The sequence below is a fragment of the Prionailurus viverrinus genome, chromosome D1, assembly GCF_022837055.1.
Source record: "Prionailurus viverrinus isolate Anna chromosome D1, UM_Priviv_1.0, whole genome shotgun sequence".
Classification (NCBI taxonomy): Eukaryota; Metazoa; Chordata; class Mammalia; order Carnivora; family Felidae; genus Prionailurus; species Prionailurus viverrinus.
Genome location: NC_062570.1, coordinates 92,759,835 through 92,831,923, shown reverse-complemented (window position 1 = coordinate 92,831,923; position 72,089 = coordinate 92,759,835).

Sequence of the window (72,089 nt, the reverse complement as noted above, 5' to 3'; positions counted from 1 at the left end):
ATAACTTAATTTCTGCTTAAGGAGAATCTCTGCTTCTCCTTAGAGTATCTGCTCCTCTGTCCAGTGGAGGATAAAATGTGACCTTCAACCCCCAGACCAGATTGGTAAGAATGGAAGTAGTTTTTTTGCCTTAACACATCAATATAATACTCTCAGGAACTGAATTTTGGTGTCACAGAAATTATAGTTGGCCCATGTCAGGCAAATCTGTGATCATGGAGTGCTGGGTCAAGGATAATTATAACACACCAAACTAGGACTGCAAGTCTTCAGAGAGGGTAGATAAGGCGAGATAATGTGCTGCAGAAGACCTGAGATAAAGAAAAGTAATATTTTTGGTTCTTCATAAATGTTAGATGCCTTGCCATTGGATTCTCACCATCATTCCAACAACCCCACTTCTTCTTCTTCTTCTTCTTCTTCTTCTTCTTCTTCTTCTTCTTCTTCTTCTTCTTCTTCTTCTTCTTTTTTGGAACATACTGAATTTCCACAGGTTCTATTTCTCTTACCTAAACTATTTATTATTAATACATGATAGATTTGATTTTTGGTGTAAGGTGTACTGATAATTTGAAGGTCCTTTATGTTTTTCATTAATTCATTCTATTCTCTCCTTGATCTTCCCTGTATTTTTTAAATGTTTATTTATTTATTTTGAGAGAGAGAGAGAGCAAGCACTTGCATGAGCAGGGGAGGAGCAAAAAGAGAGAAAGAGAGAGAATCCCAAGCAGGCTTGTGCTGTCAGTGCAGAGCCCAACATGAGGCTCCATCTCACGAACTATGAGACCATGACCTGTGCCAAAACAAGAGTCAGAGGCTTAATTGGCTGAGCCACCCAGGCACCCCAACCTTCCCTCTTTTTTTTTTAATTTTTTTTCAACGTTTATTTATTTTTGGGACAGAGAGAGACAGAGCATGAATGGGGGAGGGGCAGAGAGAGAGAGGGAGACACAGAATCGGAAACAGGCTCCAGGCTCTGAGCCATCAGCCCAGAGCCTGACGCGGGGCTCGAACTCACGGACTGCGAGATCGTGACCTGGCTGAAGTCGGACGCTTAACCGACTTCCCAGGCGCCCCACCTTCCCTCTTTTTAATTGTATTGCACCAGTCAGGGATAGGGACAAATAAGGGGGGGGAGAGAGGAAAAAGTGTTAGAAAAATCTGTTAACAACTTCTCAAATGTCTTATGGAATAAAGGTTAGAATTCTTTGTTCTGATAGGATTTTCAGAATGTGTATAAATTTTCTTTCTGCCTGGAGGAACATTCCAACAATTACCAACGGTCATTAACTGCCTGCCACACTTTGCTCTGGGATTGGCACATGTGCCTTAGCGGATAACGTAATATGTTTTTGGTTTCTCGAATTCCCCATGGAAAGGCCTTAAAGAAATTTTTGTGCAGACTTAATCATAGTTATATTTTTCTGATTCTCATAAATTTATTTTACAGGTTTTATGAGTTTTGATATAATATGTATTTTAGTACCTAACATAGTCTAGAGAGGAAATAAACTCAATACTTACGTGGATCCCAGTGGGGTTGTTCATCATATCAGTGTTAGGAAAAAGACAAAAGGATTTAAAGTGCACATTCTCTTTAATTCGGTCTTTCCACTGTGAAGAATAGGATCCTACAGAATTTGCTAAGGAGATGCAAGAAAAGATTTATCTTGAGATATATCTTTTGTAGCACTGTTTCCAAATAGAAAAAACATGCTAAATAACCAACATAGGTGATTGATTCACTATATAAACATATACCTAAGCAGTGGAATAAAACTTAGCAAATCATGTTTATGTGGTAATTTAAGAAATACACATCGTACCTGTCTAAGGGAGAGCCTGTACAATAGCTCTTAAGCCACTTGACATTAGTTAGAACTGGATTCAAAGGTTGGTTCTCTTTCTTACTCATATTGAGCTATTTAATTATATTTTCATTTTCCTGTGTTTTTTAAGACTGTTAGCATGCTGTGCATCATAAACTTAGTGGCTTAAAACAGGCCAGAAGCTCATAGAGTTTAGCTGAATCTTTTGTTCAGTGTCTCACAAGGTTGTGATCTCATCTGAGGTTTGAAGTCTTCTTTCAAGCTCATTGGTAGTTGGTAGAACTTAGTTTCTTGTGCTTGGAGGACTGAAGCCCTCAGCAACCAGAGGTTGCCTATCATTCCCGTCCATGGGACCCTCTCCACAACATAGCATTTTGTTTCTTCAAGCCCCACAAGTGAGAGTCTTAGCTGTACAGGTTAGGCCCACCTAAGATAACCTACCTTGTGATTTCCTCAAAATCAACTGATTTGGAACATTGGTTATATGTGCAAAATTCCCTCACCTTTGCCATGGAAAGTAACCACAGACATGAAATCCCATCATATTCCTGCCCACACTTAATGAGAAAGGGTTATAAAGAGAGTGTGAATCATTGGGAATCATCTTAAAATTCTGCCCACCAAGTACACTAATACTTAATGTGTTTATTTGTAAAACTGAGCTAATAATGTACCAAGTTAATTGGAATTATATAGCCATTAAATAAGAAAGAACTTGAACTCCAAACATGGTGTAAAATAATATGTGTGTTATCATTATTATAATTAATAGTATTAGTACAATCAACATAAGAAAAAAGGACTTACAAAATATGTAAAGCAGCAAAATACAAGTAAGACAATATGCCAGAATTTTACAGTGGCTATCTCTAGTTGGAATGAGATCTTGGATAATTTTTTTACATATCTCTATTATTATGTTAATATTATTAGAATCTTTGGTATTTTGTTTTGTGCAATAATTACTGACACAAAGCACTTAATATGTGCCAGGTCACGTTATAAATTATTATCACAAATTAACTCATTTAGTCCTCATGCAATCCTATGAGTTAGGTACTGTTAATAGCCTTGGTTTGCAGCTGAAGAAACAGACTAAGAGTGGTTAAATGTTAGGCTCAAGATCACCAAGATATTAAATAATCACGGTAGTAATTAAGGCTGACTAGGTTTTGGTACTACTCTATTTTGTCTTTCTATAAATATTCATTGTTTTAGTAATAACAAAAACAATACAAGTTATATTATTTAAATAAACGATAAAGCTATGGCAAAGCAAGGCCAGCTAGAGTTTATTAATAATTGGAGAGAGAAACTGAGCTTGGAGTTTCCTGAATCTTCACTCATCTTCACTTTTTTAATGTAGTCTTTTATAGTAGAGCTTCAAACATTTGGTGAGCCACTGCAGTGGACTGGGAGCCTGTTGGAGACTGAACACACCACAGAGGGTTGGGGGGGTGGCTATTCTTGGGAGAAAATCTGCACTTTCCCAGCAGCTCGTGCTTGAAACGGCCTCATCTTTGTTCTGAATTGGTTTGCCTTCTCTCCAAAAGCTGTCCTTTTCTTTTCTATTTTTTTTCCACTCCTTTGCAAGATCGTTTTGCACAGAACTCCCACATAGATGTGTTTCAGCTAAAAAACCTGTCCCCCTAACAAATGATTCCCACCCAATCAGACATGGGAATCATCCAACTTCTTTGACTTCCTGAAGCATTTTCTAGGTGGTTTTTGGAGTATGTCTGACTCAGGCAGCACCTGCTGGCACATATTAGGACTCCTACAATGAGGCATGATTTACTGTCCTCCTTTTCTATGCATATTTAATGGGTTAAGCAACAAAACAACTCCTCTCCTCCAAATTGTAGTTCAGACGAATCCCCTTGACAACAGCTGCTCAACATTTGTTCATCCTTAGTCACTACTGTCAGAGAGAACCCTGCTTTCCCCTACAATTATTATTTTTTCAACTGCTTCCATGCATTGTTTGCTTTCTGACCTTTCTTTTGTCCTTTGCAAGTACATATATTAAAATAAAAATACCAAGGCCAAATGCCTCATTCTTATTCCTGCACATCTTGCTCTGATTTAGATTTTTTTTGGATTGGATTTGAACCGCTGTGTGGGTGTTGGAGTGGGAGAAGGCAGAGAAAGAAGAGATGAGGGGGCAGGAAAGGAACAGAGATGGCTCTCTCTTTTTTCCTTTTTTATCTTCTTGTCTTTCTTCTTGTTGTATTGTGGCATATTCACAAAAGCAGAGCGGGCTATTCATTAATTTGTTCATTCATTTATCAGATGTTTACTGTGCTAGGCAGTGGTGCTAAAACAATGTGCAAATGATGGGGTAAAAAAAAGCACCAGGGTTGTATTCAGAAGATTTTGGTTCTTCCTGGCACCTAAACTTAGTATTGTGAAAACTGGCAAGTTGTTGAACATTCATCAAGTATTTATTGATGTTTTATTACCTGCCAAACCCTGTGCTAATTGCTGGGGGCATATTAATGAACAATATAGAACTAATCTCAGTCTTCGGGAAGATCTTGGTCCAGGGAGCTATTTTATCTCTTTGAACCTAACACATTGAGGTTATATCTTACTTTCTCCTGAGCCCTTCATTACGGTTCTTTCTTCTTAGTGGGCTATATTCAAATGCACACCTGCTCACCTCAGCCCCTTCCCTGGAAGAGCTTCATCCACTGAATCCCCTCAGTTCTCCTTATTATCTCCTTTTATCTTGCAACACCAAAGCTCATAGAGTAAGTGAGGTTCAGAATAAAGCAGTCAAATGACCACTATGTTGTAAAATATACAACCCCTAACCACTTCCATTACTTTCCTTTTTTTTTTAACTTTATTTATTTATATATAGAGAGAGCACAAGTGAGGTAGGGGCAGAGAGAGAGGGGAGAGAGAGAATCCCAAGTAGAATCCTCACTGACAGTGCAGAGCCCGATGTGGGGCTCACACTCACAAACCATGAGATCATGACCTGAGCTGAAACCAAGATTTGGACACTTAACCACCCAGGCACCCCTTTCTAAGAACAATTAAAAACAAACCCCAAAAAACAAAGTATAAGTCTCTTTTGGCAATATTGTAAGGTATTTCAAATTTTTAAAAAAAGGTAGAGGTGGTCATTGTAATCTATACTTCTTTATATTTGGTCTAGAAAATGTTAGTATCTGGATTAAGTTAGGCTGGGTTTTAATATCAGTGGTTTAAATAAAATTTTATTTATTTTTCAATTAAAGAAGTCTAGAAATAGGCAATCTGATCTTGGTGTGAAGTTTGCCTGCTTCACCTTCAGTAGGCCCTGTTCTCCTCCTATCTGTTCTACCTTTGATAATTCATGACTTCCAACTTTAAGTTATGGCATGTTCTCAAGATGGCTAATAGGCCTCTTGCCATTGCTTCCACTTCATATTAGTACCAGCAAGACATTGAGTTGACTTAGGACTCTTTAAAGAACTTGAGTCAGGGTCAACCATGAGTTCTCTTTCCATCTTATTGCTGCCTATATCTATAAGGCTAAGAAGGAAATCTGAATTGAGCTGAACACAGTCCATATGCCTCCCCTCCCCCATTGTAGAAGTTTTGTAAATTAGGAAGGGTGTGTGTGTGTGTGTGTGTGTGTGTGTGTGTATGGAATAAGCTAATACATGATTTTATGAATCTAGATTATGGCATATAAATAAACTTATCTAGATGGTATATCAAATATTTGAGCTTACATGTTCAAAGAATCATCAAAGTTAGATATGAACAATGTTTAAGACATTAACAATAATTTTCAAAAAAAATTTTAATGTTTAGAAACCCATGGATTTATCTCAGATGTTTCTTTAGTTTGGTTGGTGAGGTTTTATAGAGAAATAGAAGGGTAGTAAAAAGGAAACAAGCAGGTAGCACTTCCTTGGGTTCCAGACTGAATAAACGAGGGTTCTTGCATTTTCTGATTCATAAAGATGAGATGAGTTTGATTTCTTTTGGAAAGAGAAGAAGGGATACCGTTGCATAAAAATTAATGGAAACTGTTTGTGTATCACTGCTTTTTCATATTTTACTTGAAAGCAACTTGCCAAAGAAATCCATAACAGGTGTTAGGCTAAAGAACCCAAGTCTCTTGATTCCCAATTTAATACTCTTTCTACTACATTTCATTAGAATTAACCAGAAGGATTCATATGCACGTCCCTAAGCTTTGGAATGTTGCTCTTTTGCTAGCTCATGCTCTATGGTCCTAATTGATTTATTGATTTATTCAATATAACAGATGCTGTACATAATGAGCAGTAACTATAAACTCAAATGAGATCAGCACAGCTAAAGGAGAAAACTTGTTCTAATTTAATACATTATACATATGCTCATGTATTTAAAATTATTCTTATATTAATAACCTCTTTGAATCAAATTGAAGAGAAAAAACAGTATTACTCTGTTACCTTTAAAACTTTTTTAAATATATAAGACTATGTTTATACAAAGCTTTTTAAGACAATTACATTTTGGCGATGCTTCCAGTGTTTAGACACCCAGTTAAATTGTTTCTCATTCGTTATCATCTTCATTTGTACAACAGGGAATATTATGCTTATCGTAATTTGCTAACGATTACATACTTCATTCCTAGAAAGCGGTGGATTCAGGATAAGATGACCGCTGAGGTCTGTAAACTCATCTTAATTCTGGAAACACACATGCTTCAAAAAAAAAAGTGGTAGTGGTTTTTGGTGTCACACATGGTCCTCTCTGCTGGTATACTCTGCTCCATGCCATGTTTAGAAATACACACACACATTTGTCTCTACACAGGAAAATTCAGTTTCTCCTTTTTTCCTTGGGATAATGAACTCCTGGTCTCGGGACCTTTGGCTGTTCTTCCCAGGTCAGCTTCTGCAGTGGGTTAGTCCCCTGGCCCTGTGGTTCTAATAGGTTCATATCGGCCCAACTGGAGCTCTTGTCCTCTTTCAGACATGCTCATAGTTCAATAGTTTTCAGAGCTGAGTTCATTCTAGTCCAAATAGAGAGGCATCATGGTGAATCATTTGCCACATGGCTTTTCTTGAAGGAAATTAAAGATATCTTAGGTGTTTCCATAGTGTTTAAAGCACAGCAAAACAGACAGACAAACAAACAAAAAACCCAGTTATCAGAGATTAAGCCTGTTACCCTGGAGTTATTTGATACTACCTCTTAACTCCAGAAAAAATTTCCATCTTACTCAACTATTTTTTCCAGGTTGAGCCTACTCACTTGGTTTTGTTTTTGCTGGTTTTTGTTTTCAGCATTAAGGTGTGGCCCCCTGACTACTTGTGGTGAAACACTGTATTCTGAATCTGGAGACACGGGAATCTGCATATTCCATAAGATTATTATGCACACTCAGGTTGGAGAGCCACTGCCTCTCTGTACTTGAAAGATCTCTTTATTTTGTACAAGAATGTTTTATTTGGGTTACTGAGTAAGGCAACCATATTATTATCGTGTGTGACACATTCTGCCTGCGTATCAGACAGGTGTGAAGGTGACTCACGGCAATGTAGGCTGGCTTCATATCCTGGGAATAAAGGTAGTGTATGAATGCAATTAGCTGAAGTAATACTGGATTTGAGGTTTCAAGGAAGGTTCTGGTCCCTGAGCAGGTGGTTTCTACTTTAGCTGCGTTGAGAAATTAGTCAACAGTATATTGAATGTTTATTGTGTGGGGGAACAAAACAGACGTAAAATGCACCATTCCATTAAGGATGAGTTTGTCATTAGATGGAGGCCCCTAGAAGAGAAAACACAATATAATGATATAAAGCAAGTTTATGTAACAGCAGAAGCAGGCAAACCGGGTACACATAATTGTGGGACTTGTGGTGCACACAAATGCCAGTATGAAAATTTGGGTATGTTTTGCTAAGTGCAATTACTTAACACTATTCCTTTGAAGGCTTCCAATTCCAGTAAGGCCAGAAATTTTCTGATCTCCAGGAAGCTCAGTTCAGACTTTTAATCAGCCATAACTAAGTCATCCTTGATTCAAAATTAAACTAGCTAAACTATCAATAGTTGGTCATTATCCCTCTCATGAAAGAATTAACTATTTTAATGTTTAAGTGTTCTTAATACTTTGTGGCCTCCCCAAATACAAAGATATGAAAACAATTAGAATATTTCATAAAATGGTTGCCCTTTCACTACATAAAGATAGTTGAGCAAAAGAAGAAATGGTAAGAGTAGGGACTGGGGTTTCTATTCTTTTAATTTATTTTCTTCCTTAGAAATTATTTGTCCAAAGATAAAGAAGTAATGAAAACAGATTAACCTCTATCCCTTCAAGAATTTGCTTTGTTTCATTTTTTATAATAGGCTATTTATCTGAAGTGAAGCAACTCCATTTTCTACCTTAGATATTTAGGTTCCATCCATCTCTAAACATTATCCAAGATTATATTTGTGAGAGTTGATGTGGAAACGTTGCGGTTTGGAGCTGAGCCGAGGGCCAACAAAGAATTCTTGAGATATCTTCGGTGCAAAAAGGTGCTTTTATTAAAGCATGAGATGCGACCTCTGGGCAAGAAAGAGCTGCTTAGTGGTTGTGAGAGTGGTGAGATACTTTCAAGTTGGGTGGGGCTTAGGGACAGCATAAGTTTTTAAGGAATTTTGGAAGCAAGATTTCCAGGACCTTTGGGGGCTAGCTGTTATTAGGAAAAGGTCATTTATTACTGTCCGGTAAAACCCTTAGTCATGAGACCCTTCAGATGTCTATCCGTGGGCCATATGCTTGGAGGATGATTGCTAACATATATCTTGGGGAGTGGGTAAAGACAAAGGAAGTTTCCAAAGGAATTTTTATATGTTAAAGGAGACTTACTGAACCTTGGAGGTTGGGATCATGTTAAGATTGCCTTCTGCCCTCAGCAAAGTATTAACATCGAGGCAGTTGAATTCCTAAAGGAGAGTCACTCTGCCTGTCTCAACAACTTGTCTATGGACTGTAAATGGTAAGGAAACTTAATTTTTTCTTTTGCCTTTGTTTCCCCCATCAGGAGTGGAGGAGTGTGTGTGTGTGTGTGTGTGTGTGTGTGCCTGTGTTGCATTTGTGAAGGTTGTGAGATTAGCAATGCTCTATTGCTGTTATAACAAATTACCACAAATATGATAGATTAAACAATATAATTTAATTATCTTACAGTTCTGGAGGTCATAAGTCTGACCCCTGGGTTCAATGTGAGACCTTAGGTAGGGAGAGTTTTGTTTTAATAAAGAAAAAGGGTGGGGCTCCTGGCCTGCTCAGTTGGTTAAGCTTCCAGCTTCGGCTGAGGTCATCATGATCTTGTGGTTTGTGAGTTTAAGCCCCGTGTTGGGCTCTGTGCTGACAGCTCAGAGCCTGGAACCTACTTCAGATTCTATGTCTCCCTCTCTCTCTGACCCTCCCCTGCTCACACTCTGTCTATCTCTCTCTCCCTCTCAAAAATAAATGATAAACTTTAAATTTTTTTAAATAAGTAATATAAAAAGAAAAAGGGAAAATGTCTTCCTCCAAGTCCAAAGGCCCTGAGACTCCTCCATCTAAAACTCCAGCTAAGGGGCACCTGGCTGGCTCAGTTGGTGCAGTATGTAACTGTTGACTTCAGGATCATGAGTCAAAGCCCTGCATTGGGTGTGGAGCCTACTTACAAATTTTTTTAATATATAAAAAAAAAATTAAATAAATAAGACTCCAGCTAAATATATGATAAAAATTACAGGCCCAGACTAACATATGTTTGTCTGAACAAATGGGTTAACATTACCAAAGACAATTTTGGATTATAGTGACCACTTTGGGGAAATTCTAATCTACGTAATTTATCCATTTATGAGGAATCTGAGAGAAAAAGGGGTCCTAAACTGCCCCAAAACAATGGGTTGCAGTTTTTTTTACTGATATGCAAATGTTTCTGAGAGTTAATGAAGCAAAAAAAAAGTTGCCTCTTTAAAATATTTCTTACAAAAGGCAAATGGAATATTTTAAAAATTTCCACAAATATTGGTAAAAAAAATGTTAGCCATCTGACTAGGTAATCTTAACTTATTATTCCATTTACCAGAAACACAATTTTGATCCAACTGTTCCTTTATAAACTAGTCAGTTTTGTATTATTGTATCTGTCTCATGGCTAAAATTTTTAAATGAACGCTACAATATCTCTGTCTCTGTCTGTTTTTATATGACTATATATCTGTGTTATAGATGTGTAATCTTTCTGCCTCCAGATGGCATTACCAAAATTAATTTGTAAAAGAGTTCTATTTAATTGGCCTAAAGAAAAATAAGCACTTATATAAATTAAGTATTCTCTCAGAAATATAGAAACTAACCCAATTTTTTTTCAAGTTCACATGATCTGTGGTAATCTTTGGTAAATAAAAGCTAGATTATGTTTGTTGGTGTAATTAGAAGAGGTATGTCTTCAGAATTAAACAGTAAGTACAATGCAGACCAAGTTTTATTTTACCTACGATTACTAATAAAATAAGGGAATGTTACCTAAATTACACAATTTATCAGCAAGAAAAATAATTTAAGATAATAACTAGTGTTTAAGGTCTTGTGAAATTTTCAAAAGTAAACATTATTGTTATGGATAATAAATAAAAGAGAAATGGTAGGATTCAAAAATAGTTTCCAAAAGCTTTTGGTAACTTGAAACATTAAAGTTATACTAAGTTAAATGGTAAGTGTTCATTGAAAATCTAGATTATATACTAAAAAAAATAATTACTGAACATAGATTTATCTACTTGTGGCTATTTATTGTAGAAGAACTGAAGATTTTTGGGGCTGTTAGCAAACATCTCTTGCGTGACATTAAAAAATTTACTATGAGGAAGAATATGCTTCAGATATTCTAAAATGCATTCATAAATTCGCTAGTCTACAGAATGCTGGTGTAACATTCTGGCGTAATTTTCACTACAAATCAAAATTTCTAAGGGTAAGAATTCTCATCAGTATATGTATTTAAAAGTTCTAGAAATAATAAGAAAAACAACTCTATGCAAGGAAAGAAGGAAATATTTTTGATAAGAGAAAGGACAGGGTATGGAGCTGCATTTTAAGGGAAAAGAGAATAATTTTGTCCTTAAGATAAGCTTTTAGAGCGTGCCTATGTGAAACTAAAATTTAATTTTCTTTCATCCGTTAAAATGATAAAGTTTTCTTGGACTATTGGTCTGTTTTTGATAAGAGATCGTGAAAGATTTTTCTTTACCTTTTGGGTAATCTGCCTGGAAAGCAAAGATTTTCCACCCTACCAAAATAGATTCCTGGGCTCCATGTTGCCTTTATCAGGTTTTTGATTACTGGGGAGAACTGAGTCTTTTCTGTTAAAAGAGATAAAAACATTTGTATTTTTTTTTTAATAAGAGCTAAGGTTTTGTTTTGTTTCATTTTTTACAACTGTGTGACTTTCTGCATTTGTCTTTGAAGTCTTTAACTGCTACTGTGGTTAAAGGGATAGCCAAGTATTTTTTCATAATGATCCATGATCCTATTTAATCAAGTGTTTTGAACCTTTTGATATCTTTGACAACCTTCCCCAAATCAAATTCTAAATGGGGTCTTTTTGATTTCTCACCAACTTTGAGATATTTCCACGGGTCCCTGAAAAAACTCAAATGAATTTATTCTGTTCATGTATAGAGATGTTGAACCAAACTTATTTGATATATTAAATTGTGTGGCAACCATTGTTGTATATGAAGTGATATTAAACCTCCTTTAGGTGTATTTGTTTGAACATGTGTTATTAATAAAAGTATTCCAGACATTGTATGAAATCCCAAAGATCTGATAGGTTCTGGTATGATGTTACTGGTCATCATTCTAGTTACTAACTTTAAATGTGTGCCACAGAAATAATCAAATTTTCTTGCTAATTGCATTATAATGAACCCTCATCCAATCCTTAACCATGGCCATTATCAAATCCTTTTGTCATTTACAGACAGTGGTTTTACTCTGATACTTTTACAAAATTTCTTTTTCTTCAAGAAGTTTGTGGGAATAACTCTGAAAAATATAGTTTTCTGGTAACTTTAATAATCATACCACTGAATGGGTAAGAATTTCTAGAAACTCTAATGGAAAAATGGAATTCATAAAACTGCTAACCCAAGAATTGATTATGTGGGACTGAATGAACTGATGGGGCAATTAAGTTTTTATGAGATTTTTTTGTTTGAAACATTGGTAGCTCATTAGTGTTTTGTTTTTCAGATTTAAGGAAAAACTTGTTTTTCTTCAATTATCTTTAACTTACAGCAATTTGGTGAATTCTAGCTTTGTTAACAGAATTGAAACATTTCTTTCTTTCTTCCTACCTCAGCTCTCCAGAATTTAGAAAATTCTTAGTGAGTGTTTTATTTTCATGGCAATATAGTTATTTGCATAATTTTAATAAGAATCCATTCTCCTTTTAATAGGACGTAATTGGAAACATTTATTGTATTATCAAAGCTTTAACAAGAATATAATATTTGAAAGTGATGTGCATAGAATCAGATACAACCAGACAGTTTAAAGGAACTAAGGTTGACTTTGTGGAGCCAATAAAATCCCTTGAAAAAGCCATCTGGTACCTTGCCTATAGGCTATTTGGCAGCCTTGCCAGGTGTGTAAGGCAGGCCCAGAAATCTCAGGATATTTGGGGGACCCCCAAGAAGAGAATAATTCAGCCAAATCTATAGGTATTTCCAGGCAAAGTCTGATGCTGAGTTCTTTGCTTGGCTTTTTAGCCTCAAGAGGTTTTTAAAAGTCCAACCTGAGATTCCTTATGAAAAGTTCTAGTAAAGCAGGCTTAAAAAACAAATACATATGATTATTTATTATTCTTGCCGCATGTATGTAAAATATCAGCCAACTTTCATGCAACTAGACTTATTCTGCAAACAAATTAGTCTTATTGTGACTATCTTTGCTAGAAATTAGGGTGATGGTAGAGAAAAAAAAATTTCAGTAGAAAACTATAATATCCCCTTGTGGATATCAGGATTTAGTCCTATTTATTGTTCTTGAGCCTTGTTATCTATCTGTACCCTGGACTATATCCTGAATTTTTCTAGTTTCCCCAAATATCTGGCCATAACTCTCCAAATTAAGGTTTCTAATTTTGCCTCACTCTTCTGACTTAGAACCACAAAGAACAAAGACTGCCTCTGAGCCTCTTTGAAAGGGACAATACTTGGCCGTTGTCATTACCCAGATGAGAGCCAGACCTCAGGTCCTTGAAACTTGGGTTCACATCTCCCAGTTGAAAATTCTTCCTCCAGCATCTTGGCACTGCACACCAGCTGGAGATCTGAAATTAAAACTGACTAGCCTGGGGGGGGGGGGGGGAGGCGGGTTTCCTTTCCAGAAGCATCTTAAAGTAAACAGCTCTCAAAGATCAGGGATCAAGATTTAATCTCCAGTATGAAACCTCCATATCATTGAACTTTTTGTCCCTTGCCGTTTCTCTCTGTGAATGCACAGAAAGACAAGGCTATAATTAGGATTTCACAAGCAACAGCTACTGCAGGAAACTTACCTAACTGCTGGGTTTCTCATACTAAGCCAAAATCAATATGAATTGCCCACTCAATGATTCAAAACCTTACCATGTAAGAAGTTTAAAAGACAGATGAATTTTGGTGGCTTGGCCTCCTGTGATCCTTATACCACTGACCCCTGGCTATTAACCACAAATAATAGCATCCTAAAATAGTGAAGCGATAAATTACCACTTTAGCAAGGGTAATGTGTGCTCCTCCAGGACATGTTTTTGTTTGTGGTGGTAATGGTTATAAATATGTATGGTTTGACCTGTCTCAGGGGTTATCAAGTACAGGGCCAATGTGGATTAGAAATATTAGCAGCACCATAAGAGCTTCAAAACAAACCAGAAACCCATCCTTGGTTCACTCTTCTAAATGTGTATCACCAATCCAAAAGAAGCTTTCTGGCAGATGTTAAGCCTCTCTGGATGGGCATCACTGAAGAGCCCCACTTTCCTTGTCTGGGAGTAAGTGCAAATGAAAACATGATTATAATCTTATCCTTAAATCTGATAACAATTGCTGAAGTGAAGGACAGAGCTGCACAACAGAAGCCCCTATGCTCTCTTGATAAGGTGGCTTTAGGTAATAGAATCGCTTTAGATTACTTGACTGAATCAAGAGGAGTCCATGCCATAGCAAATATTTCCCACTGTACCTAGAGCAACACCTCTGGTATTATAGAAACTCAAATACAAGAAATTAACAAACAAACCACATGGCAAAAACAAAAGCCTCTTTAGGTGCATTCTTTGAATTATTTGATACCAATTGATTTGATCAATGGGGGCCCTGGCTAAGGAGCATACTTCAGTCTCTTGGTAGTGTCCTCCAGCTAATCAACCTTGCAGTCTCCCTAGCACACTGTATTCTGTCAAGTGTCTTGAATATGTGTTCACAGCCATCAGTAGCACATTAGATGTTCTCATTGCACTTAGAGAAACAGAAACAAGATGGACAGCAACAAAAACAAAAAAAAAAAAAACAACCCAAAAACATTCCATGAACTTGTCCTTCCAACCTGAGTTTCACAATGAGATACGAATAACTTAACCCTGAGGGTGACTGAGAATGACTCTCGTACCAAACTTTGGGGCAGTCTCTCACGTATGGGAAGATGACCAAAAGGGAAAATTGTGAAAGTAATTAAACAAGGAGGCCGTTAGACTGAGGTGGCTTTAATGCGTTGGGAGCCTACATAAGCCCACTTGAAACCTAAGCCAAAGTCTGTTATAAACACACTTGCATCCAGGAAAATGAAATGTAAGAGCAATCAGTCACGACCAACCAACTAGGTTTTCCCAAGTGATAGCCAGTCAAATGATTTCCTTACTTTGCTTCTGTGCCTGCTCTATAAAAGTTTTCCCTTACCTTCTGTCTGCAGAATGCCTCTAACGACTTCCAGTTTGATGATGCCCTATTGAAATTAACGTTTGTTTAAATAAACTTGAATTTTTTTTAATGTGCCTCTGCTGTATCTATTAAATTATACTTTTTCTTTCCAAAACATATTTAAAGGCTAAAATTTCCAGCTGAAATATTTAGAAGGACAGAGTATAGGGAAATATTTTTATCATTAGTCTTTCCGTATGGTTGGGTGGTTGGTAATGCTTCAGCCCTAGACTTTAGAATTATATTCAAACGTCATCTTTATTTACATTCATATTCTTTTTCACCTATGAAATCAGCTTCCACCTTGTTCTAAATAATGCCTTCTGGAGAATCACAGGGAAGTTTTAGGGAGTTAGGAGATGCTTGTATCCTCAGTGCCTTTTTTATAACATTCTAGTTTTGTCTTAAATGTTTATTTATTTATTTTGAGAGAGAGAGAGAGAGAGAGAGAGAGAGAGGAGAGAGAGAGAGAGAGAGACCTGGGGGTAGGGGCAGGGAGAGAGGGAGAGAGTCTCAAACAGGTTCCACACTGGCAGTGCAGAGCCCAATACAGGGCTCTATCTCACAAACTATAAGACCATGACCTGAGCTGATATCAAGAGTTGGATGCTTAACTGACTGAGCCACCCAGGCGGCCCAGTTCCTTTTCATTTAGATTGTGTGATACATTGTAGAGAGAAACACAATTTGAATATTTAAATATTTTTTATGGTTAGTCCTTAATCTTTTCTTATGTTACAGGCCTTTTGTCTTTTTCCCACTATCTCTGTTCCAGATCTTGATTTCCCAGAATAGTTTTACATAAACCAAGAAAATTTTTTAGAAGATAATTCAGGTTTATGGTTTTCTGGGCAATTGGTATAAAGTTTTGTAAAGAAAAAAATTCAGTATATCAGAATTATACATTGACAGAGAACCTAAAACCAGTCCTATAAAAACAGACTTGATAGGAATCTATTCCTAGTATATTTCTATCATAAATAACAAGATTATATGCAAAAGTATGAGCGAGCCCCTCACTGGAGACCCTCATCTCTCCTTAGTACTTCCAAATTACTTCCTTTCTCTGTCCTCCCTTTCTCCATCCCTCTCTCCTTTTTCCTTCCTCTTTCCCTTTAACTTCCTTTATTTTTATTAATGCATGAAAAAGCAGCAATTGTTTTATTTAGACTACACAAGCATATTTGAAATTGCATTGGAAACAGCAAGAAGCATGCTCCTGAAACAGTCAAATTTGAAGGTGACTATTTGTGTCAGCAGAGGGTCCCAAATATCTGAAGAAAAAGTTTGCTTTTAATTAATCTATCCAGGTCAAGCTTTTGGAGTATGAGGTTTATGTACCTCTTTCACTCTTTCTAGCTACTGGAATAATGAACAAGGGACTTGGGAAAACACTAAGACCAAGTTGTTCACTAATTTCTGTTCTTTTGCTGATCCATGTTTTGCTTTTCAATGAAAAATATTTTCTCACTAAAATCGCAGGTGCTCAAATACCATGGAAATTGTTTGAATTTTTTAAATCAAGTGTTTATTAAAAATTGACAATTATCTTCGTTTACTGGTTAAACTGTGATCTTTTTCCAAAAGTCAACTGCTACACATTTGAAAATACTCCAGTTGTATTGAACAAATGGCTTCACTTACTCCAGGAATCCTAGGTTGATATAAAAATCTTTATTCAGATTATCATAGCAAGCAAGAATAATCATAAAAACTGCCCTGAATTTACCTGTTCTACAGAATTCTTTCCCTCTGTTCCATTCTCTCTAGCAATGGGCATATGTATGATCTTTCCTTTAACTCTCTTCTGAAAGTACCAGGTCAAAAAATTATTTGGAGGAAAAGTATTTTAAAGTACTTTTAATGTTTTAAAGTACATAAACTTTTTCGCTTGTACTGGATGTGTACCAAAAGTGCACAGTGCATGGAATAACAATCATAAAGAATATCCTGCAGAAACAAAGAAAAACAGTTTTCAAAATAAGTTATTCATTAAAAAGGTTTTGAGCCTCACATCTTTTACACTTACTTACAAGGAATATGCACAGTTTTCTTATTCCACGCTGAGAAAAATGTATATAATTTTATCGAAAAAAATAAATAAAAGTAGAACCTGGTAAAGGGAGAAAACTAATAGTCATTCTTCAAGTGCAGGTATCAGCCTTAAATAACAGGTTGAAAATTATCTGATTGCACATAAGGTTATTATCAAGAAGCTGCTAACATGTTTAATGTACAACTTTCCTCCAAAAATCCACTGCTTTGAAAAAGCAGTTTTTATTTTCTATATAATTCCACATCATTGAAAAGTGTTCTGATGTGGCAATTAAGCTGGCCACCAGCCCTCCTATTGTAGAAAGTCACATAACTACATCTGAGTAAACTCTTTTATTGAATGTAGTTTATGTTTATAATTTTTCCTCCGTAAGATTAATTGCAGTAACCATAAGCCAATCCACGGTTTAGGTCTGCTGCTCTAAATTTTGAGTGTGCTTCAGAAGCACCTGGAAATGCCTCTAAATGCAGTGTGCTGCCTTAGATAATAGCCAGTGCCCACTGCAGTATTCTTATGGAACAGTCTATTAGGAGGTGGTAGGCTAGACCACGTAGTAAAAACTATTTCAGACAATGTACAATAATGCAACTGTCAGGGAGCAAGAAGTTCCTGCCCCCTTTAAGGTCTTCTTTGCTGGACTAAGACTCAAGTTGACATGAGACAGATTAACAGGAGAAAATCAAAATTAATTTCATACTTACTGGTAATCCACACAGACATGGTAACTCCAGAGATAGTCAGGCAAAATGAGGTATATATGTCATTCTGAACTGAGGAGAAGGGGGTAGGGTTCTGGGACTTCAAAGGGAAGGAATGCAATTTATAGGAAGAGGAAAAAGAATAAATGTTTGGTAAACAAATGTTTGCTGAGTCACTGGAAACAATGGCTCATAGAAGACTGATCAAACAGGTTTTGCTAAGTTCCTCCCTATCACACCTAGTTCATATCATAATGTAGTTATCTATGGTGATAGCTCTTTTCCTGGAGTAGGTCCTCTATCTAAATTCTTTTCAGGTGGTTGCAGGGGAGGTAGAAGCTTTTCCAGAATCTGCTAGGTTTTGATGGCTTTTAAACTCAAAATAATCTTCCTGCCAAAGTGTCCCATCTGGGGTCAGCCTGCCCTTGCTCCCCACACAAGGAATAACAGAGTTTATCTTCTTTAAATGAAACATTTAATCATGGACTCAAAACTGTTTAAAAAACTCTTCTTTTTGTTTAATGTTTTTTATTATTTGTTTTTGAGAGAGAGAGAGAGAGAGAGCAGGGGAGGGGTAGAGCAGGAAGACAGGATCCAAAGTGGGCTCTGCACTGACAGCAGTGAGAGGGATGTGGGGCTTGAACCTATGAACCATGAGATCACACCTGAGCTGGAGTTGGACACTGAACAAACTGAGCCACCCAGGTGCCCCTAAACAACATTTCTGAAAGAAGCTTTTCTTTTGAAAGACTTGTAAATTTAGAAAAATATTTAAAATCTATATTTATACCTTTGCTAATGACAACATGATGACTTATTTGTAGGTATTAGGTTACATCAAATGGTAGAATTGGAAGATTGAAATGATTTTTGTCTTGAAAGAATGGTTAGAAATAATTAAACATTTTGAAAAGGTGACCTTCTCTATCAGGTATTCTAAGCTAATGGATATTAGAATTTGAACTTTATTTGAGCTATATTGGAAAAATATAATTTTCCAATATAAGGTAAAGTGTTATTTGTACAGTGCTGCTATAATGAATTGCTTAAATTATTAACAGAATTAAGACTGCGTTAATAATCTCGATTTCCATCAAGGCAGCAATGTGATTGGACTTCATAATATTTCATAGATATTATATATTTCCTTTCAATTTATAGGGGTAAGAAAGGAAATGTTGATATGGATCTCTGTATCACTCTAGAAAATTATTTTCATTTCATGCTCCCAAGAGCCCAGGTGGACAATTACAATTGTCAAAATGCTCAAGGTTTGCTAGTGGCAAAAAGAAAGTGGGGAGCATGAAGCATGGTGGGAAAAGACCTATTCAGGAGGCAACCTGGCCTCCAAATTTAGATTTAATCAGAATTTTTTGCTACTACATTTTGGCAACATTGAAATTCCATTTGAAGAAAATGGCTAAAAGTGAACATGTTTGTGTGTGTGTGTGTGTGTGTGTGTGTGTGTGTGTGTGCAGTTATCTCTGTGTTAAAATGACTAAAAAAGGATTCTGTCCTTTGGATGGTAAAACAACATTGTCTCTTTCTATATTTTTCTTAGGAAAACACATATAATGATTTGCATGTATCAAAACCAAGTATAAGGAGATTCAGAAATATAAACCCTCTGATAAAGCCCATGCTAATGGGATTCATATCTCTCATGTACTAAACGATTCTAAAAAGTTTACAGAAATGTTGTCTCAGAGTGCCTTCCTCCAGAGTGAGACATATCTACAGAATGAAAGTTGCAGAAAGCCCAGCTTTGTGCATAGATACCTGGAACATAGCAGTCACAATTGAGAACCGCTTCCTGCCAATGTCTAAACAAAGAAGTAAAAGAGACCCAATAATCAATTTCTTAAAAAGTGTATCTCACTTTAAATCCACCTTTTTGGGGCGCCTGGGTGGCTCAGCCAGTTAAGCGTCCGACTTCGGCTCAGGTCATGATCTCACAGTCCGTGAGATCTCCGCGTCAGGCTCTGTGCTGACAGCTCAGAGCCTGGAGCCTGCTTCAGATTCTGTGTCTCCCTCTAGGCTCTCTGACCCTCCCCCATTCATGCTCTGTCTCTCTGTCTCAAAAATAAATAAAACATTAAAAAAATTTTTTTAAATAAAATAAATCCACCTTTTTTACCCATAAAAAATGTGATCAGGAGTTGCTGATCTCAAAAACATTTCTCACTGCATATTATCAAAATTGGCTACTTCCCAGAATTTTATCTCATCATCTTGTGCATTTCCTCCAGTGTCTTCTTGCAATCTGTAACTACCTTGTTGTGGGTTGGTTGAGTGGCTTGTTTATTTATCTACATTGTAAATTGTCTGCAGTTTCCATGAAATCTCAGCACCCCGAGGGCAACTCCATTAATTGTCCTGTTGACCCGCCTCACCCACAAAATGAGCCCATAACAAGCACTCAGTCAATAATTGTTGACTAACTGAAGAAATGAGTATCTTTTAAGGTGCATTTCGTGATCTAATATATGAAGGAAAACAGACTATATCTTGTTTAAACTAACAGTGTGACCTTTTCTTCAATTGCTTGAAACAGCATGTTCTTTGTCTTGTACTTGTGTGTGTGTGTGTGTGTGTGTGTGTGTGTGCGCGCGCGCGCATGTACAGGCACAAATGATAGGGATGTTTAGTTGAAATAATCTGTGGTCAGTGTTGCATTTCCAAAATAAATTGATAACTGCCCTCACCAGGGTATATATTGTACCTCCAGTTCTGAAACAATAGACCTAAGTGGCCTGTACTTCTTATACTGGGATGTGAGTTAGCATCCCAGGAGGATGCCAGTGACCAAATGTTGAACAATACTTTTTTGATCAGATATTTTTTTCTTAAAGATGAGAGAGAAAATTGAGCTAAATTATTTAAAACTTTATTTTTAAATTAAATGTTGATACTGCTAGGAATCAAATGCAAAGTCACATGAATCTTTAAGATTTGTTTTTAAAGTGTGTATTTTTTTTGAGAAAGTGGGAGTGCAAGAGGAAGGTGGGAAGCAGAGAGAGAGAGAGAGATTTCCCAACAGGCCCCTCACTGTCAGCACAGAGCCCGACTGACGCGCGGGGACCCAAACTCACGTGAGATTGTGATCTGAGCCGAAATCAAGTCAGACACTTAACCAGCTGAGCCACCCAGGCACCCCTGAATCTTTAAGATTTAAAGGAATTTCTTGCGACCTGGTTAAAGCCCAGAAGGGTTACATACTCTTTCTTCTCACTGGAATAATAATGCATAAAACATTTGAGAAATATTTCTAGAGCATTTGTTTTCTCTGATACACCAATTAAAATGTTTTGTAAGAAATAAAACTTTATTCCCTTGGAAAACCAATAATCATTTTCAAGATGTATTATAATGCATAGGAATTTCAAATGGCACAAATTACACTGACTCTTTCTGTTTTTAAAAATAGAAAAATTTAAAAGCCAACTGATGAATGCAAACCAACATGTTATTCATGCATGCTGTCTTAAAAGGGCTAGATTTCCCATTGTTAACCTGCACTTTAAATGGCCTTTGCTAGAAATGCGGGAATTGCCCTCAGAGTGTTATCTGTATAAAAGCATCATTGTGTTTACCGCTGCTGGAAATCTTTTTGTTCATGTCAGTTTCTAGCTCTCCTTTATGCAGCTGCTTTGCCAATTTGAAATGTTTTGCTCAGAGATGACTAGGGTAAGACTCTGAATGCCTTTTTCTCGGGAGAAATCATCAAACACCACTGAAGACAAATTTTTCTGAATAGGAAATCCTTATTAAGTCATTTTCACTCATATTTCAGTCCTGTTTATGAAGCCTGGTAATCACAGAGGAGAGGAAGAGCAAAGACTGTTAGGAGTAAAAAGGGAACAATATATTCATGCCACAGAAAGGAGTGAGATGGGAATATGGAGAAAGGGAAGCAGATGAGAAGCAAAGAGAAAGGTGATTGAAGTAGAACCTTTGAATGAAGACAGGCAAATGAATGCCGAAGCCGCTTTCTTTAACTTTTTTTTTTAAGGATTGATTATTTTTGAGAAAGGGACAGTTTTTTAGCATTAATATTCTGATAAATGCACTTATCACTGTGTGATGAAAGCACAGTTTTAAAATCCTTTTAAAATCCGTCGTTTCAGGCTTTCACAACAAGGACCATAAAAATAGTTACATAAAAGTTATTTTAAAGGAAGGAATAAGAAAATAGTGTTGCATTCTGCATTAAAGACCTGGTCTTAATTTGAAGTTTGGCCAAGCAGAGGGCTTCTCTTAAAATGAATCCTCCCCATCGTTCACTGAGGGTTGGAAAGGACTGTGCTTTAGTTATCTTACCAGGCCTTCAGTGCTCTGTGTAGACAGTATTGGCTGACTCAGTGTCTGAGTCTATGGGGATGTCCATAAATACAATCTCCCCATCCCCCAGCACTATAACGACTTAGAAGCATTCCCCATGTCATACAGAAGGATAAGGATACGCTGGATAATTTCAATCATCATTATGAAGACTGCCAAATCTTTTAAAGCTCTTAGAATAAATAAAATACAGAGTGAATGGTCTTTTCTCCCTGAATTACATAATTCTCCCAGTGTGCATGGGTAGCAATGACCTTTCTCCACTCAATAGCAGGTGGGTGGCCACTATTGTTGTTGCATTCTGTGTGCCTCTTTCTGGAGATGAACTTTGTTTAGGATTAAAATTTCCGGGGGCACCTGGGTGGCTCAGTTGGTTGAGCATCCGATTTCGGCCCAGTTCATGATCTCTCGGTCTGTGGGTTGGAGCCCCGCATCTGGCTCTGTGCTGACAGCTCAGAGCCCGAAGCCTGTTTCAGATTCTGTGTCTCCCTCTCTCTCTGACCCTCCCCTGTTCATGCTCTGTCTCTCTCTGTCTCAAAAATAAATAAACATTAAAAAAATAATTAAAAATAAATAAATAAAATTTCCAGCGGGGGGGGGGGAGGGGGGATTTGATTGGTTTCTCTAGGTCATATGCATATGTTATAACATCACTGGGGCAGATCAGGAAGCTTCAGTGTTAGGCTCACTCAGGCAGTCCACAGAGATGCAGTTAGAATTCTCCAAAAGGGAATCATAATTTCATGGAGATGGAACCACCAAAAATAAATCCTGAGCCACCAAAATGTGCTATTAAATTTTATTTTTTCCTGTTAATCTGTCTCCTGTCTCCTAATTTGATCCTTAGTTCAGCCAGAAGAGCCCTTGAAGGAGACAGAAATTCTTGCTTCCCAGTAAAATTAATATGCCTCAGTATGGAGAAATGGTGGGCTATTAACCACAGAAATCATGTGACTTAGAACCAGAGAAATGGAGGTTCATTTTTTTCTTTTTTAAAAATTTTTTTTTTTCAACGTTTATTTATTTTTGGGACAGAGAGAGACAGAGCATGAATGGGGGAGGGGCAGAGAGAGAGGGAGACACAGAATCGGAAACAGGATCCAGGCTGCGAGCCATCAGCCCAGAGCCCGACGCGGGGCTCGAACTCCCGGACCGCAAGATCGTGACCTGGCTGAAGTCGGACGCCCAACCGACTGCGCCACCCAGGTGCCCCGAGAAATGGAGGTTCAAATTTAGGCTTTGACACATGGTGACAATATGATTTGGGACAGATAAGTATGCATTACTATGTCAAAGCTTTCTTTCCTATTAAATTAAGTCAAACACTTGCAATATAAACGTGAAGATGCTGTTTCCCTTCTCTAGAAATATTCATTGAGGTTCTATATAGCAAAGACTCATTTTTGATGTCATTTTGGAGTGATGGTATACAGAGGCAATGGCCAAGAAAGAATTCTTCAGATTTCTTTGGTGCAAAAAAGTGGTTTTATTAAAGCACAGGGACAGGACAGTTGGGAGAACGAGCTGCACTGGGGTGGTGAAGAGCAACCAATTATATACTATGCAATTGGGAGAGGTAAAGGCAAAAGGGAGGTTTCCAGAAGGACTTTCATGTGCTAACAAGGACTCATAAGATCCTGGAGGTCTAGCTATTCTATTGTCAAGCTAAGGTTGTTTTTTCCTCTAGGAAGGCATTAACATTAAGACAGTGGGGAGTTCCTAGAGAAATGTTACACTCTCCCTACCTTAAGTACTTGTCAGTGGGCTGCAGGTTATAAGGCAATTTAATTTTATCTACCATTTTCTTCTTGTCTTTGTTCCCCACATCACTATTGAGGGGAGGATGATGTTCAGGCTTCAGGAACCTGAGTCTGTGGGTTTCTGGAGGTTAGGCTCTTGATAAGATTGTCTTTTTCTTGTAACTTACTAAGACAGTTGTGAACTGTTGGAGACTCATGTCCTGCATGACTGTGATCTGTCAGTTAACCATTTGTTTTCACACCTTCTCTTAGCTTTAGGACATCCAGGAATGCCTGAGGAATGTCACACGCACCCACCAGAGGGGGAAAGGGGTTTGTGGAGTCTCAGCTTCCCTCATGCTCCCTCAGTTTTCATATGCCAGTGGATAGCTTTTATTTGTCACTAAATTTTATAGTAAAAGTTTTCCTTCACTGTAAGGATTAAGGAAGCATTTCTCTCTTATTTTAGGTACTATCATGCACAGACGGAAGTAAGCATATCCACAAATCCCAGCAACTCTTCTTTGATGTCACATGGCGTCCTAGCACTGTGGGTGAGAACCTGCTATTAAAATTCACTTCTGGCAATTAAACCCAAATGAGAGAGCTATGATACCAAATTTTAGGGTAGAATTGGCTGGGTTTTTAGAACTTCCTGCATATTTTTGTGTGATAGTAAGTCACATGTATCTAAATATTACATACAATATAGGTAAATTATATCTTAAAATTTGTCCATAAAAATGAGAGATAACATGTATGGAGGGCTTATTAGTGCCAGATGCTAACTAACTGCTTTATGAATGTCAACTCATTTAATCCTCTTTAGAATCCAATTACTTTAAATACTTTTATTTCCTTTATTTTCAAATGAGAAAACTATAGTCAATTATTATTCTTAAGGCTGCATATCTAATACTTAGATACTTTAGTTTTTCCTGTTTTACAAATGAGGAAACAGAGATACTATGAAGCCAACTTAAATTTCACAAAGTTGCATGGCTAATATCAGAAGAAATGGGATTTGAACCCAGACTGCAAAGAATAAAGAATCTACACTCAGTCATTAGGCTACCCTGCCATTGTCAAACTCAAAGGAGCCACTCACAGATTTAGATATAAATGTACACACTAAATAACTAACAAGAAAACTTTATTTTCCTTAACAGTTTTTAAAAATTTATTTTAAATTAGAAAGAAACAGATGCTTATTACCAGGAATTTGGAAAACAAAAAAGCACCTAGAATTAAGAGTTATACAAGGAGCACCTGGGTAGCTCAGTCTGTTAAGTGCCTCTTGATTTCGGCTAGGGTTATGATCTCATGGTTTGTGAGTTTGAGCCCTGCATCAGGCCCTGTGCTGGCAACGTGGGATCTAATTGGGATTCTCTCTCTCTCCTTCTCTGTTTACCCTTCACCCACTTTAAATAAACTTAAAAAAAAAGTTATACATAGTTCCAGAGTTGCCATTGTTAATACTTTGGTGTATTTAATTTCCATTGTTGTTATGCTTTTGTTGAATACATGTTTCAAGATTAGTAGCAAATATATAAATTTGTATCTTGCTATATGCATATGTATATTTTAGTATAGCAGATATTCTTTAAAACAAGAAATGCAGTGGCTAGATTGGATCTCATTATCATAATTGTCTAGTCCTTCACCTTCAGTGACCAGAAGTTTCTGTTATGTGGATAGGGCTAAACGAATGCAGTAAACAAATCAAATATTTCAAATTTTATTTATTTACTTATTTATTTATTTTTAAAGTTATTGATTTATTTTGAGAGAGAGAGCACAAGCAGGGAAGGGGCAGAGAGAGAGAGGGAGAGAGAGGATCCCAAGCAGACTCCATGCTATTAGGGCACAGCCTGATGCATGGCTTGAACCCATGAACTGTGAGATCATGGCCTGAACCAAAATCAAGAGTAAGATACTTATCTGATTGGGCCACCCAGGCACCCCTCAAGTTTATTTTTATTTAATTGAAGTAATTTTCTTCTCCAACTTCTACTTTTTAAAAAATACAATCTTTCTATGTTTCTCTTATATCTATTTCTACATTAATTATTTAAAACCAATTTCAGAATAATTATTGGGTCTAATGGGCCTCCTAATTTTGAGTAGTTTTGCGTGATGTAACGTTTACATGGTGCTCCTTTTTTTCTTCTGTGCCATAAATCCCTTTTAAAGAGATTCACACCCTCAGAATTTGAACTAATGAGGATCTTTTCAAAGGGGAAAACAAGGACATTACTTGGTATAGGCTGGACTCAGAGGCAAAAGGGTCAGCAGGGTAGAGTGCTTTCTCTCCTTTTGGCATCCCATGGAAAGTTTGTTTAGGTCTGGACATAGCTGAATATATCACAGGAGTGGACTTAAGAGAAGGATGCTGTTCTACCTCCCACGTTTCTCCCTTTTTCACAAACTGAATGAGGGAAGACTTTCATGGAGTGGGGAACACATAAAAAGTTTGAGCTCTGTAGCTGTATAGTCTGAGTTTATGCATGGCAGGGACCTATGTAAGATCATTATTATTGGGAAATGATGGGATCCACCATTTATCTTCAGAGAAGTGAGGCCATCTGGCCTTGCTTGTTTCTGAGGCAACGTGATTTCTGCCATTTTCCAGAAAGTGCATCTGGAGACCAGACCTTGGGAGGATTTGGTGTAGAGAATGTTCTGGAAGATGTTTTGATTATTAACTTCTAGCCAAGCAGCATACCATTGAAAAACCAAGCATTTGCCTCATTTATGGTCAACATCTTTGGAAGCTATATAGGATAGTGTGTGTGTGTGTGTGTGTGTGTGTGTGTGTGTGTGTGTTCTCATTACTATAAGCTGAATAATGTATTAATATGATCATATCAGAACTTCAGTTCCAACATCATCTGTTTTATCTTATATACCACTATCTTTGTATAATGTCAGAATTGATTTGTAATTTCATGCTCATCCTATTTATATCCAGAAATTAGGCATTTAGTTCTAATTTTGAAGGTAAGAATCCTTTAAGGGAAAATCCTCTAGTTGTTAAAGAGTGAAACCACCTACAGCTTTTTCATCCTGTTTTGGAGTTCTTTGGGAAAGTAGCCAAAATTCTTATTTTCCCGGTTTTTGCTGTTCTACAAAACACAATACTTATCACCATGACAATCCTCTCATGTCTTTTATAAAAAATGCAAAATCAAATAAATATATTTACCTGTTTAATCTGAGACACGAGTTGAATTTAGACACGAGTTGAATGTGAAACATAACTTGAATTTAGAACTCTACTTGCCCAATCTGGTTTTTAAATATAATCCCTCATCCATTCAGTAGGATTTGGCATTTTTGCTTCATTTTCTTAAACTTGGATTTATTTTAGTGGATTGGAAATGTGGTCATTTTATAAAAGTTATTATATTCCAAGAAAAGTTTGAAATATAGAGAGGCAGGACTGTTGAATTATGAATAAAAGGAATATGAGGGATGGTGTTAATGAAAGAGACATCATTCACTTAGAAGTTACCATATTAAGAATAATGAATACATAACTTGTTATAAATTATGCAATCTAACATCTGTTTTCCTTGGCAAACTTCCTCTTCTTCAATTGTTACGTGTGCATTGCTCAGATGTGTTAGATAAATAGTTATTATAAAATGTAATTGGTGCTCAGGCTTCAGGAGTACTGCTCATGCTGGGTGACTCATGCTCCCTAAGTCATGGGTAAATTGGAAGAAGGAGCAGTTTCTTTCCTATGCACTCCCCTCTGATCCCTAGGCTCTTCTAGGCCAGCTGGTGAATAACACTGACCTAATATACATGTAACACGCAAAGATCTCTATACCCCACTGGAGAGCCCATGAAATTGGTGTTTTGTCTAAAGGTGCCTAGTATTAGCAGGAATTCCAAGCTAATATTAAAGTACTGAATCTGATTAGCCGATTAGCAAGCAAAAGGTGAGGAACTATGGGTTGTAACTCAGCTTGATCAAGTCATTTATTTAAACAAATGACACCAGTGTTGTAAAAATAGACTCATCAAAAAGGGTAAGAAGGGGGGGGGGCGCCTGGGTGGCTCAGTTGGTTAAGCATCTGATTTCAGCTCAGTTCATGATCTCACAGTTCATGGGTTCAAGTCCTTCATCCAGCTTGTGCTGGCAGCTCAGAGCCCAGAGCCTGCTTCAGATTCTGTCTTCCTCTCTCTCTGCCCCTCCCCCACTTGTGCGCGCGCGCGCTCTGTCTCTCAAAAATAAATAAACATTAAAAAAAAAACAAACAGGTAAGAAACATATCAAAAGCCACTGTTTTCTTTTTTATTGGTTGCATTTATTATCTTTTCCTTTTCTGTACCGGCAAAAATATTTTATTTTTTCTATATCATTATTGTGCTTTTGAAAGATATAAAATTGACAAAGAGAAAAGAAATGTTCTCTTTTTTCATGGAGAAAACAATTGTGCGAGTAGCAGCAGTTTCTGTTTTGCTTTAACGGCATCCAGCCAATACTGCTTCAACCTACTCAAGAAAAAGTCTAGGGGGCATTAGAGGAAAAAAATCAGACATGAGCCTTATTTCATTTCCTATTCACCAAGAAATCCGGCAACCCCAGGGCAGCAGGGACTTTGGAGACCTTGGATGAATGATTCATGCCACATCAGTGACCTAATGTCCATTGAGAGGTGGTACTTTTTGATTGCTATTTACCAAGGCGGTCTCCCACAAAGAGACCTTGAGTAGGGTGACTCCTCTCTCATCAAAAATCTCCCACTAAATCCCCTCTGACATTAAAAGTGCTGTGTCCTACCTTTGGTGAGTTTTCAAAACTGCAGACCCGGCACCTCCTCATGAAAAGCGATTCCCCTATTTGCAGCAAAAAATAATCCAACTGTATTTTACAAAGTGTGAAGTTTAGAATTTTTTCTGGGCCCGATGTATAAATCATACTTTATAAATACAGTTTACATAGTCTCGCTGATCCCTTCCATGCCATTGAGTATTTGAACCTACTGTAATATCACTCGAAATGTGTTGCTTCTTAGCAGAAAATGATTTATTCAGCAATGTTACTTGCAGCCATCCCCAGTTTAAGTGAGGATGGTATCGAAGTGACTTATGTGAGGGTCTCAGTTCTGCACCAGTGTCCTTATTAGGCTTCTTCGCGTATGAATCAACAATCTAAAAATAGTTTGCTTTTATCCATTGAAGATTTTTCTCCCCATATCCACACCTCCGTGATGATGGCAAAATGTTTCCCCCCCACCCAAGGGAATGGATTTGGATTACATGGCTACCACCTAAGCTATGCACTATTCATTCAGAAGATGGTATTGAGTCTGAAGAGTATTCCAAACGCTCAGAGAAAAACCCAGCTTACCGATTCTCCTTCCTTTCAAGCCACTGCTATACACAACATTACCGTGATCTCGGCAGTCTTAGATTTTAGTTGTTGTTGCTGTTCTTACACCTTTTGCTTCCAGGCAACCCATCTCTATTCTTAACTTGCGTCCTGAAAGGCTGATCTCATAAATAGGACACTGCAGAATGCCACGCTAAGCAATTTTACTAAAAATCCTCCATCAGTCCGAAGGCTTTCGCTGTCTCACCAGGGTTTTAATTGACGTACACATTTAGAAATTCAAATTATTGATTTTTAGTAGTCTTCACCCAGTCACGGCTTCCCACTTGGCCACTCTCAGAATTAAAATTCAAAAGGAAGAGTTCCATTTATTTGAAAAATATAACACGTTACATATTACTGATCATATTAGTTTGTTAAGTATGTCTGTAACTGTACATTTTCATTGAGTAAGCTGATAGAGTTGAGATAGTTTCTTGCTAACCACAGAAACTCTGTAAATAGAATCCTTCTGGAACAACTGTTATGTGTAAAATTAGCTTTGCTTAAAATTCACATCCAAATACAATGTGAGTCTATTTATCACTTTATCTTCCCTTTCCACATCTAAAAAATCACAAAACACTCTAAAGCAGTCATTCTCTTTATCTTCATTTTATAAGCAACTGCTTCATTTGCATTAGCAAGCTAAACAATCACCACTTTATAGACATGGAAGCGTTTACAATGAAAATACCTGCGGGCCAACTATTCACAACTGGAGTATTTATGAAAGTAGCTACAGGGTAAAAAAAGCAAAAAAAAAAAAAAAGTCTATGAGTGATAAAAGTGTTCACTCCAATCTTATCCCTAGTTTTCTACCGTGATGACATTGATTCCCCATAATTTCACAGTTCAGCATATATCCAGCCAGAGGGCAAAGCCAGTCTCCTTTTCTGACAAGTATTTGCCAAGAAGAGGGAAAAACTCTATTCTCTTCTCTTCAACATGGAGAAGGCGAAACATTTTGACACTCATCTGCTGTTCCTGCAATCATAACTCACCTTTCCTTCTTTAATTAATCTCTCTTTTAAATAGAGTCTGATAGTATGTAATAGAACTTTGGTTACGAAAGATTATCTATCATATCTTTATATCATGGAGATGTGTATTGCCTACTTTACCTGATTTGGGGGCTTTAGCAAAATTCTGAGACAGTATGTTGTTATATCAACCTGGAACTCGGAGAAGTTTGGTCTAAATGATCTGACACTATCTAGGTGACCGGAAGGCTGTAATAAAGGCCAAAAATCACCTAGGAAAGTTATGGACAGGGAAAAGTACCTATAAAATCATACTGGGAAGCATTTATAGTTCTAGTGGAGGCAGAGAAGGCGATTTGAAAGGAGACCAAATATGACTATTTCTAAGAAAACAATCAGGAGAGTATGGTATTGCAAGATCTCTAATATTTAGGATTCTCAGGTGGTGATAAATAAATTTCCTCTTGCTTATTAAAGCCAAAGGTATTTATTTAAAGTTTTATGTGATTTACAGTATTTTGGGGAAGATAATGAAATTGAGCCTGGATGTGTAAGAGCCTTAAGAAGATTAACCACAAAAATGTCCAGACCCATCTGGATATGCCCTAGCTATCATCTCACTAAATATGGCATCTATAGCATTAGAGTGAGAACACCAAACACTCCACTGTGCTCACGACGAAGAACCGGATGTATCTGCTACCATACTTGTCTGTGTAGCCTTGAATGCTTTGAAACCTGGCATTGTAAACCTAAGGGTCATCGGTAAAATGAAGAGCCATTTCACTTTATCGTCCAGAAAAGAAGGTGCTCTGCAGCTTGTCAAAAGATAAGTGGGGTATGAGAATGTGGATCAAGTTTCTATAAAACTCTTGAAAGCATGGGCACTGGTGGAGGGAGAAGAACTAGAAGCATTTACCAAATTTGTTTTCATTTGTTTTTCTTTAGGGTGATAGACATTAGCAGGCAGTTATGTACTCATTAAAAATATTTAAAAGGATTGTGAGATTAACAAGGTACAGATTCACATTCAAAATTCTTAAAAAGGCAAAAGGGAATAGGAGAAAGATTACAGTATTGAGCAACTGGCCTTTGATTGCAAAAACACCTTGTAGGGGTGCCTGGCTGACTCAGTTTCTTGGGCATCCAACTCTTGATTTTGGCTCAGGTCTTGATCTCACAGTTCCTGGGATTGAGCCCTGTGTCAGGCTCTGCACTGAGTGTGGAGCTTGCCTGCAATTCTGTCTCTCCCTCTCTATCTGCCCCTCCCATGCTTGTGCTCTCTTTTTCTCTCTCTTAAAGTAAATAAACATTAAAAAATAAAAAGCACTTTGTTGGATACAAACAGATGGGTGAAGGTGTGGATGTGCACAGATAAATTTTTAGGTAAAGATAGGAAAATAGAGGTATGCCTGTTATATATTTTAACGTCATCAAAATATGAATTATTATCATCAGCTGATATGGTGACAGGGAGTAGAAAGCAGGGTGATTTGGGGAATCTGGAAAGAAATGTAAATTTTCTTAAGAAACAGTACTAAGAGGGGCACCTGGGTGGCTCAGTTGGTTAAGCCTCTGACTTCAGCTCAGGTCATGATCTCATGGTTTGTGAGTTCGAGTCAGCTGTGCTGACAGCTCAGAGCCTGGAGCCTGCTTCGGATTCTTTGTCTCCCTCTTTCTCTGCCCCTGCCCTGCTCATGTGTGTGCTCTCTCTCTCTCTCTCTCTCAAAAATAAATAAACATTAAAAAATATTTTAAAAAAAAACAACAGTACTAAGATTACCAAGTTATGTTTAGAGTCCATTTGACACACAGAATTATGATTTTAGTGTGAATTTAATTTGCCAGGTTATGTTATTTGGGTGTGATTAAAATAATGACTCATAGACTAACCTGAATAAAATGGGAAATGAAGACAGGAGGTTGTTGATAGTAAAAACCTGATGATATGAATAAAGTATGGGTCATGTATGTTCAAAAATCTTTAAGCAGAAATACCTGAGTAAGTATAGAGGATGGATAGGAAATTGTTGTGATAGAATGGGATGCATGCTTTCAGAATTTTGGCATTGGTTAGTTTGGTGATGACAAATTCTGAAATGTGCCCTTGGAATTGAGTGTCTGAAATGTCGTGTGTTGGGGAGAGGGAAGGTCATTGATGATTGATGATAAGGAAGTAAATAAACTGATAAGAATACTGGACTATTCACAAAGGAGTTTTTGGCTCCCGTGGAGTTCACAGGGGGAAAAAAAAAACAACTATGAACCAGTTTGAGAACTAAAATTTTCATTGGATCATTAAAATCAAGAGGTGAGGTGGGGAAGTCTGTAGATGAAGAGGCTGGTATCTCTAGGGATCTCTGTGAATATCAGATGAGCAGGGTTTTTTTGTTTTGTTTTATTGCTCTTAGTTTTTGCTTTGTTATAATAAAGTAGAAGCTTGGTGTTCTGAAATACAAATTGTGAACAAAGAATATGATTATCCTGCCAATTTGTGTACAAAAGTAAACAGGGTTTGAAGTGGGGGTCAAGAAGGAAGTGCTCCCTGGCTGCAGTCACACTTTGGTTAAAGAGACAATGGTAATATTTTGCGAACTGGTTGAGATGTAGGAGAGTTGGATGATCATGTTTTAGGAAACCAGAGAGCATCTTAAAAGGATTTACAAGAAAGGAATGTATGGATAAATTATATGGTCACATTAAGAGAATGATAGTGAACTACTGGAACACACTTGAGTAAAGGAGAAACTTAGCCTTCAGGCAATTGATTAGAGCGAGCAGATCTGGGAGGCGGTGGTCTAAATCCTGAGAGTCTTTTGGAAGATATTTGCATCAGTTTGAATCTTCTGAGAAGCAAACAGCAGGAGGAATTTCGTGCGAAAGAGCACCTAGGAGAGCACCTAGGAGAGCTGGCAAATTAGGAGGCAGGGAGAAATTCAGCCCTCAGTGTGGACCCAGCCTATGAAATAAATAAATAAATGATGGAAAGAGGAAAGTTTGTGTTGAAAGAGCCTAGGACAGTAGCGCAGCTCTGAGAGAATTTTGGACATAATGGATAGGGAGTCCCCAAGTAAAGATTGCCCATTGGAGGAGTCCTATGTTGAGCAGAAATAGTGCAGTTCGAGACCCTGCCATGCTTGGTGAATGGCTGGGGAACATCACCTCAGTGCATGAGAGACACCAAGGAATCTCAGCCTCTCTTAAGGAGATCTTCAAAGCACGCCTCCACGACTACCTCAGTCAACATTCCACACTGGTGCCATCAGACTGAGCAAGTTTTAGTTTTATGGAAGCTCCCTGAAAGAAATTCCCTGAGATAGCACATTTTTTTCCCTAAAATGAATCATATCATAAACTTTTAAAGTTTCCATTAGGCTCACATTTTAGTGGAAAGGATTGGGGAAAACGTATTCACAAAATAAACAATGTAATTATACCATATGGTAAGTCGTGTGAAGTTTCCTTATGATGTCTTTGAAAAAAAGATGAAGATAAATGACTTTGTATGTAGTGTAAATTGATTAATTTACAACTTTTTGAATGGCCTTGCCCTCAAAATACTGAATTGTTGATCAATGTTAGAACAAAAGAAATTTTTGAGTGACATTGAAGACCTGATCTTTAACTGTCTCCCATTCCACTTTTATTGTTTTAATCAAGGAGCTGAACATTTGAAAAGTCAGTAGGTGGTGGGAAGTTGATGGGGGACACTGAGTGTTGTGGTTGCAAGGAATAAAAGAATCATAATACAAAAGGATCTCAAGTATCTGCTCTGGCAGACTAGAACATACTAAATACAACAAGATAGCTCACAGTTCCACCATTGTAAGTGCAAGATAGTGAGAGTTACATTCTGTTTGCCATGTCCAGGAAAAGTACTGGCACTCCTGCATTCAGATTTAGATGTCATATTTTAAAAGGACAATTTAAAAAGACAATTGAAAGAGTTTACCTAGGGTACACACAAGACAGGCAGGTGACTTAAAGCTACTTTCATTCTTTTTTTTTTTTTTTTTTTTTACTGTTTATTCATTTTGAGAGAGATGGGGGGCGGGGCAGAGAGAGAGAATCCCAAGCAGACTTCACACCATCAGCATAGAGCCTGACATGGGGCTCAATCCCATGAACTGTGAGAACATGACCTGAGCTGAAATCAAGAGTCCGACGCTTAACCCATTGAGCCACCCAGTGCCCCAAAACATTCTTAATGCTAGTCACTGGAGGCTGGCATCTCATTGGTGTTAGGTTTAAACCTTAAACTCTGTTTCTGATTCTGTGTCTCCCTCTCTCTGACCCTCCCCCATTCATGCTCTGTCTCTCTCTGTCTCAAAAATAAATAAACGTTAAAAAAAATGGGGCGCCTGGGTGGCTCAGTTGGTTAAGCGGCGGACTTTGGCTCAGGTCATGATCTCACGGTCCGTGAGTTCAAGCCCCACATAGGGCTCTGTGCTGACAGCTCAGAGCCTGGAGCCTGTTTCAGATTCTGTGTCTCCCTCTCTCTGACCCTCCCCCGTTCATGCTTTGTCTCTCTCTGTCTCAAAAATAAATAAACGTTAAAAATAAAAAAAAATAAACCTTAAACTTATAAGCATGTGCCAGAAGACCTTCTATTTGCTTGTGAATACCAACACCTTGTTGCATCATGGACTTTGAACTTGCTCTTCTCTTTCTGTGAATATTCCACTCCCTCTGCTCCTAGTATCAGCACTGTCACCTCAGTGCTTCTGAGGGGATGAAATGTACATGTAAGCACTTACATGCACACATTCATGGACACACACACACACACACACACACACACACACACACCATCTTTTGTCAAGACTGCTTTTCCAGTGTCTAACATGGTCCTTGTTGCATATGACTCATCTAGCAAGTGCTTATTCAAGAACTGATACAAGAAATATTTTTGAAGAAATGAACATGCTTACCTTGAGAGAAGAGTCTTGAGAGAGGAGGATCGGAATTAAGTAATTGTTTAAAATAATTGGAAGGCCTTCTTTTAGAAGATCCATTAAGTTGTTTGGGTAAAGGGGTGCCTGGCTGGCTCAGTCGGTAGAGCATGTGACTCTTGACCTTGCTGTCATGAGTTCGAGCCCTTTGTTGGGAGTAGAGTTTACTTTTGAGAAAGATTGTTGCGGGGGCGCCTGGGTGGCTCAGTCGGTTAAGTGTCCATCCTCAGCCAGATCATGATCTCATGATTCGTGAGTCCAAGCCCCGTGTCGGGCTCTGTGCTGACAGCTCAGAGCCTGGAGCCTGCCTTGGATTCTGTGTCTCCCTCTCTCTCTGTCCCTCCCCTGCTCACACTCTGTCTGTCTGTCTGTCTCTCTCTCTCAAAGAATGAATACACATTAAAACAAATTTAAAAAAGGAAGAAGAAGAAAAAGAAGAAGAAGAAGAAGAAGAAGAAGAAGAAGAAGAAGAAGAAGAAGAAAGGTTGTTCGGGTGAAATAGCAAGTGACAGAACTGCAAGAGACAAGTTAAGGCTATGGGGCCGGAGTTTATTTGACACTTGGGAAAGCTTTCTAAAAGGTAATTATTTTTTTTTAATTTTTTAATGTTTATTTTTGAGAGAGAGAGAGAGATTGAGTCAGAGCACGAGGAGGGGAGGGACTGAGACAGAGGGAGACACAGAATCCAAGGCAGGATCCAGGCTCCAGGCTCTGAACTGTCAGTATAGAGACGGAACCTGGGCTCGAACTCACAAGTGGTGAGATCATGACCTGAGCTGAAGTTGGACATTTCACCGACTAAGCCACCCAGGTGTTCCTAAAAGGAATAATTATTGACAGAATAGACTACTTTTTGAGATACCCAAACTTTCTGTCACTAAAAATGTTCAGACACCTTATTTCTTACATAGGCATATTTTCTTTTCACATTACCACATCTCTGAAATTGGAATGTCTCTTTCATGTGATATTATTTTAAAATTACTATTATAATTATTATTTTCCATGTATTTCAAATCATTAGAAATTGTCAGCGTTAAACGAAGAATGGTTGTCACAAGATTGAAAGATAATCCTAAATATTACCTCCCAGAAATCAAATGGTTGTGGGAAGAGGAGGGTTGATGGTGATTAGATGTTTAATAACATTCCTGAAGTAGGCGAGTAATAATATCTTGCCACTGCTACTGATAATGTAGAGGATGGTCTTGTGTGGGAAAAAAATAAGCATCTTTGACTCTTGAGTTGGCTGATTCAAAAGAATAAGATTCTGGGGGTGTAGAAATTTTAGAATTCATTAACCAATTTATGTTGCTTTTATTTTGTTTTTAATATATGCACAAAAGTCATGTATGAAAAGATGTCCATGCCTAATTAAGTACAAAAGAAGGCTTTCGTAAGTACACAGCTTAAATGCTGAGAAGGCACTGTATTGTAGTTTAATTGGTGGTGGTTTTATTTGCCTTCAAATGGTATGCAAACTAACACATGTCTAGCGATCAATTTTATCTTATATTCCATGAAGTATGATACAGATTTTAGGTTATGCTACCTTTAAAAGGGGGTGTTGAAGAGCATACACTAGAATTATATGGGTAATTGGAACCTAACATACCTCCACTATATTTCAATCTTAAATTTCTTTGCTTAGTGCTATGGCTTGAATTGTGGCCCACCAAAAGACATGTTGAAGTCCTGCCCCCCCCCCATATCTGTTAATGTGGCCTTATATGGAAGTGGAATATTTGCAAATGTAGTCATGTTAAGGTGAGGTTATACTGAACTAAAGTGGGTCCTAATCCAATATGCCTGGTGTCCATCTAAGAAAAGAGAGACACAGGGAGGAAAATGTCCCATGAAGACACAGAGATACAGAGGGAAGAGGGTCATATATGGATAGAAGCAGACTGGCGATATGATTTCAAAAGCCAAGAAACAGCTGGGGCTACCAGAAGCTAGAGGGGGCAAAAGAAAGATCTTTCTCCAGAGGTTTTAGAGGAAGTGTGACCCTGACAAAACCTTGATTTTGGGATTCCAGGCTCAACAACTGTGAAGCAAAAAAATCTCTCTTGCTTTAAAATCTGTATTAGTTTGTTAGAGCTGCCATAATAAAGTATGACAAACTGGGTGACTTAAAACAACAGAAATTTATTCTCTCACAGTTCTGGAGTCCAGAAGTCTGAAATCAGTGTGTTTGCAGGACCAGGATTTCTCAATGACTCTAGGGGAGAATTTATTCTCTACCTTCTTTTTAGCTCTGGGGCAGTTGCAGGCAATCATTGGCTTTCCTTAGCTTGTGAGGGCAGAACTTCAATCTCTGCCCCCATTGTTATACTCTTCCCCTGTGTCTCTAAATCTTCTCCTTATAAGGACATCAGTAGTATTGGGTTAAGAGCCCACCCTATACACTATGACCTTATTTTAACTAATTACAGCTGCAACAACCCTCCTTCCAAATAGGATAATTTTCTGAGGTACTAGGGATTAATACTTCAATATATCTTTTTGGAGCCTACAATTCAATTCATAACACCTAGTAAATTCACACATCAAAATGCGATTTTTCCATATTGGTTAGCTAAAAATCTCGGAAACATATCTTTAGTTTCGTGATACTAAAAACATGACTTCTTGTACATACCTTTTAATCCATGTTCTTAGACGAAATGCTAATCTGTGGCTACGGAATGTCTAAATAATGTACTTTGGGTGTTAAACACTCACAAATATAAAGAATGTTATTTTCATCCGGGAGTCTGACACCTTCATTTCATTATATATATATTTCACTGTCACTATTAGGAAGAAATGATAGAGAATGTTTCTAGGACTATGAAATTTTAATATTTGAGTTAATTATTAATCATTAATGGAAAAAGATGATTACATGATCCTACCTATTGTTTTCAAAACTAATCTATAATTTAAAATATATAATTCAAAAGACATGATAGCTATACAATTTTCTTTTAAACAATCATATTCTAACCTGATAACAATAAGCTGTCCACTTAATGCAATTATCAATATATCCTGAATTGAACTGTTTTCAGAGATTAACTTGTCCAGCTGGTATCCACTTATATTCCCCATTATGACAGTTTAAACACCTAGAACTCATGTTTGTAATGTTTCTTCCTTCTCTAATAAGTTAAGTGATTTGGTTTTTCAGTGCTGTTCTTAGTAAGTGCTGTGACTAATATGATCTTTGAATCTATGAATCTTTTCTACAGTTATTTGGCAATTTAATTGAAAACATCTAGACTGTGTGTGTGTGTGTGCGCGTGTGTGTGTGCGTGCGCACAGGCATGCACATACATGAAAGGCCATTTTTGATCACTGATTCGTCCCATAGTTGGAATAAAAAAAAAGAGTATTTCATTCAAAAACCAATTTAGAATAGTTTTATTTTCATGGGTGAAGCACCACAAATTTCCCTTCTAGTAGACCTATCACAATTCAACATGTACTAACATCTAATTGGAACACACCATCTGTTTACTAGAAATGAAACGCTTTGTGTCACATTTATCAATTCATTTGTCAGATTTGGGATGAAGAAAAATCACTAGTGTAATTCTGAATACTCTCTCGTGGTTAATACCCAGCGTAATCCAAAGCAACACTCCTAAGAAGATTCCTAGATTTAAGCTTGTTTCTTACATCCTTTAAGGTAGCATTCCCCCTCCTACTATCAAAAAAAAAAAAAAAAAAAAGAGATAGTTCCTTTCTATGAAAAATGAGACAAGAGCTGGTGTGGGAAAGGCACAACCCTCTTAAAAGAATGATTAAACTATGATGGGTAATCTTAAAAGATTTAATGGCATCCAAAAGGAATGCCATTGGGGTCCTGGGGAGCGGCAAGCATCTAGTTACATCTCTAAGCTCCTGCAGAATGGGAAGGTCTTTCAATGAACTGAAGAGAGATCTGATAACACTTTCTCTGACTTCCTGTTGTGAAGAATTAGGGCCTTAAAATAATTCCACTCAAGGTCGAAGGACTTCAGCTGCTCCAATGTGCCCCTATTAACTTGGCATTAAAGAAGTTAAACAAAGTCTACTTTCCCCATCCAGAAATAAAGAGACCAGTCACATTCATTATAATCTGTCCTATAAGCTACAGAATACTTAATGAATTTTGATTAATACTTATATGAGAAATACCTTTTCTTTATAAAATGTCAAGATAGGTTCTCATAAATCACTAGGTTTCCTTGGAAATCAACAGATAAATTGAATATTAATGTTCTCTGTTTATTGTCTTGAGATATCCTTATTTAAGTTTACAAAAAAAAAAATACCAGAAGCTAAATTTTTTGCTTTTCAAGGAAGTAAACTATGAGAAGATAGCCTATTGATAAACATCAGCCACAGATAGCAAAGACAAGGATACAATCTGTTCTGTGGATCCACAAGAGAAGAAGGTAGATTCATGGGTAGAATCTGTGAGCAAATAATGTTAGGCTTGAAAAAGGAGAGAATTTTCTAACTGGTTGTTTAAAAGGGGAAGGAGATCTTTTCAGAGAAAGTTCTCAAGAGTGAACTTTTCAGGCTGTACTCCATGCAACAGCTTCCTCTCCCTCTTTCGGATAGCTTCTGAGTTTTTAGGGAGGGGTCTCTGTAGTTTCATAGGAGCTGGCTCTTTTCGCCAGGTATGCAACACGTGATCAAGAATAAGCCAATCAGTGCATTCCATTCTAGGTAGGAGTGATTGGCTCATATTTGGCATGTGACCTAAACCGATCCCAGGATGGTGCATTTCTGGGTGTTTCCTGGGAGTTTGGGGATAAAGATTCATCCTCTTTAACCAATGTGTGTGACAATGAATGTGCACTGTGAAACCATGTAGTGTGAGGAGGTGGCAATCTGTGGATAAAGTGGGCACAGGGGAGAGAAAATACTAGAAAGTATAGCATGGAAAAGAAGCTGGAGTCCTGATGCCATGATGTACCAGAATCAAGTCACACCTGAACTAAGCCATGCCTCTGGGTTCAGTGACTAAATGAAAAAGTAAATTTTCAGTTTTTATTTATGTTCGTTTGAATGAAGTTTTATGTCATTTTGAACCAAAGCAAACTGATACAACCTGTCACTTGAGTTGCAGGAATATAGGGCAGAAGAAGAGAATTCTATCATCAACATCATCATGACAGGCTATTGTATAGGAGGAATTTGCTACTTCTAGTTTGAATTACTAAAATTTGGGAGGGTATCTTTTTAAAATAAAGAAAAATATGAAGTTATCATATAATGATATAGTATCACTTAACTGGGAGTAAGAGAAGCATTTTAATAACTATCATTCCAAGAGTTGTGCACAAGTCAGACTTTTTTTTCATTGTCTCAGCTCAAGTCCATATGTGTTTATTGTGTCTGTGAATATCATTCATCATGTATTGTGGAGAGAAACAGAGCAGCTGAAGATGACTGATCTAGAAGCCTATTTCAGGAGAATGTTTCCAAGGGGATGAGGCTATGAGCTAAAAACAGTAGCATTGGACCAGTAACCTAAAGATGGCAAACTTTGAGATTTGTGATTCTGTAATACCTGCATTTGCAAATTAAATCTTAGAAACGGGAATCCTCTTTCTGTGTTCTTGTTTGTATGTTTTTATATCAAGGCATTTATTTTCATTCTTATTTTGTCTTTCTGTGCTGGCAATAAATGATTTTTTTAAGTTTTTTAAATTTATTTTTTATATTTATTTATTTTTGAGAGACAGAGAGAGACAGAGCGTGAGCAGGGGAGGGGCAGAGAGAGAGGGAGACATAGAATCAGAAGCAGGCTCCAGACTCCGAGCTGTCAGCACAGAGCCCAACGTAGGGCTTGAACACATGAACCGTGAGATCACGACCTGAGCCGAAGTCAGATGCTTAACCGACTGAGCCACCCAGGCACCCCGGCAATAAATGATTTTTATTTCTAAAGATTTTATTGCTAAAGTCATTGCTGTTCTAGAGATCTACTTTTTACTTTCCCTGGTTTGTCAAAGGAATTCAGTGTCTTCATGTATATCCAAAGAGAAAGAATAAACAAACAAACAAAAAACCGGTTCGATTTACTTTAATATGTCAGTTCCAAATTTGGGCAAATCACTTAAGCTTACTGTGACTCAGCTTTCTTGATGTAAATGAGAATCATAATACTTTCCCTGCAGGTTTTTAATGAGTTTTGAGTGAGATAATGCAAGTAAAGTGCTCAGCACAGAGTCTGGCACGTGTTAACCACTCAGTGATTGCTTTCATTTGAATGAAATGAATCTAATATATATGACTCAGATGGCCTGTGGTGAAAACTCCAATTTTCAAAGCTATATTGAAACTGGAGAAAGAAAACACCTAATATTTCATATTGCAGATCCCCAAACATTTTGATATATATCTTTTTTTTTTAATTTCGCATAGAAGTGATTTTAGCATCATTATTTCTAACTTACAGATGAGGGAACTGAGGCTCAGAGAAGTGATGCAATTGCACACAAACCCGAAATGGCAGCCTTGGAGCCCAGATTCAGGGCTTCTGACTGTTAGCCCACTATTCTTCCTGCTCTGATCTCGCTTCATTTAATCATCATGACTTTTATGTGAAAAAGCTCATAAAAGATTGTCTCAAGATCACATGTGTACTGGTAAAGAGAAGGAGTTTGAGTACCCTAGAAGTTGGAAACTTATGCCTGATAAATCATCAAATGTCAATATGAATATGTATAAGCAGGGTCCAAGGAATGCAATGTACTTACTTTGAACATATCTTGAATATATGGAGCTTTGAAGAATTGAGGCAGTTTTAGCCCATTCATAGATCTGGATTAAAGAATATGTAGAGATTAAATATGATCATAAATACAATGATCATTATTTTGCATTAGGAGAATAATTTCTGTGGCCATTTTTAATGTATTTTCTCATTTTTAAAATTTGTAAAGTGCTACATAGTATGCCTAGAAAAACCTTCAAAAGTAAAAAAAATGTTAAAATTGTAGCTTTTAGATTAAGCAATATGAACAATCTCATTTAACATTTTCTCGTAAATGACCTGGATGAAACCGTGTTACTGAGAAATTTCCAGACTTGAAGCAGAATATAGTTTGGTGTGGGTAAGTGCCAAGCAACTAAGAATAAACCATAGAGCTGAATGTTGGGGCTGTGTGGATTTGATATGTAAGAATGGGTATATTTTAGTGCGAACAAGAACATATGGTAAATCAGAACATATCAAGAACAAATCATGCACATATGGTAAAACATTTGAAAAATGTAGTGCAAATACTATCACAACGATGAACTTTCCTCTCACAGGTCATGGCAAAAATCTAGAAGTCATTGGAAGCAGAACCAATAGAGTGGTTAAGAAAAATGAATTTCAGGGCACCTGGGTGGCTCAGTCAGCCAAGCATCTGATTCTGATTCAGGCCATGATCTCACAGCTCATGGGTTCAAGCCCCACGTTGGGCTCTGTGCTGACAGCTCAGAGCCTGGAACCTGCTTCAGATTCTGTGTCTCCCTCTCTTTCTGCCCTCCCTCACTTGTGCTGTCTCTTTCTGTCTCTCAAAACTAAATAAATGTTAAAATAAAAACTAAAAAAACAAATAAATACAATTTAGTGCTTGGCATCACGGTTAAAGGTAGTAGAATGAATTTATGTGAACACTTAAATTTCATTTTGGGGGGAAACAGTGCATGAGACCTGGAGTACTGTTTGTACTTGTGCATGCCAAGCTTTAAGAGAACTTTGATGGTATTATTACTCACCTGCTCGTTTGCTCATTCACGCCCTTCCTCATTAGTGACAGAGTAAAGTATAGTGGCTCAGGGTGTAGACATCTAGTCTGACCAGATGGTCAGCGGTAGTCTCTCTTTGCCAGCTGGCACCATGCATCCTGACTTGATGATTGAGATCAGCACAGGCAATTACTACAGTGCTAGGGCTTGAGCTAGAAAAAGGGGAAAGTTTACAGATCTGGAGGGGGTGGTGAATAAACAGAGCATGGAGCCAGTTTAATCATTAAAGTTATGTATATCATGCTAAAGAATTTAGAATTTTTCTGAAGTGATTTTGGGAGCAATTGAGGGATCTGTGCTTTGAGAATGTTGTCAAATAAGACTTGTATCGCCATGGACAGGTTGAGACTGGGTGAGTTGGTCCACTGATCTAACTTAACGCTAGTGCATTTTGTAATGTCTTTATGAATCCATAGATGAGCCTATAGGATATAATGGAGAGATTTCTTAATATTTCCATCACCATTTATTAAACCTACTTTGGGGACTCTAAACATCTCTTAAAATTCATTGCACAATAAATGCCTCTTTTCTTCTTTTTCTTAAATTTCCATTTATTACTATGTTACACATACCTAGACTCTCCCCCAAGCTTCCCAAAGGACTACTCAAGGAGACGTCAGTAGCAAACTTTCACTTAATCCCTCAAATATTTAAAGTATCTGAAAGCTCTTTTCTTCACTTACTGAGAACTGCTGCTGTTCAGCATTGACAGCACAGATGTTTTCCCTCTTCATGTTGTCATAATTAGAAAACTCCAGCCCTGCTGTAAGGAAGTAGGAGTGATAAGGAATCCTTTAGTCAGTACATTGCCTTATGAAGTATGTCTGTATAAATGGAAATAATGCCAATAATAGAATGCGATTAAAAACTAAGGGTTTGGCACCTGAAACTAATGTATCATTGTGTGTAACCTGTTCATCAATTTCTTATTTATTTTTTGAACATCAAGTTTTTAAAAACCACACACAAAGGGCTTGAAAATAAAAAGAAATTAAAAGAAAGTACAAAGTTGATAGTTGAATAGTAAATTCAGTGGTGTTTTACGCCCTAGAAACAAAATCCCACTTAGGTTTCTCCCTAAGTCCAAAAGAGTGTGGATTTCTGCTTTTGTGTATATCCAAAGCATCTCCTGGGTCATTGCACAAACTGTTGCTAACTGTCCTAAGGCAATATGACCTTGTGCCTGTCTGAAGTTCTTTTTTTGAGATAAATACTAGCTTCCAAAATTTTTTTGAGATGAATAAGATTTAGCTATGCCCCCACTGTCATGCTCCTGGTTTAAAATGCGAGACCTAAGAACAAACCTCCCTCCTCAAAGAGATGGTTATGAAACAAACATTTACTAGCAAGCTGCTGGTAAAGTCGCTGTATTTTGTCTTTTGGGGAGCTCCAGTCCCACCTTACTAAAAACTTTACTCTGGGTAGATACAACAAATTTCCATAGGCAAGGTTCTGTGCCTTATAGTTGATATCTGGCATCAATAAATCTTCCACAACTGGTAATCGGGACTGTTTAGGGAAGAAACCTTGTGATCCATGTCTGAGAGGAAAGCCAAGAGTCTTCACCGGGTTCTTTTTTTTTTTTTTTTAATGTTTATTTGTTTCCGAGACAGAGAGAGACAGAGCATGAGTCGGGGAGGGGCACAGAGAGAGGGAGACACAGAATCAGAAGCAGGCTCCAGGCTCTGAGCTGTCAGCACAGAGCCCGACGTGGGGCTCGAACTCACGAACTGTGAGATCATGACCTGAGCTGAAGTCAGACGCTTAACCGACTGAGCCACCCAGGCGCCCCTTCACCGGATTCTTATACTGTTTTTGTGAAAAAAACTGGGGGGTGCCTCTAAAGCATTTTTCAGCTCATGCCAAATAACCTGAATACCTTTAATTTTACAGGGATATCCCAATCTCTATCATTCATCATGCCATACAACAGAATACTATCTTTACTGATAAAAACACATTTTTGAGCATTCATCATGTTGATTGGCAAAGCATCAGATTTTAATTGAGGAATGGATAGCGGTTGGCCTCTGGATCGTGCATGTGTGCTGACCTACCTTGCGCACATGTAACATTTCAGTGAGAGTTAAGGTATGGATTCTAAAATAAATTACTGACACTACAAAAATCTTCCCCAACTTTAAACAAAGAGAATGTGATTTATGGTGATAAGGCCAAGGTAAAAAGGCTTATTAGTTAGTTGTACTATATCAAAGACTAAGAAGCTTGAATCTTAAATTGTAAAACTGTGTGCTAGTTCATGATCTCATGTGTTGCTTGTAGTATTGTTAAAAGCATCAGAACTCTGGAATCTCTAAGACCATGGAATCATCTTGGGAAACTCTCTAACCCCCAGACTCAGTTTCCTGACATGTTAAAAGGGTCAAAGTTCTTGCCTTGCAAGGTAGTGTGAGAATTAGATATTAACAGAATGGTGTTTAATGCTTTGCTTGCGTCCCCCCCCCCCCACCGCCTCAGTGCCCAATAGAAGGTGTTTCCTTTCCTTTTGCATTGACAAAACTGAAATGGCACCTATAATTCAGAACACAGAAAGGTGCTGCTAAGTACCTACAGAATAAAATGTGGTTCCAGGAAACTTTATAGGTAAACACAAGAAAACATCCACGAAGAGGTTCTTTTTAGTTGAGTAAAAGCCATAATCTTTCTAATTTGGGGCTATCACAAAAAACAGAACAAACTAGACCTGAGAGCTGTGTTTTTCAATGAACTCCAGTAGGAGAAGTAATTATGTTGCCTCTGAAGGGTTTGAACCACAGTGAACCTGTGTGGTCCTCCATTATAAAATGGCTTAGGCTTTTCTCGCTGATAATTTTATTAGTAATAATTGTTTTTTATCTTGTATTTTATTATCCTAGAATTACTTGTGTAACAAAAGAAAAGTATTATTTCCTTTTAGTTCTTTCTTTTCCATTTTTAAAATTCTTTAAGGAAATGGGGCTTGAAGAACGCTGATTGTTAATAATTGACAAGCTAATGTTTGCACCTGTGTCTGAATTGATACATATAAAATGTGAATGATACTGCTGAAAATAACAGTCATTAGAATACCTGCATAATTCTTAACTCTAAACACATTCTTTCACCTCCATGGGAAAAACAAGTCAAACATTTGTCCTATCAAGAAATACCCTCTTAGAATAAAAAATATCCTTTTCTTTGAAGAAATCTTTAAAATATGAGCAATGACTTCTGTTACAGATATGTAGAGAGCCACTTTGGCCCACCCAGGGATTTGGGTGATTTCTTCTCTGAAATTACAACTAAGTTTTTTCTGCAATTTAGGATTGTTTAAGGATAGTGTTTAACTCTTTACATTACATAATTATTAAATAAAAATTACAAACTTCCTACCACCAGATCAATGCAAATTAAGAATTTTGCCTCAGTCTTGAGGCAATGTGTGTGTGTGTGTGTGTGTGTGTGTGTGTGTGTGTGTGTGTTGGGGGGGAAGGAATGGTGAAACACATAGAAGGTTAAAATATATCACATGTTACAAGAGCATTTAGAGTATCATTTGACATGCAGATTATTGCTTAGAATTTATTGGGCCTCCAATGTATTCTGCCTTTATTCGTTACAGTCTGGCTAACCTCTGAACTAGATTATAATGAAATGAATACTAATAAGCAAAAATTATTGAGCACTTACTAGGTGTCAAGCACACTTCTGAGCAGTGTGCTTGGATTACCTCATTCAATCTCAATATTAGACTTAACTGAAGAATATCAGGAGTAATTGAAACTTTTTTACTATAGCTTATTATTTTTAATTGGCAATGAATTGGAATACACCGTGACCATGGCTTTTAAAATAATTTTCTAATGCTAGTTTCTTAAAATTTTCTTCAAATTCTGTGTCTGCCTTAAGCTCTAGTTCATATCTCAGTGTCTTGGTATTTCTTTTTCTTTGTCCTGAGTTCTCTCTCTCCATGTTCTCTGCCTCCTATGCTTCTTTCTTCCCTTTGTACTTCCTCTTTTTTTTAACATCTCTATCTTCGCTCTTCTCTTCTTTCTCTCTCTCTTTATATCCCTAAATTACGTTCTCCCTAAATTATATTTAGTACCTGTTTATCTTGCTTTTTCCTCCCTCCCAAATCCTTTGCCATCAGCATGTAACTGATCCATGGATGCTTCTAAATTTTATTTAGATAAGGGTTTTGTCTCACACTCATGTTTCCTCTGTGTGAAGGAACATCTCATCTAACCAAGGATGGGTGATAGCGGCCCCAATTCTGTGCTGTTTAGGAAGTGCTTGTTCTAAGGAAACAATACGCATTCGTAGTAGTGGACAAACATGTTTAGCATTGACATTGGCTTTTATTTCTCTGCAGAGAAATGTCAGTAAATAAGAAAAAAAAAAGGCACACACCTTGAGAGATGGAATTCTCTTCTACCGTCAAGCAATTCCTAACTATGACACATAAATCCTGTCACAGCAAGATTTCCCTTTGATTGTTTTGATTCTATCAAAGTTGAGAATAAAAATTAGAGAGTAAAAGAAATTTTATACATTATTATTTTATTTTATCCGTGTCTGTTCAGTTCTTTGACCTCATGCCACCATGCTTTGAGAAATCTCTTTGATTAAGCTGGCCAAAGTAGCTAGGAATACTACTAGTATTATTAGTATTCAAACCCTCCCATAGGCTGGAGGGTTTGAACCTATTAATCTTTCTGGGCCTTTCCTGTGTCTGTGTAAAATGAGAAGATTGATATCTGTTTGAAGGCCATTGGCTGTCTCCTGATCTATAGTATGTACACCATCTACCTTATTCAATAGTAACCTGGTAAAGAGATGTTTAAGGCCTAAGATAATTCAATAAAGTAGCTTGCTAGGTTCTTGCCCCCAATAATTTAATAATACCAATGCTTTGTGATTTGTTTCAGCTGTAATGTTTATTAGATCAATTCTGAGGTTGTAGTGGGAGTGTGTGTGAATCAGACACAGGGTTCAGCTAAGTCTCAATGGCAAACTATTTTGTTACATATTTCAAGTTTTAGCAATGATTTTTCAACCTCTCAGTTCTTACATTGGTTTATATTGATCAAGTGCTCTTGCATGCATTGCCTTTAATTGATACAGTCCCTAGAAAATAACACAAACTAAGTTTCAGTGAAAACGTTTTATTATCTAAGAATTTTTCTCTCATTAAATTTGTATAGAAGTCATAATAGCAATTCCCACCTTATTAATAAAGTATGTTATCATTTCACTTAAGTACACAAAATGAAACAAGAAATATTTGTGGAAACTTTCAACAAATTTTTAAACACTGAATAATTTCTATAATTAATTAAAAATTATTTTCTCTCATATTTTCTTTATCACACCCTTTCTGTTCCTGCTTCATTATAGCCTTTGTAAGATCCAGCCAATCTCATATATTCATATCTACTCATCTCTAAAAGCTAAACATCAACTGGCTCTCGACTTATCAGAAGTCATACAAAATTCATACACGTGATGTGTAAATATCTCCATTGACCGAGATTTCTTTTCTGGAGCACCTGGGTGGCTCAGTCAGTTGAGCATCCAAGTGCGGATCGGGTCATGGTCTCACAGTTCATGGGTTCGAGCCCCGCATTAGGCTCTGTGCTGACCGCTTGCTCAGAGCCTGGAGGCTGCTTCAGATTCTGTGTCTCCTTCTCTCTCTGCCCGTCCCCGGCTCACGCTTTGTCTCACTCTGTTTCTCAAAAGTAAATAAATGTAAAAAAATTTTTTTAACAGAGATTCCTTTTCCTTTTTTGATATAATGACTTTCAGTGATATTTTGCTTGATTTTTCCTGTACACTCTATTGTAGTTATCTTTTTTTTTTTTTTTTTCTAGACTACTGGCTTGGATGTAGGCTGCTCATCTTAATCCTTCCGGATCCTGCTTTATCTTCCTTTACTCTGGCTTGGCGTCTGTTTTAACCTCGTTCTGTTCTTTCCCTGACTGTGGTTTGCCTGCCTCTCTCCAACTTTAAGCATATAGGCTCAGTACTCTCTGACCTACTCAGCTACGTCTAGAACATTACTTTGGGCCCATTCTGCTTTTATTCTTAAACATGTGATTTAATTAATGTCTAAATAAATTGTTCAACAAGTAAATCACAATGATTGTACCTACTATTTCCTTCAGGTGTTAGGTCTTGTCAACTTGTTTTTAACATGAAAACACAAGGCTATATCCACTGCCTCGAAATTGGCAGAAATAAAATAATCGTAATTTAATTCATGTCATCTTGAGAAGAGGAGATGCATCATTATTAAAATGAACTTTGGACTCTGATTCTCTAACATACCAAATCAACTTCCATTTATTGTATGATACTCATAATTGTCTTTCCACTGTTTTCTACCTCTTTGCTATTTGTCTTTCGGGAAGGAAAGTTCTATTGAAATTTGCCATGGTAGCTTATGACTTGACAATGGACACAGATGCCATAAGGTATAGCATCTCTTTTGCAGGTTGTGAAGCCTATTGGTAGAGCTGTATGATGTTCACCTTGTCAAAAGCCATAGAGGCAAATGTCTATCAGTCACCCTTTCCCCAGCAGTATCTGAGCCATGTGATCTTTGGCTCAAGAATGGAAAATATCTGAGACAAAGATGAGGTCATTTTCACAGAATTTTCAGTGAGTTTATTTAATACATTTAAGTGCCTTAAATTCTCTGTAGATAGAACCAACAAATATAGCTCCAGAAGAATCTCAAGATTTACCACAGTAAAACAAGATTTCTTCTTTAGCTGACATCTACCAGTTGCTTCCTGTATAATGTGCTAAGTGCTTTACATGATTTCTCTCCTTTAATTTAACTCCAAAACCTTATGAGGCAATTGTTCTTATTGGCATTTATAAAGCGGAAATTTGATACTTAGAGAAGTTAAGTAACTGTCTTGTCCCTAAAAAGTCTCAGATAATAAATTATAGAGCCAAAATTTACACTCACGTGTTCCTAACATCAAAATTCCCACTCTTTTTTTTTAATATTTATTTATTTTGGGGAGAGAGAGACAGAATGTGAGCAGGAGAGGGACAGAGAGAAGAGAGAGACACAGAATATGAAAGCAGGCTCCAGCCTCTGAGCTGTCAGCACAGAGCCTGACGTGGCGCTTGAACTCATACGCTGTGATCATGAACCTCAGCCGAAGTTGGATGTTTAACCGACTGAACCACCCAGGCGCCCCCCAAACTCCCACTCTTAACTGCAGTGTTAAGAGCACCTGTCTTTATCTTCAGCAGTCACTATCTATCATCTCACAGAGGTCAAGAAGCTCATTTTGAGAGTGTATTTTAGAGTGGATTCCTTGAGTTTTTCATTGTAGTAGAAGGAGAACCTGGAACCAGTTGGAAGGGAAGGTGAATTTCTGGAGTTGGTAAAGAGATGGCTGGAGATTTTAACAGCTACCCCAACTGTCCTGGAGAGTCTGAACAGTCTTGAGTATAAACATAGCATTACTGGACCGCTAAGACCAGGTTCTTGAGTCTCAATGTCCTAGAAATGAACACTGAACTTGAGAGAAAGAGAATAGTGGAGTTTATTAGAGATAGCTTGTATACAAGGGAGGCAACAAGAAAGAAGAATGTCGCTCCCTGAGGGGATAGTGTGCAAGGCTTAAAAAGGCACTTTTCTAAAGAGTGAGGGTGCTGGATGTTAGGGTGTGTCCTTCAGTCCCATGTCATTATCTTGTGGTCCTTACTTTTTAGTGGGCACAAGACAATCACAAGATGCCCTTCTCCATAGTTGACATTATTTTATGGCTTCTGGAAAACACAAATACTTGTGTAAGCAGGCTTTAAATTGTTACTTTTAATTTTACCCAAACAACCATTACTCCCTAAGGGCTGTTATCTCTTATTCCCAGAAGGAGGTGTTTGTCTCTAAGCCTATGGAAACTTTCACCCTTGTCTCTGACCATGGCTTTACAGGAGCTAAGTTCCTCTTGCTTTTCCTATAGTCTGTCAACAGTATTCTATAATTTTTGAAGATACTGCGTCCTATAACTTAAACAGCAAGGTATATATTCTGTTATTTCTGTCACTTGCATGTGTGCACACACAGATACACTTTTGCCACCTTGGCGAACACTGCATGGCAGCTAATCTCGTTTGTAAAAGGTGGAATTAAAGCCATCAGTAAATGTTAGTAGTGTGTTAAAGTTTAGATTATGAATAACATTTTTAGCAACCTTTAATTGTTAAGAACATTATGAGAAAACAGCCTGAAATTCAAGGTTCAAAATTACAATCTATGGAATTGGTTGTTAGCAACAGTGTGGGCCACTGGAGGGCTCAGTGTGCAGCCCACTATGATGTCCTTCCACCTCTGTGGAACCCAGGTCATCTTTGAGATTCAATTCTTGAGGCCACCCAAACTTCAGAGAATAATAATTAAACCCAGTTTCAAACTATTGAACAGTAATTTCCTCAAAGCATGCTTTCAAAAGGTTCATTATTTGATATCTTTTTGTGCAAGGATGTTTATCACTTCCCACCATTCTGCCACCATCTGATCCTTATCTTATTGGATAAAATTTATCTTGTTGATTCACATCTCAAGATGACTGTGGCTGAAGATACACAGACTAACTTGAGCTAGGAACAATTTCCAGTGATCCACATGGTTTACATATGTTAGAGGAAAATTGTCCATGCTAATTTCAAGGTATTTCCCAAGCTCTTCACACTATTCTGGGTTATGTAGCCATTATTAGTTACAATACTTTCAGGCAGAACTAAGTAAATCAAACCGTATGCTCTGGCTTGCTTCTACTCTGCCCTTCTGCTCTCTCCACTAGGGATCTTGTACCAAGTCGAAGGGCATTTTGCTGGGTTTGCTCTACTTCACCCAAAATCTAAGTGAAAATCTCATGCACCTATGTTGCCAATCTTCCTTCTTTTTCATGAATTCAATTAGACACCAAGAATAATTGATTTGAGCTTGAACCCCAGCTATATGACTTTGAACAAATACTCAAATTGTCTGATACTTGATTTTCTCACTCGTAAAATCAGCATAATACTTGCTCTTTCAGAGTTTTTGTCATAGTTTTTTGGGACATGCTCCTTTCAAAACAATAGTCCCAAAAATTTTCCTGGAAAAGAAAGTTTCCAGGTAGATAGAACAAAATTGGAAAATTCTAAATATCATATCTTAGTTTTTATGCATCAAAATGACATTATCATATTAATGATTCTAAGAAATACTAAAGTAACTCAATCTTTTCCAGAAATTTTGATTATATAATCTGTGTGTTTATTACTTATTAACCTGCTACAGACCTAGCAGAACATGGAATGCACTTTAGAAAAATGCCCTTTTAAGGACTAAAAAACTCTAGTTTAGATCACTTTGCTAAATTTCAGGCTCCAGCTGCATATTTGATATCCTCACTTAGGTGTCAAGGACACAAGCTGTTCAGAACAGAAATCCTGATTTTCTCCCTAAACCTGTATTTTATGCAATCATTCTTAGCTCAGTAGACTTCAGTTCCACCATTTGGCTCTGGTCAAAGACACTGAAGGTGTTCTTGATTTCTCTCTTTGTCACCTACCTCATATAATGATCATTAGGAATGTTATTGAAAATGTGCATGGAATCTGGCTCATCACCTCCTCCACCATTACCATTACCACCTTGGCCCAGGCCCCTCTCTCACACAGATTAAACAATGATCTTTGTATTGGTTTCCATGCTCCTCCGCTGCCCTTGTACAGCCTTTTGTTAACATGTAAGTTATACCGTGTCCCTCTTCTGCTCAAAATTGTCTAATAGTTTTTTAACTTACCCAGAGTGAGAGCCAGTCGTGTCAATCTCTCAAAAGTTCCTCAGGATTTGCCCCATTGCCTTAATTCTCAGACCTGACTTCCTACTACTATTTCCTTTGCTCCCTGTCTTTGAGCTACGGTGGTTTTTGATAATTTTCAAATATGGAAGACATGGTTCCTGCCTCAAGATCTTTGCACATGCTGTTCCCTCAGACTTGAATGATTTAACATATGGAAAAATTGCTTCTGCAATGCATTTTGGAAAATGCCTTTTAGAAGAGTAAACATTAATCTGGGTATCTCCCATGAGCTCATACATCTTTCCTGTTCATGTAAAACATCCATGCTAATATTTCGGTGAAAGCCGTCACAGCCATTCTATTTAATAATGCAGTAAAAAACAACTCTGTCAACCACTGTCCTTTCCTATTTTTAAATTTATTTTTCTACAAAGTACTTATCTATTATACTATACATTTTACTTATTTATTATTTTCCATATCTATCCACTAAAATGTGAGGAATATGAGGCCACAAAATTTTATCTTGTCAGTAAATAACATATCACTTAATAAATAATATTTTGTACGGAAACATAACTCTATATTGTTATTAACTTTGATAATATTGATGTTATTATTTTTGTTACCCTTCCCAATGTCTTCTAATTGCTAATAAAACGCCCCCAAAAGAAAACCTAAAATTTTAACTTAGAGAAGTATATGTAATATTTTCTTAATTTTACGGAAGAGATATCTGGAAATCTCTGTGTGTGTGTGTGTGTGTGTGTGTGTGTGTGTGTATGTGTGTGTGTCCCTCTTATTTAAAAAAAATTTTTTTAAATGTTTATTTATTTTTGCGACAGAGAGAGACAGAGCATGAACGGGGGAGAGAGAGAGGGAGACACAGAATCCGAAGCAGCGGGGCTTGAATCACGGACTGTGATATCATGACCTGATATCATGACTGGAGCCGAAGTCAGACGCTCAACCGACTGAGCCACCTAGGCGCCCCTGAATGTCCCTCTTATTAGAGGGAATGTTGTCATTACATTAACCACACCCAGACAACTAAGAAACAGAGAGAGGAACATAGATGTAGGTATTTTCTAAGACAATATAGATTTCTTTACTGTGTTTCTCAGTTTCATCTCAGCCATCACCGAGGGTGCCTTTAACATCCATGCATGACGTAGGTTTTATCTACTTCAATCATTATTTCCTTCTGAGCCCTCACCAATAGTGTTCGACATCCATACTTCTACTAACCCTTCACTAGCCTCATCAAGGCAATCTAGACTACTTTTTTTGATGCTCAAAGTTCTTCTAGGCCCTACATATTTAATCAATTTCAAAGCTACTTTGACATTATTGTTATAATAGCATTCCACCTTTAGCACCAATATGTAACAATAACTAAACAATTTGTACGTTACTATATTCTTAAAATCAGCAATTACACTTTGTTTATTCACTGAAGTTCAACAGAATGTGCATTAGCATTACAAAAAAACTAGAAACAAAGTCATTTCTCATCAAAGAGAACAACCCAGGGGCACCTAGGTGGCTCATTGGGTTGAGCCTCTGACTTCACCTCAGGTCATGATCTCACAGTTTGTGGGTTTGAGCCATGCACTGGGCTCTGTGCTGACAGATTGGAGCTTGCTTAGAGCCTGCTTCGAATTCTGTGTCTCCCTTTCTCTCTCTCTGCCTCTCCCCGACTCATGCTCTGTCTCTCTCTCTGTCTGTCTCTCTCTCTCAAATATAAACATTAAAAAAATTATTAAAAAAAGAGAACAACCCAATATCAGGAATATTCTTGCAATGATATACCATACACTGATTAAGATAGGTCAATTACATCTACATGTTTCAATATGGACAAATCCTAGAAATTAACTGCTTAAAGGCACAAGGTAAGTCACAAATTTATATATATACATATATATATGTATATATAACATACATATAACATACATATATTTTATACATACATACATATATATGTATATGTATGTATAAAATACTATGCTGTTTCAAAATAATATTAAAACATTCCAAACAATATAGATAAGAAAATTATAAGGATACCTGGGCAATGATAAGCACTTCATTCAGGCTTGTGAATTTCTCTGGGAGGTGTGAGGAGGAAGTGATAATGAGCACACAATGAGGCTTCAACTGTTGTGGGGAAATAATTCAGATGCGTATCGCATAAATTGTTTTTTTAAACTCTTGAATGTTAGCTAGTAAAGGGAAGCATCACTGGATGAAAGGGGATTTTATAGGTTTATATCACATTGAAGAAAAAAATGAAGGGTCTAAGTAGAGCGAAGCATTTTTTAAAAAATATTCGAGACATCATCATTTTAAATCTCCCCCAGATTCAGGGATCATAATGCAAGAGAGAAGTCTGGATTGCCATCAGGCTGCTCTTTACCAACTGCTCTCTAAATAGTTATAAAAATTCTTAAAGTACTCTCTCATTCTATTGGCATTGATCCTTTCTTTATGGCATTTTGTAAAACACTTATTTACATGTTGCACTTATACTCCAGGGGCTAATTTTGTGAACTTCAGAACAAAATTAAATATGTTGGAAGATTATGTAAGCTCAAATGTTGTATTTAAATGATTGAGAGCCACTAAGGCAAAATGTCAGCTGTATTCACAATGCTTTGCAAGGAAACTGGTTCCATATAATAGAAAATATAGCCCCGGACCCATATCCCATTAAAATGTAAATAGACAGGCATCCCAATATGTTTCTTGCAAACTTTTTTTCATACAAATCGAGCTGTACTTTCTGCACGAGGCTGTAGCTAAAATTGTCTTGTTGCACATCTGCATTGTGATTACTGCAGGTTTTAGCATTTGATGCCAAAAGAGATGAAACTCACATCCAGAAATCCATCTGGAGAAAAGTGAGGGTAAGCTTTTATTCCTTATATTGTGCACTGTGGATCACTGGATCAGATCCAGAAAGTTCACATTGGTTTGAACCAACTTGGAAAACCTATTAAAAAGAAAAAAATCAAGGAAGAAAAAGGACCAATTATTTAGTTACTGTGAGATGCTTTAGATGGTGTAGGCAACACTCACATATTTGGAAGTTTCTTTACACCTGAAAGACACTTCATTATAATGAAGCATCTGCATGCATTTACTGAGAAATTTCCTCTAGTCAGATATCATTATACTTTCTGAGAGGTAGGAGAATGTGATGGTTCTTCTAACCCAGCAGTTCAGGAGTAATACAGCCTGGCGTCAGATCAGTGCTCAGTCACTCATAAACTACATGCATGACCAAGAGGTAAATTCCCTAACCTCTCAGAGTTTATTTTCATCATCTAAAGTGGAAACAACAAGCACATCTACCTGATCATATTTTGCATGGGTTGGATGACAGGAAGTACCCAGGATGATATCTTTGACACACTAGGAATGGAAAAGTCAGAGTTATTTTTAGCAATAGCCTTATTATTTTTAAAGTGGACCTAAAATTTGAAGATATACAAAAAGCTTATCAAATCATAGATCTTTATTTTACATATATATATATATATACACATAAAATATATTTTATTATACTATTATATATTGTATATACATTACATATACTCAATTATATATGCAATGATATATTTAATTAGGTATATAATTATATATATACTATTATTGATGTTTATAGGAAAAACCTCTTTTTTAAAAAAAACTTTTTTAATGTTTATTTATTTTTGAGACAGAGAGAGACAGAGCATGAACAGGGGAGGGGCAGAGAGAGAGGGAGATACAGAATCTGAAGCAGGCTCCAGTCTCTGAGCTGTCAGCACAGAGCCCAACACAGGGCTCGAAATCATGGACCATGAGATCATGACCTGAGCCAAAGTCGGACACTTAACCGACTGAGCCACCCAGGCACCCCAAAAAACCTCTTTTTGAAGAAGTATTCACAGAGCAATCACCTCCCATCTCATCCCAGCTATCCCCCTGCCTTCTCCCCTTTATTCTCTGAAGAAACAGACTTTTCTATGTCACAAAAATGCTACAGAGTTATTGGAATCATCTTCACAGTGCAGAAATCTCTTCCCATTTCTGAATTTCTATTTGTCAACTTTTTAAAACATTTAACACTTTCTTATTTATAGTATAAATGTTTGAGTTTACTTACTTTACCCACAATAGTAGCTTCCAAAGTGTTTTGACTGGTACTTTCAGTAAGAAATACTTTCTATAGGGTTTATCCAGTGTGCACATGATTATCCTTCCCATTCGGCCTGCTCTAATGTGTTTGGCTCCATTCTGCTGTAGTCCATTCTAACCTTACACCATTAAACCCATCTAGTCTGCCTTATCCCACTCTCTCTTATTTTCCTCCATCTGTTTAGTCCTATAAACTGGTATCTTGATGTATCCTATCTTCACTGTATTTTATATTTTTAAAATGCTACACTGAACTTCTAAATGGATTCTGTGCTCAATGAAGTTGTGATCACTGTCTGTCCAGCGTTTCCTTCCCCTCTTTGAGTTAGGATCCATGTTGCATTTTTCTTGCATCTTCAGTAGTGTTTAGCGTGATACTATTATATATTACATATAAATTACATAAAATTACACACACACACACACACACACACACACACACACACACTAACTTGGAATACTGGTGTATACACAGAGAAATTTACTAAATCCCAACCTAAAGTTAATCCCTAACTCAGAGTTATAGGTGTGAGCAGAAGTATTATTCTCTATTAGAAGCTTTACTAAGCTGCTCTGTGGGTTTTTCATCATTAAGAAATTATCTCAAATGGGACAACTGGGTGGCTCAGTCGGTTAAACGTCCGACTTCGGCTCAGGTCATGATCTCATGGTTCAAGAGTTTGAGCCCTGTTTCGGACTCTGTGCTGACAGCTCAGAGCCTGGAGCCTGCTTCAGATTTTATGGTTTCCTCTTTCTCTACCCCTCCCCTACTTAGGTTCTGTCTCTCTCTGTCTCTCAAAACTGAATAAATGTTACTGAATAAATATATGTTCTTCATATATAAATGTTACATATATATATGTAACATTTATTTATTTAATTATATATATTTCATTATATTTATTTCAAATATATAGAACTTGTAATGGAGAAATGGTTTGAGAGGAAAAATTGAGATAACAAATGATTATTCATATTTTATTGGTATATCATTTCAGCTGAATTTAGTGAAAGATGCTTGATTTCCTGGTTATGGGTTGAAACACATTTCTTTGATTAGCCAAGATTTTCACTAGCTCTGCTTTATTAGAATGTGGTGGGAGAGGTAAGAATTGGGAAGAATAAGTGAAGATAAATGAGAAAAATTTTGGCAATTTATAAAAAAGTACTTCAAATGATATCGGTAAAGACTGACATTTTCTTTAACTTGTAGTACTGATATTTGAAACAGTACTCATGACATTTACATTTTTTTTTTGTTTGAAACAAGGGAAAATGCATGCATTATCCCAAAAGTTTGAAGACATGGATTCGCCATACAAATTGCAGAATGCTGTGCAGATTATATTCCAGAATTCTAATTACGTTTAAAATTGGACTACCCACAAAGATGACTTTAGAAAGCAATACACGGGGCGCCTGGGTGGCTCAGTCAGTTAAACGTCTGACTTCAGCTCAGGTCATGATCTCGCAGCTTGTGAGTTCAAGCCCTGCATTGGGCTCTGTGCTAGCAGCTCAGGGCCTGGAGCCTGCTTTGGATTCTGTGTCTCCCCCTCTCTCTGCCCCGTTCTTGCTCATGCTCTGTATCTCTCTGTCTCTCAATATTAAATAAATGTTAACATTTTTTTTAAAAAAAAGGAAGCAATACACACACATACACACATGCACATACATACACACAGGCAAAATAAAATTGTCCTGATTTTATTTCTCTAGGATGCATTTAGAAGGTAAATAGAGGGTACCATTGAGGATAGATCAACCAGAACAATTTTCTAGAAGCCGTGTAAGTACTTTCTTCTCCGAAATTGTTGTTAAAAAATTATTAATACCATTTCAAGGATAATGGAATCTATTTGTAAGATCTTTTGTTTTTGTTGTATAACAACCAAGAAAGTTAAAATCATGTACCATGAATCATGTAATTGGTAATATTACAATGGTGTTATTTAAGGAGCTGAGTACTAAAAGACAGGAAAAAAGAAAGAAAAATAACCTTAGATTAAGCCTTTTCTTCCTCTGTAATTCTCTAACTGTTTGTAATAGTCTTATGTGGGTGAGTTCATATTTGCGAAAGATAAGAGATTACTTCGCATTTCACGTAACTGCCAAACATCTGGGAAAGCTGTGACCCATGAGGGATGGTATTTAATGAAAGATGAGCTATGGATTTTATACTAATTTGAGTCCCACCAATGCCAAGGTCAGCTCCTCAGGGTAACAGTGCCAAACTATTCATCATGTTTTGTCTTCACGGGTGGCCTTGTTCTCTGATGAAAGTCTGCAGTTCAGTGGACATTGCTCATGACTGAAGGGCTCAAACTGAATCAAATGACAGGGCTCAGTTGACTTCATGTCTACAGTCAAAAAATCCTCTCTTCAGAGAAACAAAATCAAAGAAGTGAAGAAACTCTTATATATCCATCTTAGAAAATTTTTCTTAATTTTAATTGTCCAAACATGGCATGCTAGTAACTCATGAACTTTTCTTTCAGTAGGGTGAGCTTGCAAAATATGTTTTCAGAGACTGCCTTTTGAATCACTGATCCACTACCCTTTGTATTTCTAAACTATAATTCTTGTAGGAGAAAATCGCTTCGTGAAGTGCTCTGGGAAGAAAGCTTTTGACCACCATTCTGTGCACTGTATTCTAATGAAGAATACACTACAATAATAGATTTGGTGCTAAAAATTATGCCCTGACTAGGAAAAAAAAGAAAACAAAAATTACAAAGTATTCTAAATTATATATTATTTAAGCAAAACTTTCTATCTTCAGAAGATAGGAAGATTTGAATATGTGGAATTTTAATGAATTTTTACAAATGTATTTATATTTCTCACTGACATTTTACAGAACTAGAATGAGTTAAAATTTCATGTTTTAATGTCTATAATTACAATTGCAAAAGGCAACTATAATAAAGCTTGAACTAAAATGATTTTGTTTCAGAGCTAGAACTTACTATCTTCAAATAAGTCATTTCACTTCAAATAAATAATTTAAGTTTGGGGACCTCTGTTTACTAATCTCTAAAGTAAATATAATGCTGTCTCCCGCACATGGTGACATCATTCTCATTTTCTCGCAGTCTTGCCTTAGCCTACAGCAATAATAGAAGCCTACCTCACTGTACTACTGCCCAGGCAATGTGGTAATGGGGTTGCACCCAGGCTAGGGGTTGCACGTTTACAACAAATTTTGCACTTGCAGATAGGGTCTGGAGTTAGTCTGGGACAGGGTTTTCCTATATCAGCACACAAAGCCAATATTTCTTTTTTACTGTAACATGTGAGTTATTCTCATTTAAAAGCTTTTTTAAAAAAAATCAAATTATTTAATGGAAATAGATTTTATATACTGATTATTAAAATCTTTCAATATAGCTATATTCCAAGACCTAGAAGCTCACATCCTACAATATAATTCCAAGCACAATTTAAAGTGACATTGAATATATTATTATAGTAGATAAATCAGGTAGAATTGAATTTCAAATACTCACCACCAAAGATATATGATAAAACTGATAGAATCTGAATCTATGAAAATTTATACCTTATTTTATACTTTTTCCCATGAATACTTTTTTCCATATTTCCAAGAATTATATCAATGATACAGAAGGTGTGTTTTTCTTGACTTTCTGGTGCAGGCCCTCCATATATGAGACTTTATACAATACATTATTAACTTTTACTGTAGGAGCAGATATGTGTACCTAATTTCAGTCTTGAGTACTCTAATGTGATTGTAGGATTATAGAAATATAACATATCTACTTTAAAGAATAAGAGGTAGGAGTGCCTGGGTGGCTCACTCAGCTGAGCATCCGACTCTTGGTTTCAACTCAGGTCATGATCCTGGGGTGCTGGGATCCTTCCCCACAGAGGCTCCCCGCTGAGCATGGATCCTGCTAAGGATTCTCTTTCTGTCTTCCTCTGCCCCTTCCCTCACTCATGTGCACTCTATCTCTCTCTCTTACTCACAAAAAAAAACAAAAAACAAAAAACCCAAAATAAGAGGTAAAGAAAAACTTTCTTTGTATTATTCTCTTATATTTTCTCTTTAGTTTGTAGGCGATAGTATTCTGTATTGTCAAGTGGATAATATATAACTATGCCTAAAATAGATCTTTAAAATTAAAATTGTCTTCCAAATTATAATTAACATCCAGATTGATTTCCATGGCTAAGTAGCTTTTTTTTTTTAACATCAGACAGTTATTTATTTCACAAGTAAGGACCTTTTCATAAGAGTTGAGGAAGAGGCAGCTTACTTGTTACATACATATGAAAAACATACCAGCAGTTTTAAAAAGAATGATGAAGAAATACATATAAATCTTTCCTGTCTGTAGGTCATAGTCAAAGGCATCCACAGGGTAGGCTAGGCTGTCAATGTACCAGAAGGTTTTGTGGTTCAGGGACCAATCCAAACCATTGAACATGTCCACTTGGTCAAAGCACTTTTCCACATGGGAGTCAGGAAAGAGGGAGTATAGGGACCCCTGGTGCCCGTCTGAGAATTGCCAACACTGTTTCTTCAACCATGATACCACCAAAGTATCTCCCAGAGGGATCCACTTTCCCATTGTTGAATCTGTTGCTTTTCTTGTCTTTACTGTGGCCAGAACAACTGCTGACTGATCTTCCCAGTTCAAAGCACAAAACTTTGGGGGAACCTGGGTGGTTCAGTCGGTTTAGTGTCTGACTCTTGATCTTGGCTCAAGTCATGATCTCATGGTTTATGAGTTTGAGCCCTGCATCAGGCTCTGCATTATTACTGCAGAGCCTGCTTGGGATTGTCTCTCACCCCTTTTTCTCTGCCCCTATTCCACTCTCACTGTCTCTCTCAAAATAAATAAATAAACTTAAAAAAAAAAACAAAGTACAGAACTTTGTTCCAGTGATGGGGACATAGTCCCCTGACTGGCAAAGGGTCACAGAGCTAATGGTGGTATCCACAGTCACCTGCTGCAGGCTGAGCGAAACCCACTGGCAAACATTTTTGCAAGAATATCTAAGAAGAGCAGAGAGTTGGATGCCTCCTCCCACACTGGAGACTCACAGCTCCAGCAGTTCTCTGGCAAAATACACTGCATCTTAATGGAAGTCACTGTCGTGGGAGAGATTTTGGTACTAGAGATTTTGCTACAAGTGACCCTCCGAGAGCTGGATCCTAAGTAAATTTTGAATTCTTGTTTATGTGTCCTGATAAGTCTTAGCTTTAACTTCCATATTCTGTTTTTATAGACATACTTATAAATTATGGTTGAACCCCCTTGTTGTATTATATAGTCTTAATAGTGTCTTTCAATTCCCTTATGTTCTACTCTCTGTTTTATTAGATTTCGCATGTAAGAAATCTATTGAAATTTTAAGCCTGCTCAAACCTTTCTGCCTAGGTTAATTCTTTGAATTTTTGAGTTACAAAGGCTGTTTACTAGGCCTCCCCTATTAACTGTATTTCTAGTCCCTTCTGGCAAATTCAGGATTAATTTCCCAATAACATGACTATAACATTCCGCTGCTGGATGAACTCCACTTCTACTTTAGAAGCAGACAGGGAATGACATTAATTTTGCACCCAAACAGCCTGACGTCTGTGTTATATTACTGCCCTTATTTGCTGAATGGGGAACTTTGTGCTGGGAATTCCTTACAGAAAAAAAAAATGAGGAAATGATTACCTACCTGGTTGTGGTGAAAGAGTATAAAGTATTCACATTCAGTGTTCACCAATGAGGAGGGCACTGAAAAAGAACAGACAAGGGGTTGACTTATCTGCTTGGATCTACCTACTTAAAAGCTTGCAACAAGCTTGGTTGTATCTGCTTAAAAATCTTTGTCCTTATGTAAATTCTTTCCTCTGAAGGCCCTTTTCTTGTGGTTACCATGGGGATTACATTTTATAATTGCCCAAGTATATACTGTTAAATAACAAAAACCCAACTGAGTAAATTTTAAAGATCTAATTGGCTTTATCAGTCAATGCATGGATGAGGCAGCTTCCCATCCAGCAAGTAGAGGGGAGGTCCAAAGGGCTATGGAAAAGGAAAGGTTTTTAAAGGTAGAGAGGGAGTGGAAAAAAGGACATTTTTAGTGAAGAAGGGGAAAAGGGAAAGGAGGGGGTATATCTGTAATTTCCTAGGGCTGACCAGAAAATTCCCGTGTTGATAGGTTAAAGGTCACGTTTCTTGGGGTTGAAACTGCAGTCAGGTTAGGTATTAAGTCTTGGTTTACTGACTTGGGGCCTGAACCTGTGAGGGCATTTTGGGCCTATGTTTTTTTGTTTATCATCTGTCTATCTATCTATCTATCTATCTATCTATCTATCATCGATCTATCATCTATTATCCGTCTATCTATCTATTCATTCATTTATAATGTTGTAGTCTGCCTCTTTGCAGAGACCTGGTTGGGGGGGGCGGTTGGGATGGGATGGGTAACTGTTAATGTGCAGAGCCAAAATTGCCCAAAATTAACCACAATTTGCTGTCCAATTGTTTCCCTAGAGATTGCAAGTCTTCCATAGACATAGAATTCCTTACATCAGATGGATTCTGCCATGCAGAATTGTCTAGGTGGGGCACATATTCCTGGGAATTCCTACTGTATCATCTTCCCAGAGTCCTCTCATGAGTTTCTTTTTAACACACATGTTTTGAAGTGATTACAGCACAGGCATTAGAGCTAAATTTCAAGCAGGAAGTTGACTGTAGAATATAGTCTAAATTATTTATCTAATACTCACTGCTTTTAAGATTGTGTAATCTTGAGAGCAAGGAATTAGTTTCTTTTTTAAAATATAAGAGAGGATGAAAGACACAGCTAAAAACAATATCACCAGCTTTTAGACTACTTAGATGTGGTTTCTTATGAAAGCAATGTGGGGCATAACTGTCTGTAGTATTGATGTGGCTTTAGACTATAAACACAGAAAATAAAATGAACAGCATACAATTAAAGATGTGATGGGTATATTAACCAAATGAGAAAAATCAGCCACAATATTCAGGGACTCCACAGAGTCTGAAGCTCTCTGTTTCATCTCCACATTCAGGTTACCAACCATGCACTTAAGTCCATGTACTATCTTCCCTTAGTCCTCCCAAAGAGCTGCCAGCCACTGGCTTCTCTTTGATAAATAGAAAGCAGCTGTTGTCTCAAGGATGGCTATTAATCTCCTCACAAGATGAAAGTAAGTGTGAAAGCTGAGAAATGCTTTGCAATTAGTGATTCATGTACTCCTCACCTAAGAATCAAAGATCTTTGAAGCAGTTTCTTCTTGGAAGATGGATAAGTTTTAATTGATACATAGCTACCTTAAGAAATCGGGACATACCAAATGGATCTAAACTTAATCAAAGCTTCTTTTCTAGGGTAATGACCCCCCTGAAGATGTACATTTGTTGGGATTTCTTGTGTTGGATTATAGAAAGGAAAAAACAACCAGTTTATTTTAGGAGGGGCCTGCTAACAGAAGTCTTTCTTCTTGGTAATTGTTTAACTTAGTTTAAGCCATCTACTCACTGTATTTTAGGGATAAAAGACTACAACATAGTGATTTAGGTTTTAGAAAATGAGTTTCCTGGTGGAGAGGGCAAGATGGCGGCTTAGGAGGACGCTGGGCTCACCGCACGTCCTGCTGATCACTTAGATTCCATCTACACCTGCCTAAATAACCCAGAAAACCGCCAGAGGATTAGCAGAACGGAGTCGCCGGAGCCAAGCGCAGACGAGAGGCCCACGGAAGAGGGTAGGAAGGGCGGCGAGGCGGTGCGCGCTCCACGGACTGGCGGGAGGGAGCCGGGGCGGAGGGGCGGCTCGCCGGCCAAGCAGAGCCCCCGAGTCTGGCTGGCAAAAGCGGAGGGGCCGGGCGGACTGTGTTCCGACAGCAAGCGCGACTTAGCGTCTGGGAGGTCATAAATTAACAGCTCTGCTCGGAAAGCGGGAAGGCTGGAGGACAAAGGGAGGGAGAGCTGCTGAGCCCCCTGACAACAGAGCTCAGTTTGGTGGGGAACAAAGGCGCTCACCAGCGCCATTTCCCCCGCCCATCCCCCAGCCGAAATCCCAAAGGGAACCGGTTCCTGCCAGGGAACTTGCTCGCTCCGCGCAAACACCCAACTCTGCGCTTCGGCGGAGCCAAACCTCTGGCAGCAGATCTGACTCCCTCCCGCTGCCACAGGGCCCCTCCTGAAGTGGATCACCTAAGGAGAAGCCATCTAAGCCTGCCCCTCCTGCCCCTGTGCACCTTGCCTACCCACCCCAGCTAATACGCCAGATCCCCAGCATCACAAGCCTGGCAGGGTGCAAGTAGCCCAGACGAGCCACACCACCCCACAGTGAATCCCGCCCCTAGGAGAGGGGAAGAGAAGGCACACACCAGTCTGACTGTGGCCCCAGCGGTGGGCTGGAGGCAGACATCAGGTCTGACTGCGGCCCCGCCCACCAACTCCAGTTATACACCACAGCACAGGGGAAGTGCCCTGCAGGTCCTCACCACGCCAGGGACTATCCAAAATGACCAAGCGGAAGAACTCCCCTCAGAAGAATCTCCAGGAAATAACAACAGCTAATGAGCTGATCAAAAAGGACTTAAATAACATAACAGAAAGTGAATTTAGAATAATAGTCATAAAATTAATCGCTGGGCTTGAAAACAGTATACAGGACAGCAGAGAATCTCTTGCTACAGAGATCAAGGGACTAAGGAACAGTCACGAGGAGCTGAAAAACGCTTTAAACGAAATGCATAACAAAATGGAAACCACCACAGCTCGGCTTGAAGAGGCAGAGGAGAGAATAGGTGAACTAGAAGATAAAGTTATGGAAAAAGAGGAAGCTGAGAAAAAGAGAGATAAAAAAATCCAGGAGTATGAGGGGAAAATTAGAGAACTAAGTGATACACTAAAAAGAAATAATCTACGCATAATTGGTATTCCAGAGGAGGAAGAGAGAGGGAAAGGTGCTGAAGGGGTACTTGAAGAAATAATAGCTGAGAACTTCCCTGAACTGGGGAAGGAAAAAGGCATTGAAATCCAAGAGGCACAGAGAACTCCCTTCAGACGTAACTTGAATCGATCTTCTGCACGACATATCATAGTGAAACTGGCAAAATACAAGGATAAAGAGAAAATTCTGAAAGCAGCAAGGGGTAAACGTGCCCTCACATATAAAGGCAGACCTATAAGACTCGTGACTGATCTCTCTTTTGAAACTTGGCAGGCCAGAAAGAATTGGCACGAGATTTTCAGGGTGCTAGACAGAAAAAATATGCAGCCAAGAATCCTTTATCCAGCAAGTCTGTCATTTAGAATAGAGGGAGAGATAAAGGTCTTCCCAAACAAACAAAAACTGAAGGAATTTGTCACCACTAAACCAGCCCTACAAGAGATCCTAAGGGGGACTCTGTGAGACAAAGTCCCAGAGACATCACTATAAGCATAAAACATACAGACATCACAATGACTCTAAACCCGTATCTTTCTATAATAACACTGAATGTAAATGGATTAAATGCGCCAACCAAAAGACATAGGGTATCAGAATGGATAAAAAAACAAGACCCATCTATTTGCTGTCTACAAGAGACTCATTTTAGACCTGAGGACACCTTTAGATTGAGAGTGAGGGGATGGAGAACTATTTATCATGAGACTGGAAGCCAAAAGAAAGCTGGAGTAGCCATACTTATATCAGACAAACTAGACTTTAAATTAAAGGCTGTAACAAGAGATGAAGAAGGACATTATATAATAGTTACAGGGTCTATCCATCAGGAAGAGCTAACAATTATAAATGTCTATGCACCGAATACTGGAGCCCCCAAATATATAAAACAATTACTCATAAACATAAGCAACCTTATTGAAAAGAATGTGGTAATTGCAGGGGACTTTAATACACCACTTACAGAAATGGATAGATCATCTAGACACACGGTCAATAAAGAAACAAGGGCCCTGAATGAGACATTGGATCAGATGGACTTGACAGATATATTTAGAAATCTGCATCCCAAAGCAACAGAATATACTTTCTTCTCGAGTGCACATGGAACATTCTCCAAGATAGATCATATACTGGGTCACAAAACAGCCCTTCATAAGTTTACAAGAATTGAAATTATACCATGCTTACTTTCAGACCACAATGCTATGAAGCTTGAAATCAACCACAGAAAAAAGTCTGGAAAACCTCCAAAAGCATGGAGGTTAAAGAACACCCTACTAACGAATGAGTGGGTCAACCAGGCAATTAGAGAAGAAATTAAAAAATATATGGAAACAAACGAAAATGAAAATACAACAATCCAAACGCTTTGGGACGCAGCGAAGGCAGTCCTGAGAGGAAAATACATTGCAATCCAGGCCTATCTCAAGAAACAAGAAAAATCCCAAATACAAAATCTAACAGCACACCTAAAGGAACTAGAAGCAGAACAGCAAAGGCAGCCTAAGCCCAGCAGAAGAAGAGAAATAATAAAGATCAGAGCAGAAATAAACAATATAGAATCTAAAAACACTGTAGAGCAGATCAACAAAACCAAGAGTTGGTTTTTTGAAAAAATAAACAAAATTGACAAACCTCTAGCCAGGCTTCTCAAAAAGAAAAGGGAGATGACCCAAATAGATAAAATCATGAATGAAAATGGAATTATTACAACCAATCCCTCAGAGATACAAACAATTATCAGGGAATACTATGAAAACTTATATGCCAACAAATTGGACAACCTGGAAGAAATGGACAAATTCCTGAACACCCACACTCTTCCAAAACTCAATCAGGAGGAAATAGAAAGCTTGAACAGACCCATAACCAGCGAAGAAATTGAATCGGTTATCAAAAATCTCCCAACAAATAAGAGTCCAGGACCAGATGGCTTCCCAGGGGAGTTCTACCAGATGTTTAAAGCAGAGATAATACCTATCCTTCTCAAGCTATTCCAAGAAATAGAAAGGGAAGGAAAACTTCCAGACTCATTCTATGAAGCCAGTATTACTTTGATTCCTAAACCAGACAGAGACCCAGTAAAAAAAGAGAACTACAGGCCAATATCCCTGATGAATATGGATGCAAAAATTCTCAATAAGATACTAGCAAATCGAATTCAACGGCATATAAAAAGAATTATTCACCATGATCAAGTGGGATTCATTCCTGGGATGCAGGGCTGGTTCAACATTCGCAAATCAATCAACGTGATGCAACACATTAACAAAAAAAAAGAGAAGAACCATATGATCCTGTCAATCGATGCAGAAAAGGCCTTCGACAAAATCCAGCACCCTTTCTTTTTTTTTTTTTTTTTCAACGTTTATTTATTTTTGGGACAGAGAGATACAGAGCATGAACGGGCGAGGGGCAGAGAGAGAGGGAGACACAGAATCGGAAACAGGCTCCAGGCTCTGAGCCATCAGCCCAGAGCCCGACGTGGGGCTCGAACTCACGAACCGTGAGATCGTGACCTGGCTGAAGTCGGCAGCACCCTTTCTTAATAAAAACCCTTGAGAAAGTCGGGATAGAAGGAACATACTTAAAGATCATAAAAGCCATTTATGAAAAGCCCACAGCTAACATCATCCTCAACGGGGAATAACTGAAAGCTTTTTCCCTGAGATCAGGAATACGACAAGGATGCCCACTCTCACCGCTGCTGTTTAACATAGTGCTGGAAGTTCTAGCATCAGCAATCAGACAACAAAAGGAAATCAAAGGCATCAAAATTGGCAAAGATGAAGTCAAGCTTTCGCTTTTTGCAGATGACATGATATTATACATGGAAAATCCGATAGACTCCACCAAAAGTCTGCTAGAACTGATACAGGAATTCAGCAAAGTTGCAGGATACAAAATCAATGTACAGAAATCAGTTGCATTCTTATACACTAACAATGAAGCAACAGAAAGACAAATAAAGAAACTGATCCCATTCACAATTGCACCAAGAAGCATAAAATACCTAGGAATAAATCTAACCAAAGATGTAAAGGATCTGTATGCTGAAAACTATAGAAAGCTTATGAAGGAAATTGAAGAAGATTTAAAGAAATGGAAAGACATTCCCTGCTCATGGATTGGAAAAATAAATATTGTCAAAATGTCAATACTACCCAAAGCTATCTACACATTCAATGCAATCCCAATCAAAATGGCACCAGCATTCTTCTCGAAACTAGAACAAGCAATCCTAAAATTCATATGGAACCACAAAAGGCCCCGAATAGCCAAAGGAATTTTGAAGAAGAAGACCAAAGCAGGAGGCATCACAATCCCAGACTTTAGCCTCTACTACAAAGCTGTCATCATCAAGACAGCATGGTACTGGCACCAAAACAGACACATAGACCAATGGAATAGAATAGAAACCCCAGAACTAGACCCACAAACGTATGGCCAACTCATCTTTGACAAAGCAGGAAAGAACATCCAATGGAAAAAAGACAGCCTCTTTAACAAATGGTGCTGGGAGAACTGGACAGCAACATGCAGAAGGTTGAAACTAGACCACTTTCTCACACCATTCACAAAAATAAACTCAAAATGGATAAAGGACCTAAATGTGAGACAGGAAACCATCAAAACCTTAGAGGAGAAAGCAGGAAAAGACCTCTCTGACCTCAGCCGTAGCAATCTCTTACTCGACACATCCCCAAAGGCAAGGGAATTAAAAGCAAAAGTGAATTACTGGGACCTTATGAAGATAAAAAGCTTCTGCACAGCAAAGGAAACAACCAACAAAACTAAAAGGCAACCAACGGAATGGGAAAAGATATTTGCAAATGACATATCGGACAAAGGGCTAGTATCCAAAATCTATCAAGAGCTCACCAAACTCCACACCCAAAAAACAAACAACCCAGTGAAGAAATGGGCAGAAAACATGAATAGACACTTCTCTAAAGAAGACATCTGGATGGCCAACAGGCACATGAAAATATGTTCAGCGTCGCTCCTTATCAGGGAAATACAAATCAAAACCACACTCAGGTATCACCTCACGCCAGTCAGAGTGGCCAAAATGAACAAATCAGGAGACTATAGATGCTGGAGAAGATGTGGAGAAACGGGAACCCTCTTGCACTGTTGGTGGGAATGCAAATTGGTGCAGCCACTCTGGAAAGCAGTGTGGAGGTTCCTCTGAAAATTAAAAATAGACCTACCCTATGACCCAGCAATAGCACTGCTAGGAATTTATCCAAGGGATACAGGAGCACTGATGCATAGGGCCACTTGTACCCCAATGTTCATAGCAGCACTCTCAACAATAGCCAAATTATGGGTAGAGCCTAAATGTCCATCAACTGATGAATGGATAAAGAAATTGTGGTTTATATACACAATGGAATATTACGTGGCAATGAGAAAAAATGAAATATGGCCTTTTGTAGCAACGTGGATGGAACTGGAGAGTGTGATACTAAGTGAAATAAGCCATACAGAGAAAGACAGATACCATATGGTTTCACTCTTATGTGGATCCTGAGAAACTTAACAGGAACCCATGGGGGAGGGGAAGGAAAAAAAAAAAGAGGTTAGAATGGGAGAGAGCCAAAGCATAGGAGACTGTTGAAAACTGAGAACAAACTGAGGGTTGATGGGGGGTGGGAGGGAGGAGAGGGTGGGTGATGGGTATTGAGGAGGGCACCTTTTGGGATGAGCACTGGGTGTTGTATGGAAACCAATTTGTCAATAAATTTCAGAAAAAAAAAAAAGAAAGAAAATGAGTTTCCTTGAAAGAAATAGTACATGTACCTCAAATTGTGAGCGGTCATTGGACAATTCTAGTACTTTTCAATATTTTGAATATGAGATTCCCTTTTTATTGTCATGCATATTATTTCAAGCCATTTATGTTATTAACAACCATCAGTAGAAAAAATAATGATCCAAAAGTTCTGTGAAATCGGTTAGAAGAACATGCATTTTATTAATCAAAGTAACAATCTCATCTAAATGAAATTAAGGGAGTTAAATACGTAAACTGTGATAATGCATAGCACACGTAAAGACTCAATAAATGTATACTCCGTTGTTTTATACTTAAAAATATTGTAAAATGGGTAAAATCATATTTAGTCCATAGCTTTTTCATATGAATTCAATAATACTTCGGAATAATTTAGTAGCTCTCTTACCAAACCCATCAGTGGAAACCCAGAAACTTATAGAGCAGAACTTGTAAGGGGCAAGTATAAGTTGAGGAGACCTTTCCTCTGAGAATTTCAGAGTACTTTATGAATCTATGTTGATGGAGATCATTTAGGATTAATTCACACCAGAATTTGGAATGCCTTTGTTTCCTTGTGATTTTATCAACTGTTTCTTGAGGTTAGCCAACCTAGATTATAACAAAAATATTGATTAATTAAATCCCATAAATGTTTAATGAGCAACTACTTTGTGTAAAGCTCAGAGGTACTGTTACTACCTTCATGGAGCTTTTAATCCAATGGAAGTAGATGGAAGCTGAAATTACTAGTTGTTAGAATATAGATTAAAAAGAATTCAATGGGAATACAAGGGAAGGGGAGATTAATTTATACTAGTTTACCAAAGAACTGGTATATGGTCCTTATTTTTACTATTATTTATAAATAATCAAGATACTGAAATTATTAATTTCATGGATTTGATGGTTAGATATCATTACAGTGGATTAGCTTCCAACAAGATTTTTTTTAATGTTTATTTATTTTTGAGAGACAGAGAAAGACAGACTGAGTGGGGGAGGGGCAGAGAGAGAGGGAGACACAGAATCTGAAACTCTGAGCTGTTAACACAGAGACCATCACGGGGCTCCGACCCCCAAACTGCAAGATCACAACCTGAGCTGAAGTTGGAGGCTTAACCAACTGAGCCACCCCGGCGCCCCAGCTTGCAACAAGATTTAACAAAACTATGGTACCAAAAAAACAAATCCCTAGAAAGTACAACAAAAGCTTTAGAAATCTGAGAGGTTTTACCTTTCTTAAAAGCAAAAACAAAAACACCTTAACAAAGTGCTTTGGCATCAAATCTAAAAAAAAAAAATATTATTTTTAAAAAGAACAGGTTATCTGATTATTTCAGCACACTCTTCTACTTGGAACTAGACATATTTGTTTCTAAGCCAAGAATAAATGCAAATTTGCCAATAATTTGTAGGAAAATTAAATATCCGATTCATATTAAGTGATCTTTTTTGTTCTAAGCCCTCAACTATTCTTTTCCAACATTTTGACAGCATCCACATATTTCTGATAAAAAAATATATCTCAGAGTTTATTAAGAAGTTCCATGTAAAATTTTCTTATAAAAGTCAAAAGATAATGTTAGGTAAGTAGCTTGAATGTAAAAATAATATCATTTATTTCTTAATGCAATATAGAATTCTACACT